Below are 71,341 nucleotides of genomic sequence, written 5' to 3'. Positions count from 1 at the left end.
TCCTTTGTAGATAATTTTGGAAATTTGTAAGTTTATTTTGAAAAAAGATACGAACTTGTTTAAATGTTTAATTAAAATGAAAAAAAACCGAAAGATATATAAGTTAATATTGAAACCTAAGAATATAAATAAGAATTTAAAATCTAAAATAATGATATGAAAAAACTAGAAAAAGAAGAAGTTTGGGATATTTAAGAATAATATTAAAATAATTAAGAGGAGGAGAAAACATTTAATTTAAATATTTTAAATAATGAAAAAAATCATGAATAAAATAACTTTTGTGGAATATAGGAAAAATGTGTTTAATTTAATGAAAAAGAAGAAAAAAAAAATTGGATAAAAATTAAGATTCTATATAAGAAAATATTAATATTTAATAATAATAATAATTTAATTTAAATTAGAAAGAAAATTTTAATATATAGTAAAATGAGAAAAATAATAATAAAAGATAATTCTCATAAATAATGTAGGAAGGAGAACATTATAATAATGAACAGTTTTGTTTAAAAAAACTATTAACAAATTAAAAGGATGGACAAAATTATTAATAAAATGAGTTGGATAATAATTCGGATAATGAATTAATTCTTGTTTAACCTAATTTTGATTCAGATTGATTTATATATATATATTTATTGTAAATTTTAATAGTATTACAATATATTAAATTTTAAATGAAATAATATATAAAAGATATTAATATTGATATTTTATATTTAATTTTCTGATGTGAAAGAAATTTATAAAGATTAAAAATTATTTACATTTAAGCTTTATTTTTAAAATTCATATTTATTTAAACCAAAAAAACAAAAAAAATAAATAATTTTATAATAACTTAAAATATATTATATTAAATAATATTCAAAACTGTTTTTTTTTTATTTTATTTTATTTTATTTTAAATCAAGATTGTTAGTTTTTTTAACTTTAAATACTATTTTAAAATTTATTTTCGAAATTAAATTAATTTTAATAATTATCACTTATATTATCTTTTTTTTAACTCAAAATTTAACTTATTGTTTATTGTATATAAATATTATTTGGTTAAATTTAAGGCATACTTTCAGGTTTATCATTATTTAAAGAATTATTATACAATTCTTATAAAAATTAGGTATTGTTATCTGATTGCTAGGAATATAGAACTGGCTATTATTAATTTATAGCAAGTTAGTTATAATTAATGTTATAACTTAAATCATTATTAACTTTTTAACTATTCGATTCAATAAAATTATTATTTGTTTAAGTGGAATTTTCATTAAAAGAATTATTACCAAAATTAAAATTATGATTAATGTTATTACTTTTTATACTAGAAATAAATGAAAAACTATCGTTTATAACAGAATTATTATTCTAGATTTAAGTTTTTCCAATATTTTTTTATTCTAACATTATTCTAGATATTAAATTTTCAATTGATTTATTTGTTTCAAAATAGTTTCTATCTTAATATTATTATTATTATTATTATTATTATTATTATTATTATTATTATTCGTATTCTTTTTATTGTTATTATTGCTATTTTTATTATTACTATTATGGTTTTTATTATTATTACAATTATACTTATTAATGTTATTAGGGTTATTCTATTATTTATTAAGTTTTTTTATTCTATTCAGATATATAATTTTATTAATATTTTTCTTAAATTATATCATAAATATTTATTTTTTGTTCTTATTAAATTAGAATTTGTTAATTTTATATTTTTTATTACTAATCAATTTAATTAATTTGTTATTAATTATTTTTTTGTATATTTTTTTTATTTTACTATTAATTATTTTAATTAAAATTTTTTTATTTTATGTATTCAACAGTTCCATATTCCTATACTTAATCAGTAAAATTTTATTAATTATTATTATTAATTATATTTTTATTTGATACTGGCGTTCTAACGCTATTTTTTTTCGTATAAATCGAATATTCTCTTATAAATTTGGAATCCTCCCTTTTAATTTTTGATTAATATGATTTATTTTCTATTATAATTGTTTATGTTTGAAAACTTCTATTGCTTACAATATCTAAGCATTCATTATTTTTTTTGAATTATTTTATTTAATCTATTACTTTATTTAATAGATTTTCTCTTTATTCGAATTTATATTTACTTGCTTCAAATTTACTACATTCACTAAGACTATTAAGAAATTAAATTTGATCTGTTTATACTCTTTATGCTGTATATAATAAACAATTGTCTTTATTTTTATTTTTTTAAAGCTCCTTTTAAAATAATATTATTTTTATTTTTCATTTGATTTATAATTACTTCAATATTCAATTTTTATACATATTAAAGTAACTAACTATAATTATCATTTATAAGCAAGAGTTAAATAAATTTCTAAAATTAAGGCAGAATTTGATTTTGTGGATCGGTAATTGCTTTAGTCATTTTATCGAAAAATATTTTTATCGACTGGATTAATATAAAAGAATCACTCATTTTTCGTTTTTTTACTTTTTTATTTTTGTATATAATAAATATATTTATTGTGAAATTAAGGAAATTAATAATCATAAAATATTATTTAATTAAAAGATCAAATAAAAATATTTAATAATAAAATTTAATTAGTATATATATATACTTATGCTCCATATTAGTTTTTTATTTAAATTATTTTTAATATTAATTTAATTACATAAATTTTTAGTATATAATTATTTTCATGAAATACTTTTTATTTATATTTTTTATTTTCTTAGCTTTTATGTATGTATATTTATATATTTTTCATTATACTATTTATTTCTTTTTAATACACTTTCTAAATATGATTAAGGACTATTTTTTATTTTTATTAATTGTTATTAATCTTCCTCTTGATTATTTTATTAAATTGAGTTATTTTTTTTAATATTTATTTTATTTTTATTCATATTAAAAGTTTCTCTTTAATTTCTTACAGATGAAATTCTAAAAAATCCCTTTTATAAAAAAATATTTAATAAATAAAAAAAAAATACTTTTTCATCTTGTCTATTTATTATTTTATATTTTTTATATTCTTTTTCATTTTTTTAAATATAAGAAATTGAATTATTATTTGAATAAAGTTCGTTAAGTTTTTTTTTTATTACCTGCTATTACTAATTATTTTAGTTAGACTATTATTTTCTTAATTTTTATATTTTAATATTTTCGAACCTAATTTTTTAACAATTTTTTTTTTTTCATCATTATATTAATAATTTTATGATTCAAAAGTATTTCTTAATTTTTCTTCTTAATTTTTTTCATTTTTATATTTTTAATCTTCTTAACTTTATTAGTTATTTTCACTTTATTTATAATTTTGTTCGTTTAATTATTAAATTAATATTTTTTCTTATTAACCTTTTTATAAAATTTAGTCTTTTTATCTTAATTAGCAATAAAACGAAGGTTAATTAAATTATTAAGTTACACTTCCACTAAGAATGATATTTTTATGTAATGAATTTTAATTATTTAAACTAAATTTTTTCTAAAGCATTCTAAATGTACTTTTTTTAATGTTCTAAGAATTTTATATCAAACCTTGAAATTGATTAGTATTATTATTATTATTATTATTATTATTATCAATATTAGAAATTTAAAGAGATACGAATTTCTTTCTAAATTTTTATGAATGTTTTTCTATTTATAATTCTTTAGAAGAATCTTATTTTGGTAAATAATAGTCATCTCTATATTGCCTGATTAGACTTTAAATGCTCAATGAACTTGCTCTTTATTTAATTACATTTTATAAATTCCCTTTTTATGTTTCTAATAAATTTTGTTATTTTAGTTCTTTTATTATTGTTTCTGGATTTACTCCTAAGTATTTAATATTTCTTTATTAGGAGTTTAGTGCATTTAAATGCTCTTATTTTTTGTTTACTATTTAATCTATTTTTTACTCTAAGAAAGAAGTAAGAAATTAATCTTTTTCTAATTATATTTTTTGGTTAGACTTTAATTATTATTAGCTTTATAATAAATCTAAACTTCTTCTCTTAAAATATACTTCTGTTTAATTTTAATCTTTTTCTTTTTCTCTTTATATATAAGATATCATTTAACTTTCTTTGTTATCAATATTATTGATGTTTTTTATTAGTTTTAATTATAATTGATTGTTTAGATCGGCCTTTTATTTCAGTTCTTTTAAAAAAAGATTTTGATTTATTTATTATGTTTCTTCAGAATAGCTTTGGTTTATTTTTATAATTAATTTATATCTTTCTTTCAAAAACTCATTTTTCTAATAGAATAGTTTTAAATAATTAAATTCACTATCAAATCCTTTCATAAAATCTTTAAATTTCTAAAAATATTATATTTTTTATTTTATTTTATTTTTATTTTTTTTAAAAAAAATTATACTTACTTCGATTTCAAGGAAAAAAATAACTGCTTTTTAAGATTAAACCTAAATTTTAGTATTTCTATATTGTTATTCTAAACAAATAGGTTCATATTCTCCAAAATAGCTTCCAGTTGAAAGAATAATAAGAGAGATTTCTTTATTTTTGGAATAACTTTAAATAAAGGAAGCTTATTCCTTAAAATTTTAATTTGAGTATTTAAGTAAATCTTTATAGCAAAAAAGTTATACTTGTCCATCATAAACAAAATATAAATATTTACAGGGATCATTTTTTTAATAAATAACATTTTTAGATTCAAATGTTTTAATTTAGATCATACGAAGAATTGACGTAATTTTCGAGTCATCTAATTTATTAAAAAAAGGAAAAGATTTTAAAAAAACAACTTTCTTAAGTAATTCTGCACTATTGAAAACTCCCATAATTTTATTGAAACCTTCTCTTGATAAAGTTACCATTTCACAATCTGTTCTGCATATTATTGTTGTCGTTCTGGCCGACTTTTTCAATAAAGCTATTTCACCAAAACCTTCTCCAGGAATGTATAAACGAAAAGGCTTTAGGAATTAATAAAGTGATTTGTAATATGTATATTCAGTATCTTTAATAGAATCTCTTGTATTTAATTGAACATTATTTATTGTATTTATTGGTATAGATTATTCTTATTATTATATTTATTTATTTTCTGATTGTTATTATTCATTTTCTTAATCTTCTATTAAACATAGGGTTTATCCTTTTATTAAAATATAAAACTTTTTTCCGAAATCTCCTTTTTGGAAAACTATTTAAGATTAAGTAAAATATTCATATTTAAATTCTTTAAACAAATTAGGATTATTATCTAAATCTAAAATGATATGTATATATTCCTTAAAAAATTATATTTATTATAAAAATTTAATAACAAATCTTATTTCTTTTTTAGTAGGTTTATGTTAAGATAATATATTTTATATAACCTATTTATTTTATTATTAAAAAAAAAAAAATGCTTTATATTTATTTTTACATTTTTATCTTCTTCATTATTTATATCAATTATATTTTGATCTAATTTACGATCATATTTATGTTATTAAAGCTTTTGAAATTAGGTACTAACAGCAGTTACTAAATCATCACTTGCAATATAGTTATGGACTTTTTGTATTTATATTTCCTATAATAATGGGCTTTAATGTTTCATTGTTAATTATTTTTTTGATAAATTATAAGGCAAAGCTTGATTTTCGATGTTTTATTAAGTATTTAATTAATTATTTTAATCTGTTTATTCAGACATTATTATATTCTTGTGCTTTTTTTCAGTTATTAAGACAAAATAAGTTAAATTAATAAAGATATTTATAGTAAAATAATTAATTATCAATAAATAAAAAATATTGTTAATAATAGCCTTTAAATTTTTAATAATATTTAATTTTTTAATTTTAGAGTATTGAGAAATTGTCAATAAAATTAATTTTATTTAAATTTATTTTATAATTATTAAAAATAATATTGTAAAAGCTATTATTATGTATAAAGATATTATATTTTTTAAAATTTGAAATTAATAATAATATATAAACTATTATTTATATTAGAAAATAATGAATATGTATTTTTTTTTTTTTTTATAAAATAACTTAAAATTTAATTAATTATATAGTTAATTTTATATCACCTGATGATTGTAAGGATTTTATTTGTTAATGAATATTTATATAAATGAAAATTAAAATATGTTTTGTTTTTATTTGAAAATAAAAAAAAAAAAATTAATAAATTTATCACATTTATTGTAAAAATAAAATAAAAAAAATCTTAAATTAATAAAATATCTTAAATAAAATTAAAATTATACTTTATTAAAAAAAATGTATTTAATAAAATATAAAAATAATAATAAATTATCAAACAAAAAATATTAATATATAATATAAAAGTATATATATTTATTTTTTTAAAAAAAATTAAAAATAAATTTATATCATTTCTTATCAAATTAACTTTTATTATATTGATAAAGTAATTAAAAAAAAAATATAAAATAAAATATTTTTAAATCCAAATTTATTTAATATAAAAAAAATAAAATATTAAAATAATTAATAAAATATCACATATTTTATTTAATTTTTTTGATAAGATTAGCTCTTTTTTATTTTTCTTCATCTGAAATTTATGAAATTTGGCTTTCTTCAATAAGAACTTCAGCTTCATTATTTTATTAAATTTTCTATTAAAAATTATAATAAAAAAAATATATAAATAAAAAATTAAAATACTCCAGTTTATTTGTATTCTTTTAGTTCTTCTTCTCTTTATAATTATTTCTTTTTTCTTAATAATTCTCTTTAGGCAAGTAGTCTTTATTTTCTTTCTTATAGTGTTTCTCCTTTTGCATCTTCTTCTTTTTTTTCTGGAATTTGTTAATTTTTTAGTTTCTCTTCAACAGCTTTGTAGGTATTCAATTAAGTGAGTAAACTATCTCTATCTTTTAGTAAATCTTCAATAGGTTTTTCATGTTTTTTATCAGAAATAGGAGGAAGACTATATAAATTAGATTTAATTGGAGGTAATTATTTCTCTTCCTTTTATTCTTCTATTTTTAGTTCATCAATTTATTTTTAGACAGGTGGTTTTTATGTTTCTTCTACTTTTTTATCAATTACTGGTTATTTTTGTATAGTTTATTAAACATTATTCTTTTCTGAAGATTTTGTTAACTCTTGTTAAACGACAGGTTCTTTTTTAGCTATAGCTTCTTATTAAACTAAGGGATCTTTTTAAATAATAGATTGTTATATTTCTATAGTAGGTAGATTTTATTTTATATCAGTAGAATGAACCTTTTAAGATTAAATTTTAGATTGTCTCAATTCTTCTTCTTATTAATATTAAATTTTAGACAACTCAAGAGCTCTCATTAAATCTTCATCTTATGCGGATTAAAGTTTTTTCATTTCTTCTTCTAATGCTAAACTCATTTAAATAGCATGATCTATTTCCTTTATAGTAATTTGATTAGAATAAATATATATGTAAAAATATATATATAAATAAATATAAAATAAATAAATATGTATATATATATATATATTTATTTATATATATATAAAATTTATTAAATATATTTTTTTATATATTTATAAATATTTATATTTTATTTATATATATAAATATATTTATATATAATTTTTTTAACAGCTTTTTCAGCTTCTAATTAAGCTTTTTTTAATTTATTTTTATCATCTTCAGTAAACTCAGTATTTTATTGTTTTTATAGCTCTATTAAAGCTTCTAATTCTAATTGTTTGTTTCTTTTTACCATCATCATTTTAAAAGCAAGGAAATTATCAACAAGTATAAGTTATTCGAAAATTTTAGAATGACGTTTGTTTTATAAACCTATCTCTATATATTAAAGTAGTTTATCTTAGGAAATTCCTACTTCATTCATTAAATCTTCAATTTATTTTTCTATCATTTTCTTAAATTCTTTATGAAGGTCTGTATAACTATTTTTTTTTTTTATTTTTGTTTTGTTTTTTTTTTTTTTTTACGCAAATTTATTTTCTTCTTCGTCATCAAAAACAATACAATTATTATCAATAAATTCATGAATAGGTATTTTCCACAATGGAGATACTAAATATTATAGTAAATATTCATAAAGCCATTGCTGTTTTTTATATATAAAAATACAAATAAAATTTAATTATTGATTTTTTTTTTTAGTAAACTTACTTCTTCGATTAATTATTATTAGGTTCTTTGTACAGGTTATTGAGCATTTTACTATTCATTTTATTAAAATTAAGTTTATGATTTATCAGTTGTTTGTTTTGTATCTTTTTTTTTTCCAAATAGCCAATTAAAAACCATTTTTCAAGAAATTTTTTTTTTTTTTTTTTTAATTTAATCTAAAATGATATTTCTTTAAATAATTTATTTAAGATAATTTTAATTATTTAATTTTTTTCCTATAATTATGTTTATTTTTTTTTGTTAACATTTTTATAATCAATTTTATTTAAAGATTAAATTAATTTATCTTTGAAACTAAATAAATATTAATTTTATAAAATACCTTAAAAAATATTTGTTTTGTTATTTTTCTTTTTAAAAAAAAACAAAACAAAATAACATGTAGAACTATAAATCAAAACATATTAATTGTGTATAAATATATATCCTATAATAATAATAGTTTATATTTAAATTTTTATATTTAATTTTTTTATAAAAAAAGAAATAAATCATTGCTTAAGAAAAGATTATTAGCTTTTAACTGAATTTCTATTTTATAAAGTATTTTATTTTTTATTTAACTATGTATAATTAGATAAGATTTTAGTTAATTCTAAATTATGTTAATCATATTCTTCTTCAGTAGGCATAATTTTATCAAAATCATTATCTGTAATTAAAGTTTTCTAGGTGAAAGAATCTTTTTTTATTTTAAGTTATTATTAGTATTCAAGAAAGGATTTTAATATATTAGTATTTTAAGAGCTATCTTATTTATTTTTTTATACAAGAAGAAATAATTTATAGCAGGTATCTCCAAATAAATTAACTATTTGTTAAACAATAATCGAATTGTTAGAAGATAAATTATTATTAAGTGTAATATATATATCAACTAAATTATTATTGAAATTTTAGCATGTATTTATAAGTGTATTAAGATTATCATCTCCTAATTTTAGAAAATCTTCAATGATTCCAGATCGGCAAAATAACTAATATATAGTTTATCTGGTAAAAAGGGAAACTATTTATATCATTTTAAAATGAATAAACTTTAAAAGTATGAGGAAAGTCAATCTCGATTATAAAGGAAGAGATATATCAAGTATTTTATATTTATATTCTTATATATTAGCTACACTTTTCATTACTTATTTATAATTCTTTAAATTGCTATAAAAATTATATGTTTTTATCGCTAAATCAGCATCGCTATTAAAAAAATTTATATTATTAATATTATTATTATTATTATTATTATTATTATTATTATTATTATTATTATTATTTATTATTTGTTTTTATTAATAAATTAAGATGCTTTTATTTTATTATTTTTTATATTATTTCATTTATACCTTCTATTTTTTATAAGTTATTAGGAGAATATGCTATTTATGATCTTTCTTTATAAAACCATTTTGGAACATCACCTTTGATATCTTCATCTTCAATTTCGTCTATTGAAATTTTACTTTCATTAAGCATGTTATCAATTATAATTAAAGAATTTGTATTATTTTCATTTAACATTAGTTTATTTTTTAATTTAATTAATTTTTATTGAATTAACATTTTTGGTTTGGAAGAAATATTAACTATATTATGATTAATATTTTTGTTTATTTCCTCATCTTCTAAATCTAAAGGAAAACTGTCTGCAGAATCATCTAAGTTTTCATCTTCTTGATAAGTTTTTTCCTTTTATTTAACTATTTCTTCTTTTCCTATTTCTTCGCATTTATTTATCTGTTCATTATAATATCCATCGAAGGCATTTTTTTATTATAAGAGTATTATTTTTTTTATTACAAGGTTTTTTTAACAAAGATTATATGCAGTTTTTCCATCTGCCCTCCTTTGAAAAATATCAGCTTTGTGTTTTAATAAAATAAGGACTATTTTTACATAATTATACTCACTTGCAATATGTAGAATTGTATTTTTTTCAATTCCACCTGCTTTATTTAACATAAAACCTTTTTTAGGAGAAACATTATTATATTAAAGTGCAAATTAAACTGCTTCAATGGATCCTTTTTTAACTGCCAAATGTAAAGGAGTCCATTTTTCGTTATTTTCGAGATTTGGATTGGCACCATTATCAAGTAGTATTTGCGCTATTTTTGCTGATTCTTCTGGATCTTTAATAAAATTAGAAAATATAAAATGCAAAGGAGTATTTCCTTCGGCATTAGGTTTATTTACTTAAGCACCAAATCTTATTAAATCTCGAACAAGAAAATATTAGACTTTACAAACTCCTAAAGCTAAACAAGATCCGTAATTTCCGCCTCCTTTATTACAATCTACATTGTTAAAAATAAGAATTTTTGAGGCAAAATATTTCTCTTAAAAAATAGATAAGGATAAAGGAGTGTGGTTTTCATTATCTAGTTAGTTTGAAAGTTAAAAATTTAATTAAAGAAGAGATCTTAATACTGATATGTCTTCTTAAAGTACAGCTTAATGCATCATGTTCCGGTTTGTTGGAGAATCTTTTTGGTTGTATATATCTTTTTTAGAAAAATCATTTAATTATTTTATATTTTTATCAAGATAATCGATACTTTGAGAAATTGAATCATTTAGGTTTAAATCATTTATACTGCTTTTTTGAATTTACTATGTAGCTTCTAAAGAATTACTTATAATACTATTATTATTATTATTATTATTATTACTATTATTATTATTATTATTTTTATTATTATTTTTTTTATTACTACTATATTTTGAAGATGTTGAAGAAAAATTAATTATACTTTAATTTTTGATATTATTATTTATAGTTGTGGTACTTTTTATTAGTTTGCGAGATTTTGTGTTCATTAGTTTTTAATTTAAATTATATGATTCGTCTATGCAACTTATATCAATTAAAGATCTACTATAATTAAAGCAATCTGTAACTTAGTTCTTGAACATTTTATTGCTTTTTTTTTATTTTTATAAAGGCAATTAAATGCCATCTCCTTCTAAAGGCATACAACTATCTTCTATAGATGTATTTGTTGTATTAATTATTACATTAGTAGTTTTATTTTTTTTTTATTTTTTATGAAGAAATTATTATTAATATTATTATTTTGATATTTACTTTAAAGAAAAAAAATTAGTGAATTAATAAAAAGATACGAATCCATTTTATGAAAAATTGTTTAATAAAATTTACATTTATTATATAATTTCTTTAGCTTCTTTTCCTTAAAAATGCTGTTTTTGAGGAGGCAGGCAATATTTGAACCAATCAAATGAAATTTCATTTAAATTTGAAGTTATTTGTAAAATTTCAGTTGATAATTCCAAAAAATCATTAGAGGCAATGTTTAAGGCATTTAAATTTTTTAATAAAAAAATATTTTTATTTAAATTATTTATATGGTTTATTGAAAAATTTAATCTTTAAATACATTCTTTCCATTCAATAATCTCGTTCGGGATTTCATTTAGTAAATTGTTTTGGATTGAAAAAGCTTGAAGTTTTATTTAAGTAAATAACTCTTTTGGAATTTATTTTATCATATTATTGTCAAGTTTTAAATTTCTTAAATTTTTTAAAGTTAAAATTATGGAAGGGAACACAGAAAACCGATTTGTGCTAACATCTAAAATCTATAAATATATATAGTCGGTATTTTAAGGCATGGAATTTATATCTAATAAACCTTTATTTACTAAATTTACAGCATATTATGCTAAAGAACTTTAATTTCGTTTAGAATTTATATTTCCTAAACTTGAAGATCTAATGCTAACGTTTTATGATTAAATGCTTGAATGTATTTATATCTAGTTAGGCTTTTGTTTTATTTAACTTTATAGAATTTTTATACTTAAATTATTTTACTCAAAGTGTTGGATTTCATCTAAGTTCTCTTTTATAAGAGTATTTTTTTTTTAATGTTAATGTTGTGGATTTTCGTATATTTTAAAAGGTTTTTAATGCAATAGTGTACTTTTTTAATGTTGAAATTAAAATGCTTCTTTTGAATATTTGTTTGATATTATAAGGAATTTTTCTATGTTTTTATTGTTATGATGGTAACTTTTACTTGCTTGATTGCTAGGATTATTTGTTGGTGGTTTAGAGTATTTTTATATGTTTATTGATGATGATGGAATTTTATTCATTTTTCTTAATTTTTTTTTATTATTATTTTAAAATAGTTTTTTTTTTTTTTTTTGAAAAACATAATAATAATATTTTAATAATTTATTTTAATAATTATTAAAGTCATTTTTATATGTATAGTTAGTTTCTTTCTTTAATTTATTAATATTATAAATTTATTTATTAAAAAAACATTTTATATGTATTTATAGACAATTATATTCAAGTTATAAAAATTTTATTGTTAATTTTTTTAAAAAATATTATGATATGTTAAACATAACTATTTATTATATAATATATTTGGTAAAAAATAAATACATTTAATATTTATTTTTTTATTTTAAAGAAGTTAATAAAATTTATTTTACAGATTTTAATAATTTTTTTATATTTTTAAAAAAACAAGCAAAAACATTTTTTTTGTATAAATTTACTTGTTTTTAAATGAAAAGAAAAAAAAAAAAATTAACCCACTCTTAATTAATATATATATATATGACAAAAATTTTAAGTTAATAATTATTAAAGATAAAAAATTATTATTATATATATTAATATAAAATATAAATATAATAATATAAAAAATTCATATATTATATTATTAAATTATTGTACTTAGAACAAACAACTTTCTTTATTTACTATCAAAAGCAAGTTTATTAATATTAACATCAGATTAAATTTCTTTGAATTTTTCCATTCCAACAAGTAACCAAAAGCTAATAATTTGACTTTTCTAAGCTACAACAATTTAATCACAATAAGGTATATAAATTATATCCAAAAGAATATCACTTATACTAAATTACCTTAAAAAAATTAAAGTGGAGGCTTCCCAAATTTTAACAACCCCTTCTTTTCCTGCCGAAATTATTAAAGGCTAGTCACTTCTTCTTCTAACGAAAAGGAGTTTAATGATTCCTACTTTATGCGCTTGAATAGATTTAAAAAGGCAAAAAGTATTCAATTCCCAGGCACAAATATAACTCTAATATCCAACTAAAATACATTTTTCTTAAAGTAAAAGCATAGTTTCGACTTTTTCGTTAAATTAAAGTTCCTAAAAGAAAGATTTTTCTTATAAATTCCATATTTTTACGATACCATCTTCTCCTCCACTAAACGCAATTTTTTCATTCTATAATATTACAGATTGGACTGCTTGGCTATTCCCTTCATAGGATGAATGTTTAAAATTATATATACATTCCCATTAGTTGTTATTTATTAATCTCCATATTTTAATATTTCCATCAGAAGATCCAGAAGCTAGCATTTTAGAATTTTCATAGTAAGAAATTGAAATAACTGCTTTTTGATGTCCTTCTAATGTATGTAATAAATTTTATAAATAAAAGTCGCCTTTTGACCATATTTTTATCGAAGAATCATCACCACAAGTTATATATTTATCGTTTTCAGTTAATAAGAATTCCCTTATTTCTTTATTGTTGTGAAATGTTTACTCTATTTTAAGCTAGGAATTATTTATATATTTTAATATTTAATTATGATTTTATTGAATGTATTAATAATTATCTACATTTTTGTTATTGTTTGATTATATTTAAGATTCTTTTTATATAGTATTATATACACTTTTATTAATTTATGAGTTATTTTATATGTAATTACTATTATTTAAAATATTGTTAGTGTTTGAAAATAAGATTTAATTATTTATTGGAGTTATTTAATTTGATTTTTAATATTAAGATTGATTTAAATTAAGGTTTTATTAATAATTACTATTATATTTTTATTATTCGATATTCTATTAATATTTATTAGAAGTTTATTAATTTAAAATATTTTATTGGCGTTATTATAATTATTCTGAGTTAGATTAATTATTATATGGAGCTTATGATATTTTGTTATCGATATGAAAAGCAGTTTATGAATGAAAATTATTTTAATTTTATTAAAATGTTTTGTTTTAATTTTAATAATTGATATTATTATTAGTCTCTTAAAAACTATTGTACTTACGATCATTATTTTAGTTTTAAATATTATTTATTTAATGTTAAAGATTATTATGTTAAAACTAAATATTACTATTGGAGTGTTAAAAGCTATTATTTTAATTTTAAATATTATTATTTTAAGAAGAAAAGCTATTGTTTAATGTTTTATAATTGCTTTAAATTTTTTAAGTTTAGAAGTTATTTTATGTTGAAAAATTATTTAATGTATTTAATTTATTTTCTATATATTATTTTTAAACTATATTATTTTAGTAACTATTTTTTTTATTATTTTATTAATTACTATTTATGATACTATTTTTTTTATAAGAATCTTTATTTGTGTCTATTTATTATTACTATTAATTGTTTTAAAAATACTTAAAATGTAATTATTATTATTAAAAGTTTTATGTATTTTTTTATTAGTTGATATTTAAATATTATTTTTTAATATTATGATTAGAAATAAATGTTTTCTAAGAAACACAACTTTATTTGACTTAATTTATTAAGAGAGAATTATTTTAATCCAATTTAGAAGACATTAAAGGCGATTAATTAGGTGAAATGCTTTTATTCTTGTTAATAATGTCTCTTAAAAAAAAGGAAGAGTCTACTTTTTTTTCATATTCATATGTAACTTCATATTCAGCAGGAATATATTAAGAATTATTACATGAATTATTTTAACTTAATAATTATAATTATTATTATTATTATTATTATTATAATTATTATTATTATTATTATTATTGTTAATCATTATTTTCATTAGAATTTTTTTTCTTTTTCTATTATTATACATATTTATAAATTCCATCGAAATACTTTTAAATGTCTTTAGATATTTTTTAAGTTTCTGTTTATAAATTTTCTTTTGTAAGTTCAAATTTTCTAACAATATAATTTATATTTTTTATTTCATCATCTTCTAACAAATTCTAGATTTAAAATTATATAAAACCGTTTTGATTTTTCGAAATTATTTATATTTTTTATATTAATTCAAGTGTATTCTTCTATAAATCAATTTTGTTTTCTGTATCATTTAATATTTTCGAATATCTTTCTTCTATTTATCTGATATTATTTATTAAATTATAATCTGCCTAAAAAATTAATATTATTTTTTCTTTAATTTTTTATATTTCGTTTTGTATTTATTTTTCGAAAAACTAAAACTAATTCATTATTTCTTAATGACAAAATTCCAAATTTTATTTTTTTTGATTTAAGTTTTCTTTCAAATTATTTAATATATACTTTTCTTTAAATTAATGAATGAATGTTTCGAAAAGAATTATTTGATGGTTTTGATGATTTTATTCATAACATTTCTAACATAATAATCCGTTATTAGGGCAGTTTTTAAATATACAAATTTAATCTAATGTGTATTTTTCGTGTCCTTTTTAAATACAATATTATAATTATTACATACAAAAAAGTTTTTTTATATTTAATATTTGCTATATTTAGATTTTTTGTTAACAATATAATATTTGTAAAGTTACTAAATAAATAATTAACTACTTTTTTTATAAATTATTATTTAAAAAATATACTAGATAAAAATTTAATTATATGTATTTATAAATATATAAAGTATTTAAACTTATATGATAAAACATATTTACATAAATATATTAGATAACCTAATAAATATATAAAATAAAAATTTAATATAAAGAATAAATAAAATGATTTTTATTATTTATTGTTTTTTAATTAAAACTAATATTAAAATAATCTCAAATTAAAGTTAATATTTTATAGACTAAATTCAACAAAAAATATCAACGAATAAATTCTTCTTATATAGTATTAAAATATTAATACAATTTATTTATAAACTAATTATCTTATAAAGACTTTAATTAATTTTTAAATATTATTAATACTTTTTAATTTTATTTTTTATTTTATTTAACTCAAATTATCTTAACTTAAACTCATATTTTAGAAATAAATAACATATGAAAAATATCTGTATTCATTGATGTATTTTATTGATTTTTCTACTAGCTTTCTGATATTTTTATGTATAATTTTGATTAAATTAAAGATATTTTTTAATCAAAATTATTATTTATGTACTTTATAAAGCGTTTTTAATTTAGAGTTATATATATTATTCTTTATTTTTTTTAATTTTTTTTTATAAATATTTTTGTTTTAATTTTTCATTAAGATTATAATTATTTAAAATTATTAAGAATTAAATGATCTTTTAAAAAAATTTTAAAAAATAAGAACAGAGTGATTTGGAATTTAATATATTCTTATAACAATTTTGAAAACATTAAATTATTTTATCAGACATATTATTTATTTAAAAAATGTATTTATTTATTTATCCTATTAAATAATATATTTTGAATATACTTATATTAAAATAGATAATAAAATATTATTATATTTTAGCAGTAAATAATGTTAAAATTTAAGATGATGAAATTCATAATTTTTTCGAAAAATATTTTATATTTTAAAAATATATATGACTAATAATTATTATTTATCAAAAAAAATATATTTAAATTATTATGAATATAAATTATATTTGATATAATATCATGCAAATATATATATTATAAAAATAAAAATTTAAGATAGAAATACAAAACATTTAATATATACAAACATATATATATATATATATATTATATATATATATTTATATATATTTATATATATTTATTTAATATTTAATATATAAAAATTTTTTTAATTATATATCTTTGAAATTCATATATAATTTTTAATTTTTCTGTCTAATAGTTAATTTATTCTTTTTTTATAGTTTTTATTATATAATATTAATACAAATTATCAATATATTCCTCAAATAAAGTTATTTTTAAATATTTATAATTAAATAAAACTAAGTAAATTTAAAATATAATATAATTTATTTTTTAATAAAATATTAAAAAAAAAAATTTCTAAATGATTTTTTTGCACTCAAATTAAAGCTTCCAAATAATTATTAAAATATTTATTGTTTTTGGCGCCATAACAAAATTATATATATAAATAACAAAATAATTGATAAAATAAATATATTTTAATAATAATATAATATAATGGATATAGAAGTACCTTCTAAAGTAAAATATTAATATTTATTTTAATAAACTAAAAAAAAAAAATTATAATAAAGAAACAAATACAAAAAAAAGATATTGAAAATATTCCTTGGGTAGAAAAATATAGACCAGATACACTTAAAGATTTAATTTCACATGAATTTATTGTTATGACAAGTATTTATCTATAAATAAAAAGGCATTTAATTTAAATAATAAAAATATAAAAGTTACAAAATTTATAAATGAATAAAATAAATTACCTAACTTGTTATTCTATGGTCCTCCAGGAACAGGTAAATATACAAAAAAATAAAAAATCTTATAAAAATTAAAGGAAAAACATCAACAATAGTAGCCATTGCTAAATAATTATATGGAAACAGCTATAAATAAATGGTTTTAGAAGTAAATTTAAAATTAATAAACATCTTTTTATCTATTAATAACATAAAAAGCTAAACGCATCAGATGATAGAGGTATTAATGTTGTAAGAGATCAAATAAAAACATTTGCTGGGACTGCAAATTTTTCCGCTGCAGGAAAAGGAACAAAATTAATTATTTTAGATGAAGCCGATTAAATGACAAACTAAGCTTAGTTTGCATTAAGAAGAAGTTATTTTATTCATTTATAAAGAAAATATTAATTATTTATTATAAAAAAATAATAAAAAAATCTAAGTTATTGAAAAATATAGTAATAATGCTAGATTTTGTCTCATTTGTAATTATGTATCTAAAATCATTCCAGCACTTCAATCAAGATGTACAAGATTTAAATTTAAGCATATTCCTATTGAAGATGCTTAGAAAAGAATAGAGGAAATATGCTTAATTGAAAAAATAAAATATGATTAATCTGGTTTAGAAGCAATATTTAAATTATGTGATGGGGATATGCGTAGAGTTGTTAATATGTTATAAGTAAAATAATTTTAATATATATATATTTATTATATTTTTTAATAGAGTTTGTAATTATAAAGTAATATTTTAAATTAAGTATTTGTTAATGAGGAGTTTGTTTATAAATTTACTGGAAACGCTACACCTTAAGATATGGAAGAAATATTAAATATTTTATTAACTGAAAACTTAATTAATGCTTATGAAACTATTAGAAAATATTAAGTATTGAAAGGAATTTCACTATAAGTAATTCTAAAAGAACTTAATATGAAATTAATGTATAGTAGATATCCAAGTATTGCACTTGAATTCTTAGTTAAAAGAATTGCTGAGTTAGAATATAGAATGTCTATTAGTTGTGAAGAAAAAGTATAATTATTATCATTAATTGGAGTCTTTATCGAAATAAGACATACAATTAATAAATGATTTTTTATAAAATAAATATAATTTATAGTTTTTTTTTAATTATATACATATATTTTTTTTATTTTTTTTGATATATATAATATTATCTAATTAAAATTAATTTTTAATATATAAAATTATTAATATAAGATACTTAGGAATTAAACAAAAAATATTATATAAGTAAAAAATGAAATTAATTTATATTATTTTTTATTAATTAGTTAAAAACGTGAAAAGTTTATTAATTTATTTAAAACAATTAAAAAAATGATTTTATTTTTATTTAAAATTAAGTCTAAAATAATATTGTTTAAGAAAATAAATTTAATAATATATTCAAGAAAAACAAGTAAATATTTAATATTTTATAAGTTGATTATATTTTTATTTTTTTCAATTTTTCTTTTTTTTACAATAAAAAAGCAGTATAAACTATTTCTCTTTAATTAAACTTTTCAATTAATTAACATTTACTAAAAATATTAAATTTTTTTAATAGAGGATTAAAAACTAAATAAATAAATATAATTTAAATATTATTATATAATGTACTTTTGAAGATAATTTTACAAGTTAAATTATAGCTTTTCTTTTCTTATAAAGTTAAACTATGTTTAACATTTATTGTTATATCTTCATAATTAATAAGCTCCTTTTTTAAAAAGTATTAAAATGATATTAATTATTATTTATAAACATACAAATGTTTTATGCTATTAGAAATATTATTTAAGTTATTCAGCTTCACATTTTTTTCTTAAATCGGCAAAACATAAATATCCTTCAGGTTTTAAAGCCTTAGAAATTTCATTTATAAATTATTCAAAGTTGTTAAATTATTTACTTCTCTATATAGAAATACATAAATCAAAATATTCTTATTATAAGTATTTTTCGAAATTATTTAAATTTTAAACCTTTAATATATTTTATTTTTAATAAAAAATATATATATAGTTTTAATTTAAATAACATAATTTTGTTTACATAATTAAAATCAATATTTTAATTTAATTTTTTGCATTATTATATTAAGCTTTTATTATTCTCATATCCAGCACACTATATTGGTCCCAAATAGTTATATACATAGTTTAATCCTATACCCTTTCCACAACCTATTTCCAAAACTTTCTATCCTTTTAAATTTTTCGCTTCATTGAATTCTTTTTTTATTTTTTTAAAAAAATAATTAACTTTATAATACAAGCATATAATGTAGAAAGTATATTTTATATTATTTTTATACTTACTAGTTATCAAATAATGGTATAATTATATTGAAAATCTATTTATTTCGTCTTCTTTTTTTATATTTTAGGTTAGTTTTCCTTATTATGATAATACAGCATAACCGTAATTACTTTCTAATGTTATTGCTTACAAATAAGTAATTAAAGCAAAAACCAAGTTTTGTAAATAATTTTTGCATTAAATATAATTATGGATTATAAATTTATTGGCAATTTGTTCTTTTATCTATTTATTATAGTATCAATATATATTTAAATATTAGTTTTTTTAAAAAATAAAAAAAAAAATAATTTTTTAAACTGTACATATTTTATTAAGATGAGTTGTAATAAAATAAATACTATTAGGAATATTAAGGGACTTGAAAACATAATCAAAGGAAACCATATAAATATTGTCATTATAAGTAATAGACCCAAAGGCATTGTATAAGAATATGTTGAGATTTTAGAAAGCATTTTTATTTGATTAAATTTAAACTATATATTTTTATTATTTATTATTTTTAATTTATGTTGAAAATAATAATTAAACAATTGTAATAATAAGGATAAAAAAAAAATTATGTGCTTTTATCAATATATAGAAAAAATAAATAATAAATAATAAATAATAAATAATAAATTATTTTGTATTTTTAAATTTTTTTTTTAATTTTTTTCTCACTTGTTTTTAAACAAAACAAAAGTTTGTATATATGTTTTTAAAAACTTAAATTATTAAAGACGGTCTACGACATATTAAATTGTGTAAATGAATATGATTATAAAATATTAATTTTCTATTTTATTTATTTATACATATTTAATAAAATTATTATTTTAATTAAATAACTAATATAATTTTCTTCATCTAATATTTTATAAACTACAAATGAAAATAATGCTTTTTAAATTTTATACTTAATGATTTTTTTTTATTTTTATCTAAGATTAATTTATGTATATGCGTTATAAAGGTAAAAAAAAAATTAATTTAGAAATTTAGAAAAATTAATTTTTTATTTATTTTTCAATAAAATCAATATTATTAGATTATAAACATACTTTTTACAATTAATATATATAGGCTTTTAATTAGTTATTATCTATAAAATTAATTTAAATATGTTTTTATTGATTATTTATAAAAAAAAAGCGCTAAACATTTATCAGAATATAGAAAAAAATTAAAATTAATAATTATTTTAATTATAACCTTTTAAAATGATTTTTTAATAATTTTTTATTATGAGCTTTTTATATATATTTATCAAAAAAAAATTAAATTTTATATTTATTGAGAACTAATTAATTTTTTTTTTATTTCATATATGACTGCATAAAACCATTAATATAAAATAATTAATTAGCAAATTTAAAAATAAATAATTAAATACTTATATTTTATTATTTTTACGTATTAAGTTATAGTTATTTAATTTAAGTTAATTTGCGCATATATTTAAAATTTTAAAAATTTTATGAAATTAATTACTATAATTACTTTAAATATATTTAAAAAAAATTTTTAAATTCATTAAGCAAATATCTATTTATAAAAAAAAAAATGACTTCTATAGAACATACTTATTAAAAAAAAACTTAACTTGAACATATACTTTTACGTCCAGATACCTATGTAGGTTCTGTCTAACAATAAACTTAATAATTGTGGGTGCTTTCTAAAGATGGTTAAAGTTTTGAAAATAGAAATATTACATACGTACCCGCTTTATATAAAATATTTGATGAAATATTAGTAAACGCTTCCGATAATTATTAAAGAGATAAAAGAATGAAAAAATTAGATGTGACCATAGATAATGAAAAAAATATAATTTCGATATATAATGATGGAGCAAGTATACCTGTGTAGATCCATAAATAATATAATGTTTATGTATCAGAAATGATTTTCGGACAATTACTTACATCTTCAAATTATAATGATCATGAAAAGAAAGTAACAGGAGGCAGAAATGGGTATGGTGCAAAATTAACTAATATATTTTCTAAGAAATTTAGTATAGAAACTGCTGATTCAAAAAATAAATTGTAATAAAAAAGAAAAATTTTGTTTATTTTTTTTTTTTGTTAATAAAAGAAAACTTACAATGACATGGTCAAAAAATATGTAAGAAAGAGAAGAACCTAAAATAACGAAATATACAGAAGCTGATTATACACGTATTAGTTTTGAACCTGATTTAAAAAGGTTCCATATGCAAAAACTAGATGATGATATTTTAGATTTAATGAAAAAAAGAGTTTATGATATGGCAGGTATAATTGGAGGTTCTGTTCGTGTATTTTTAAATGGAAAAAAAATAGAAATTAATAATTTTTCAGAGTATTGTGATTTCTATTTAAAAAATTCAGATTATAATGAAAGTAGGGAAATTATTAAGGTATTTAAATATTAAAAAAAAAATGTTTTTTAATTTTTATTAAAAATAAGGTTGCTGATAATAAAAATACAAATAATGAAAGATGGGAAATAATAGCAAGTGTATCTGAAGGTTAATTTTAACAAGTTTCTTTTGTAAATTCTATATGTACAACTAAAGGAGGTACCCATGTTAATTATATTACTGATTAGTTATGTGAAAGGCTTTTAGAAAAACTTAAAAGCAAACAAAAAGGTTCATCCAATATAAAACAATTTTAGATAAAAAATCATATATGGATATTTATAAACGCATTAATTGAAAATCCTTCTTTTGATTCATAAACTAAAGAAACATTAACTTTAAAGTAATAAGATTTTGGTTCATAATGCATTGTATCAGAAAAGTTTTTAAAAGATTATTTAAAAACAGGAATTTTGGAAAATATTTTAGTATAAATAAAAGCCAAAGAACAAGCAAAAATGAAAAAAGCGCTTTCGTCAAACAAACAAAGCAGACTTTTAGGAATTCCAAAGCTTGAAGATGCAAATGATGCAGGAACAAGACTTGGAGATTAATGTACTTTATTTGTTACAGAAGGAGACTCAGCAAAAGCACTTGCGATGAGTGGAATTGAAGTCGTTGGAAGAGATAAATTTGGTGTTTTCCCTTTGAAAGGAAAGATGCTTAATGTGAGGGAAGCTTCAGTTAAATAAATAACTGAAAATTAAGAAATTCAGAATATAATTAAAATTATGGGACTTAAGCTTGGAGCTAAATATGAGAACACAAAATCTCTTAGATATGGGTCTATTGCTATTATGGCAGATTAGGATCATGATGGGTCACATATAAAGGGTTTATTTATTAATTTTATATAGAATTTTTGGCCTAGTTTATTTGAAATGAAAGGGTTTTTGAAGGAATTTGTGACTCCTATTGTAAAAGTAAGGAAAGGGGAATAAAGTTTGTCTTTTTTTAGCTTACATGACTTCAAGAAATGGAAAAACTCATTAGGAGATAATAGTAATTAATGGAAGACTAAATACTATAAAGGGTTAGGTACATCAACAGATATGGAAGCTAGGGAATATTTTTAGAATGTGGAAAAACATATGATAAGCTTTACATATTTAAATGATGAAGATGAAGAAAGTATCGATTTGGCATTTAATAAAAAAAAAGCTGATGCAAGAAAAGAATGGCTAAATGCTTTTAATGAAGATGATAATGTAGATCATACTTAGAAGAATTTAAGATATAAAGATTTTGTACATAAGGAGTTAATTAATTTCTCTATTTCAGATAATGCAAGATCTATTCCTAATATATGTGATGGATTGAAAACTGGGTAAAGAAAAATTCTGTTTGCTTGCTTTAAAAGAAATCTTAAATAAGAAATTAAAGTTGCTTAACTTTCGGGATATGTGGCAGAACACTCAGCTTATCATCACGGAGAATAGTCTCTGGCTTAAACTATTACGGGAATGGCATAGAATTTCGTAGGGTCGAATAATATTAATCTTCTTATGCCTATAGGTTAGTTTGGTTCTAGAAATATGGGGGGTAAAGAAGCTGCTTCAGCAAGATACATACATACTAATTTAAATAAAATTACTAGAGTCATTTTTCCTTAAAATGATGATTATATTCTTTAGTATTTAGAAGATGATGGATATTTGGTTGAACCGAAGTATTATTTGCCTATTATTCCAATGGTACTTGTTAATGGAGCGGAAGGAATAGGAACTGGATGGTCTACAAGTATTCCTTAATATAATCCGAGGGAAATCGTTTAGTCGATTTAAAAAAGAATGGAAGGAGAAAATTGGGAATAATTAATTCCTTGGTACAAGGTATTTTTTTTTATTTTTTTTTATTTATTTTTTTATTTAAAAAAAGGGTTATTAAGGTGAAATCGAAAATAATGATAAAGGTTAATATAATGTAAAAGGTAGAGCAAGTATTATTGGGGAAAATTTAGTTGAAATTACTGAGTTACCTATTAAGAAATGGACAAGAGATTTCAAGAACTTTTTGGAAGAAAAAATGGAAAGTTCTAAAGATAAAGAATAGGAAATTGAAGACATTAAAGAATATCACACAGGAAATAATGTTAGGTTTGAAGTAAAAATGGTAAATGGAATGTTAGATAAAATTTTAAAAGAAGGAGGACTTGATAAATATTTTAAATTAGTTAGCTCTATATCTACTAGTAATATGGTTTTATTTAATCATGAAGGGAAAATTGTTAAATATAATAACATATAGGAAATAATGGAGGATTTTTATAAATTAAGACTAGATTTATATAAGTAAAGAAAAGAATTTCTTGCATCAAAAATTTTGAGGGATTTGGAAATTCTTAATAATAAAAAAAGGTTTATTTTGTCGGTTATTGAGGAGAAATTGGATATTAAAAATACAAAAAAAAAAGAAATTTTAAAATAATTAGTTGCTTTGAGATTTGTGGAAATGAGAAATATGCCAAAAATTAAATAAAGTAATAAGTTTTTAAACGAAAAGTTAAACCAAGATGAGGAAAATTCTGAATTTTAAGAAGAAGAAACTACTTTCAAAGAATTTAATTATTTATTATAAATGCCTATTTGGAATTTAAGTTATGAGAAAATAGAAGAAATTAAAAATTAATGTGAATAAAAGGAAAAGGAATTAGCAGAAATATTAAAAAAAGATGTTAAGGATATATGGAAAGATGATTTAAATGAGTTTGTTAATGTTTTAAATGAAATTGAAGAAAACGAAGATATTGAGAAATAGGAAAGATTTAAAAAAATAACAAGTAAAAATGGAAAAAAGAAAAATAAAAAAGATGGTGATGATTTGGATTTTGAATTTAAAAATAAATAAAAATAGAATTAATAAAAATAATAATAAACTTAAAGAAAAAATATTAAAAAAAATTATAATGAGGATGAAATGGAAGAAGAAGACGAAGATGAATTTGTTATTTAAAAATAAGAAAAATAAAAACCGAAAGAAATAAAAACCAAACAAAATAATTAATAAGAATAAGAATAAAAATTAGAATTATAGAAATAATAATAAGAATAAAAATCATAATAGTAGGAAATTTTAAAAAAATAAGATAACTTATAAAGTACTTTAGATAAATATTTGGTAAACTTTAATAGTACTAAAACTCCTGAAAATTAAGTTTTTGATTTAAAAAGTATTAATCTTAAGGAAAATTACGAATTACCATTAGAAGAAAGAATAAAAATTAGATAATTTTAATAAAAATTGGAAAGTTCAAAAAAAGAAAATATGAATTAAGATGAAGATAAATAAGAAGTTAAATCAGTAAAAAAAAAAACAACAAAAGTTATAGAAAGTGATAAAAAGAAGGAAATTAAAAATAATAAAATGTTTAATTGTAAAAGAAAAATCATTTCTGATAGTGATGATTTATTTGATGAAGTTAAAAATTTATTAAAAGATGAGATATTTGAAACAAAACAAAAAACGGTAAAGAAAGATTAAATAGAAAAAAATGATATTAAAGATAAAACAATAAAGAAAATAAAAATTAATAATGAAAATGATAATGGAGATAAATTAAATATTATTAAAAATAATAAAAAAAGAGGATAAAATAAAGATAAATAAATAATTGAGACACCTATAAAGGATGAAGATAATAAAAAAGAAAAACTAAAAAATTAATAAACAACAAGAACTTAAAGAAACAGAAAAAAAATTGTATATTAAGAAGATGATGAAGATGATGATGATGAAGAATTTTATTGAAATAATATTTTTATATTATAATATATATATTATTTTTAATTAAATATGATTATAAAAAATAAAAATAAATGAATTATAAAAAAAAAAAATTATTAATTTTATTTAATTATAAAAAAAATAATAATTATTTATTGTATTTCAACTTTTTCCAGTAAAGTTTTTTAATAAACCACCAGTAATTCCTCTTAATCCTTATATTTTATAAGATACCTTATTAAAAAAAATATAAAAAATATTTATATGTATAAATATAAAAATATTATATTATTATATTATATTTATATATATATATATATTTATTTATAAATATTTATATGTATATTTTTTTTTTTTATTTAAATAATTAATTTTTAATATATTAGTTGTTTATTTTAAAAAATATTTTTATTGTTTACATTTCCAACAATTTTATTTGTTAAATTAGATTAGTTAACTTATTGTACAATTGTTGTTTTTTAACTTTCATTTATGTTTATGTTTATATTTTGTTTCTTTACATTATCTTAAACAAATTAAAAATATTCCTATAAAACAATAAAATTAGCATATTTTTAAGAAATCATTTCACTTTATTAAGTTTATTTTTCTTTAAATTCTTTTTTTAAATTATTATTTATTTTAATTCTGTCTTTTATTTATTATTTTTCTAAAAACTCTCTTTTTTCTAAATAAAATTAATTATTCAAAATATAACAAATATTAATTAATCCCATATCTTGTGTGTCTATTTTAATTTTTTTAATAATTTTTTCATTTTTTTAATTTTATAATGCTTCGAAAATTGACAATATCATATTTTTGCAAATTTAAATTTATTTTTTGTCTTAATTTTCAATAAAATTATGTAAGAAATCATCCAATTCATATAAATAAATAGAGAAAAATTCTTCATAAGATAATAAATTATGTTTTTTTCTAATTAACTTAACAACTCGTCTGAAATTAATTAAATTCTATCCTAAATATATAGTTAAATTTCAAAAAAGTTTTCTTTATCCCATTCTATATATGCATTTTCTCTTATTCTTTTTTTAAAATATTATAATATATATTTATTTTATATATTTTACTTTGATTTTTCCAATTATTCAATTAAATAATTATGTAAAAATAAAAATATAATAAATGTTTTTAATAAATCAAAAGAAGCATTGTTTTCATATTATTCCCACATTTAAAATAAAGACTATTCGTAATTTTTTATTAAAATAGTTATATTTTCATATAAACAAATTAACATAGACTACAAATTATAAGCTATGTCTAATTTTTCATCAAATCCGAAAATAAGTTACATTTTAGAGCTGAAAATACTAACTTTTTAAGATATAATATCATATTCTCTTTACAAGTTTTCTTAATATTTAATTATATTGTATTTTTAAAATTCTAGGTTTAAACTTTCGCTTTTAAAAATAATTTAATTTTATAAATTTTAGATCATTTCATGTATTTTTATTCCCAAAATACACTTTTTAATTTCATCTTGATAAAATTCTTCCCAAATTTCAATAATAGTTTGTTTTAAATCTTTTCGTTAATATTAATGATTTTAATCGTATATTTAATCAAGAACATTTTTTATTTCTTCAATCATATTAATATTTTTTTCTTCAAAAATCATTTTTTAAAAAAAAGAACTTTTAATTAATAAAACATATATAAATAAAAATAAAAAAAAAAAATATATATATATATATATATATATATATATATATATATATTAATTTACTGATTAAAATAACGATTTTATTCTTCATCTTAATGAATTAGCATTGTTTTTACAATAACACTTATTTATGCAAACTAATTTATATATAAATTTTATATTAATTTTAGTAAATTTTATTAATATTTTAAATTTATTTCTTATTGTTTTTCACATTATTCTTCATATAATTGTTTAATATTGTTTATTTCAAAGAAAGAAAGAAAATTTGATTAGTCATTAATTGAAATTAACAGTTTTTCTAAAATAGAAATAAATTTATCATATTAAATGTCTTCTTTCATAAATTTTACTAATAAATAAAAATCTTTAAAATAATTCATGAATATACATATATTTGAATTTTTTTCTAAGTTTTTTAATTTTATTTCTTAAATAATATTTAAACTTTCCATTAAAATTTCTTATATTTCTTAATTTTCTCCTTTTAAATATTAAAATTATATATTAAATTTTTCGAAATAATGTATTTCTTTTAAATTTTCGAAGTCTTCTTGAGAATTGAATTCATTTAAATATAAAAAAATAGAACATATGGCATCTAAAAGTCCCCAAATCTTTTCTTAATCATTTTTTTCAGTATATATTTCTAAGTTTTATTATATTATATGATTATTTAGAGTTTATTCGAAAATTTCTAAACACAATTCATCAATAAAAAGTTCATTTTATTAAAAATATTCTATTATAAAATTAATTTATTTAATAATTAAAATATTTACTTAAATACTATTATTATGAAAGGCTTTATTTAGTATTATTTAAAATTTTTTTTAGTTAAATTGCTTATTTCATACCAATTGAAAATATTTGGCATTTAAAAATTTATTTATTGATTTTCTTTAACGCTTTATCGATAAATAATTGAATGTTTTTTAATGTATTTTCTATCGGCTTTATTTAAGATGATGAAATCCTTCTCATACTATCCTATTAGTGTAATAATTCTGAGTTCTTATTTTCTTTTAAATCGAAAATTTATTGTAAAAAATGGGCTGGTTTAGCTGATAAATCTGATATATTTTTTGAATATTCGTTTATACTTAATAATAAATCACTACAATTTAACAATTCTAAATAATTTCCACTAAATATATTTTTTAGTTATAGATTTTTTTTCTTTGTTAATTGTTATATTTCTTCTAATGTTTATTATATTTGTTAATAGTTCATGTTTTCGAAAAATTATTGAGATAATAAAAGAGGATCTTATGTTAATAAATCCTCATTTATTAATTCTATTTTACTATTACTCATTTATATATTATTTCTTTATTTTTATTTTTATTATTAATATGTAAAAAATATATCCTAAAAAAAAAAAAAATTATTAAATAAAAGTATTTATTTATTAAAAATTTATATTTCTTATTAATTTTTTTTTTATATATATATTTATTTATATAACAAAATAATTTTTATATTATTATCATTTTTTTTATTAAAAAAAAGGATATCATCATTAAAATATTAATATGGAGTTAATATTAAAAAAAAAAAATTATTTTATTTTTTAAAGCTTATACAAGTTAATAATTTTTTTGAAAATACATCATATTATTTAATTTTTATTAATTATTTGTTATTAATATTTACATAATTTTTGTTAAGATTACTCAAAATAAAAAATAAATATTTTATTTTGATAATTTTTAATAATAAAAATTAAATATTTTGTTTATTTTAAAATCTTATATTTTAGTTAAGAAAAAAATATTGTTTGCTTTGAAAAAAATCTATAAATATTTTTTTAGAATTAAAAAATTACAAAAATTAAAATACTGTGAATTTTTTTTTTTATTAAATGAAGTAATTTTATTAAATTTAATCTTAAAATTATAAAAAATAATTAATTTATATAATATTTAATTCATTTACATAAATAAAAAATAAAAAATATCTTTTATAATAAAATTAATAATTCATACAAATAAAAAATGAATACATAATTATTATAAGAATTCTAACAAACCTAAGGAAAAGTAATAACCTGTAAAGCTGCTGTAGCCTGGGAAGCTAAAAAGCCTTTAGACTACACCGATGTATAAGTAGAAGCTCCAAAAAAAGGAGAAGTCCGTTTAAAGTACTAGCTAATGCTTTATGTCATACTGATATTTATACCTTAGAAGGTCATGATCCTGAAGGACTTGTCCCAAGTATATTAGGTCATGAAGCCGCGGGAATAGTAGAAAGTGTAGGTGAAGATGTAACTTCTGTAAAACAAGGAGATTTAGTAATTCCTTGCTATACTCCTGAATGTAGAGAATTTTCTTGTATCTATTGTTGTAGTGAAACTACTAATTTATGTCCAAAAATAAGATCATTCTAAGGTTTTTTTTTGTTTTATTCCTAAAAAAATGCATTAATATAAATAAAAAGGTAAAGGATTAATGCCTGATGGAACAAGTAGATTTTCAAAAGAGGGAAAACAAATATTTCATTTCATGGGTTGTTCTACTTTTTCTGAATATACAGTTGTCGCTGAAATTTCATGTGCTAAAATAAACTCATAAGCAGATGCAAATTAAATATGTTTATTAGGATGTGGAATATCTACAGGATGGGGAGCCGCAATGAACACTTGTAAAGTTAGAAACGGATCCTCTGTTGTAGTTTTTGGATTAGGAGCTGTTGGTTTATCGGTTGTATAGGCTTGTAAAATGAGGGGGGCTAAAAAGATAGTTGGAATAGATTTAAATAGTTTGAAATTCGATGTAGCTAAGTAGTTTGGATGCACAGAATGTTGGAATCCAACTGAAGTTTAAAAAAATTATGGAAAAAGCATTAAAGAGCATTTACTTTAATTAGAAACGTGGGGATATGATTATACTTTCGATTGTACTGGAGTCACTTCAGTTATGCGTGACGCATTAGAAATTTCACATAGAGGGTAAAATATTTTGTATACACATATCTTTAATATTATATTTTAGATTTGGTGAAAGTTGTGTTATTGGCGTTGCAGCTTCGGGACATGAAATATAAACAAGACCCTTCTAATTAATTACTGGTAGATAATGGAAAGGAACAGCTTTTGGAGGCTGGAAGAGTAGAACAGAAGTTCCTTAGTTAGTTTAATAAGTACAAAGAGGTGAATTATAAATTGAATAATTCATAACTCATAAAATCGAAGGACTTTAAAACGTTAATTAAGCTATAGATGCATTACATTCAGGAAATTGCTTAAGAGCTGTTGTTTAGATTAATAATAGGCCAGGCTATGTGAAAGAGGAGGCTTATAAATATGTCCCTAGTGTATATGCTAGTCATAGAACATTCAATGGATATGTGAAAAGAGTTAGACATTTTTCAAAAGTAAATGATTGTGTAATGTCTTTTTCGATTTTCATACCTGATTTCAAAAAAAGAATTGATTAATACCCTCCTGTTCTTTATTATTTATCCGGTTTGACATGCTCAGATGAAAATGCGTTGGTTAAAAGTGGGTTCGCAAGCTTTGCTAGTAAATATTAAATTGCTGTTGTTTTCCCAGATACTAGTCCTAGAGGAGTTAAAATCGAAGGAGATAATGATAATTGGGATTTCGGAGTTGGTGCAGGATTTTATTTAGATGCTACTGTTGATAAATGGGCGAAAAATTATAACATGTATAGTTATATTTGTTAGGAATTGCCTAAGGTTGTTGGAGATTATTTCCCTGTGGATATTTCAAAGGCTGGTATTACAGGCCATTCTATGGGAGGTTTAGGTGCTTTGAGCTTGTTTTTGAAAAACCCACATAAGTATTTAAGTGTATCAGCTTTCGCACCTATTTGTAATCCTACTTAATGCGATTTTGGGAAAAAAGCTTATTAAGGATATTTAGGAAGCGTTGATAATGGAAAATAATATGACCCAACTGAATTATTAAAGAATTTAAATGATTTGGGTGATAAAAAGAAAATTCTTATTGATTATGGTGATTAGGATGAATTTAATCATTAGCTTCTTATAAGTAATTTTGAAAAAGTTGCTCATGAGAAAAAATATCCGGTTGAAATTAGAGTCTAAGCTAATCATGGACACTAATATTATTTTGTTTAAAGTTTTATTGAAGATCATTTCTTACATCATGCTAAATATTTAAAATAATTGTGATTTATTTATTATTTTTTTTGTATTTTAATATTAGATTTTATTTTATTTTTTTAAAAAAAAAATTAATAAAAATTAAATTTAAGAAAAAAAAAAAAAAAAAAAAAAAAATTATAATAGAAAAAAAAAAAAAAACATATATGCAAAATATATTTATTTCATTATTTTCAATTTTAATTATTAGAATTGACTTGATGATCAAAATAACTTACAGTTTTTTTACATACAATATCCATATTTAAATTATCATCAATTTATTGTTATTCCTTATTATAATCTTTACTTTGTAAATTTAATTAAAAATAACTTTTTATTAAATCTTTTTATGCAATAAATTAAGGATTGATTATTTAAACTTTTTAAACTAAAGTATCGAAATTAGAAAGATTAGGAAAGATTTTAATTTCGCAAATTTCATCAGCAATATATAATACTTCTTCAGAAACTCTTTTAGAAACAATATATATATCTTTGTATTCTTCATACATTTTTATAAAAGGTTCAAGCATATAATAATTAATACTTTAAATAATATTTTCAAATAATTTATTTATTTCATTTTAATTTAATAAATCTTCAATTACATTATACATATTTCTTATATTATCAATAGCAATAATAGTTTATTTTAATGGAACATTAAGTTAGGCAGATTTTTCTTTCCATTGAATATTTTAAACTGCTTATTAATATTTATTAAGTATATCTTTGACAATATTAACTATAATTTTAAAAATTTAATCAATATGACCTTATATTTAATTTATCAATTCATTAGATTAATTAGTTATATAGAAATCGTCTTAAAGTTCAACTTCTTATAATAATTTAGTGGAAATATTTCGAATTATTTTTTTTAAAAATTAAAGGTTTAATGAGGATATACTTAAGTTTTTTACTGTAATTTTATTGTTCATTTATTCTTTTTTAAGTCCTTTTGCTTATACAATAAATTCTTTAGAAAAATTATTAAAAAAAGTAATAATTTTAAATAATAAATCAACTGAATATTACTTAAGTGTATTTTCATATAGATTAATAATAATATTTCTAAATTGTAATATTTGTTTCAAAAATTAAATAAATCCTTTAGTAAAAACATACTTTTATTAATCTTCTTAATATAATACATTTCCTATTATTTTATAATTTCTTTGTATCCTTTTATTCATTTTTAAAGATTTTTATGATTAATTATTTGTAAGTATACTACTTGTAGTTAATTCTCCTTCATTTTCATCACTACTTTAATTATAAATTTCGATTTCTTACTTTTTTTTATATTAAAATTGAATTAAACATATTTTTTTAAAAAATAATAAAGGCTTTACCTTAGTTAAAAAAAAATAGTCAATAATAGAATAATTTTTATATGAAATATTATAAACAAGCCAATTATCATTATCTAAAGTAGCTTCAAGTATCGATAGCTATTTTTTATGAAAATCGTCAACCAATTATTTCTAGAATTTTATTTTTTCGATTTCAAATAACTGGCAATTAAAGCCTTTTTATATTTCTATAACTTCATTTAAATTAGGATTTTCGGGAATTAAAACATATTTATTAAATTAATCTTTCTCAAACTAATTTATCCAATAATCAAAAATATTATTCGAAAGTACGATTATACTTATTATGTATTAGTCTTAAGGATTTAAGATATATTGAAATAACTAAAAAATTTTATTTGAACAAAACTTAATAAGTTCAATTTATAAATGGGTTAATTTACATAATATAGGGATTATTGAATCAAAATCATTATTTTATTCTTAAAGGATCTAATTTTTAAGCGTAGATATTAAAGTAAGTGCTTTAATTAAATATAATTTGAAGATATTTTAGAATAAATTTATAAACTAAAGTAAAAGTATAAAATTAATTTATTTTAAAAAATCTTCTTCTTTTAGAATAGTTTAATTATTTTTTTTATACAATTCAATACAGTAAGCTTTAAATTCGGAAACAATTTTATCCCAGAATTTTTACAAATCATTGATAATATTAATTTTAAAAACTTCTAATTTCATAGGCTCGTAATTTTTTCCAAGTTAGTTTTTCATAAATAAAGAAGAAATATTTATTTCAATACTTTTATTTATATGTATTTCTTTAAAAGTCCATGGAAATTCCATTAAAGATTCGTCAATAGTTTCCTCTTCATAAGCAAAATCTTGGCTATAGTTTGCTATACTATTTGATAATTCTAAGCTTTATTGTTCTATTATTATCGTTTTTTTTTTAATTATTTAAAAATTCAAATTCTCTTGTAAATAAGCTTTCGATTTATCAATAAATTCGGAGTAAAATTCTTAGATTTATTTCTTATGCTGAATTTCGACTTTATCTTGTACTATTTTGTATATTTTTAATTTATTTAATATAGGTAGTATTTATCCGTTATTTTTTTATTTTAATATTGTTAATTTATCTTAAATTTCTTATTATTAATTATTATTATTTAATTGTTTCAAATAATATAGGATTTCGTATGTTTTTTACATATTAATAATCATTTTCTTTTATTTTATTATTTCACGAGCTCTAGTTAATTAAAATTATTTTATTCTGCTTATATCAAGTCTTAAAGTTTATACTTTAACTAAATTATTTTCACATAGTTCGCCCATTGTATGAAAATCAATAACTATTTATAAGATCTAATTAAACCTATAAATTTTTAAATAAAAAGTTAAATAAAACAATTTAATAATTTATTTAAAAAATACAAATTAGTTAAAATATATATATATATATATATATATATATATATATATAATTTATTTATTAATTTATAAATAACATTTTAAAAATATATTTTAAAAAACTTTAAACCTAAAGTACACTTAATGAAATAAGTTTAACTCAACACTATCTAAATATTCATTTAATTTATTTTAAAATTATTTAATTTTTTCTATTTTAAAATCATTCAATTTTTAAAAAAAATCGCATTTAAAATCATCTTCATTAAAGAAATAAATTGGAACATTTCTATAACAATTTTCTAAATTTTTTTTTAAATGCATATCTGCTAATGTATCTTCGAAAGTTTTATTATTTATTTTATTTTATTAATATTCCTTATATCCTAATTGAATATTTTTTTTATAATCGTCGAAATCACTTAAATATATTGTTAATTTTTATATTTCTTATTCACTTAAATTACAATATGGTTATTTTTTTATATTATTTTCAATCATGTCTTTATAATATTCTACTTTTTCTGTAAAATTATCAAATACTTTTAATGCATTTTAAGGTATATTAGAAATTATGTCATTTATTTTTTTTGTAAAATTTGGTGTATCTTATTATGTATGGCATTCAATTTCTTCTTTAAATTATTAAACTGTTTAAGAAGGTTTCCTTGGGAATAACCCTGGAATATCATTTATATCTAAATAATTATTTGTTTTCTATTATTGAACACTTCTGTTTAATTTTATATTATTATTTTATTATTAATCCATTATTGTTATTTTTTATTTTATTTTAAATAATAGAATTTATTTTTTTAATTTGAACAAAATTTTTTTATATATAACTATATTAAATCTTTGTAAATAAAAAAAAAATATTATTTTAATAAATAATATAAACAAAAAAAATAATTATTTGTAAATAAAAAATTAATATATGTTATATATATTATTTTATACACATAATATAGAAATTATTTTTAAATATTTAGTAGTTTATAGACTCTCATATGAACTAATCAATAACTTGTTTTGTTATTTCATTATTATTTTAAGTCTTTTTTTATATCCATTTTATTAGTTATCCATTTTTCCATAATCCAATTTAAGCTTTACCTTTTACATTTGTATATTCTCCTTCTCCATCCTATAATATATATAATAGAAATTAATAAAAAAACATATAAATGAAAAGGAACCTATTTTCCATTTAAAAACTATCCTGTACAAAATGATCTATCTGGCCAATGAATTTCTCCTTTCCCTTGTTTTTTATTTTTCTAAAATTGTCCCATATATTTTTTTCCATCTAAATAAATTAATAAATAATAATATATTTATATATAGAAAAAAAAATACCAGGCCAAATAAATGTCCCAAAACCTTACATTTAATCGTTTTTCCACATTCCATCATAAGTAGAACCATCAGCCCATTTATAAATGCCTTTACCATGAAATTCAAATTAATCGGACGATTCATTTTATAAATTAATTTCTTGTTATTCGCTATTTACACTATTTAAAATGCTTACACTAGCTAATGAATTACTTTAATATTAACTTAAAACACCAAAAGAGAAAGCTTATGTAGTATCTTAATCTAAAAATTATCCTTCATAAACTATTTTAATTTATTATATTTATTTTATTAATAAATATACCATCTCCTTTAAAATTAATAAATCTTCCATAACCCGCTATTTTATTATTTTTCCAATATCCTTCATATAAAGATCCTTCTTTCCATATAATTATACCTCGTCCATTCTTCATTCCGTTTTTCCATTGTCCTTTGTAAAAGGTATTATTTTTAAGTTTATGCCAATCGTAATAATTAGCAAAAGAGTTTTCGTATTATTTATGTTTGTAATTAAGCTCACATATTGTAGATAATAATTGTTTTACTTTTGGATTTAAAATATCTAAGGGAGGTTATTTTATTGGAAAACCGATATAAGATTTAAGAATAGGTAAATTATCTTATGATACTTTTTTTAAATTAATCATTAAAGAATCTTCATTAAACTTTAAGGATTCTTTGAAAAAATTAAAAGATTGATTTTTTTGTATTTAGGATATATTTATATTTTAAAAAAAAATTAATTGTTAATTTTTATCAGATTCCTAATTTTTTTGATTAGAAATTTAAATAGAATTCGTATTAATTATTTCGTTTATGGGAATTTACTTATTTTCACAACAACCCATCTAAGTGCAATTTTTTATATTTTAGCTTTGTATTAGAAACATTTGTTTTATTTTAAAAAAATTGAAATAAAAAATGTGGTATACATTGCGTAAACCATAAAATAAGATACAGTAAGGTATTTATTATAATTAACTTTTAAATAAAACTATTTTGATTTAAAAAATAATGAATATGTAAAAAGATAGTAATTTATATCAATTATCAATAAAATATAGGAATAAAAATTATTTCAAATTATATTTTTTTAAAAAAATATTGACTTCTGATTAGAGTTGAAGATATAATTTAATCATACATATATAAAAAACAAAAATTATTTTTCATAAAACTTCATAATTTTTTGGAAACAAAAAAATTTGTTTTTTTTTTTTTATAAAATACCCAAAAATAAAATAAATAAATAGTATTAAAAAGGAGAAATAAAATAAATAATTAACAAACAATAATAAACAAAAAAATATGAGAAAAAATCTACTTAAATATTTTGGACTTTCCTTTAGTATAGCAAGTGGATATTTAGCTTACGATTATAATACAGAAGAAAAAATAATATTTAGGAATTTAAAAACAATAAAAACAGGCTTATAAATAATATACAATTACAAATTCAAGTTTAATGATTAAAATTTTAATGAAATCCATGAAGAAACCGCAGAGTCATTATATAATTTATGTGTATAAAATGATGGGCTTTATGTTAAATTTGGATAAGGAGTTGCTGCTTCAGAACACATATTACCTCCTGCATATTCAAAATGGTTTTGTAAATTATAAGATAGGGCAAAATCAGTAGAATATGATAAGGTAGAATAAATTATATTATAGGATTTGGGAAAAAAGCCAAACGAGATTTTTAAATATTTCGAAATAGAACCAATTGCAAGCGCAAGCATAGCTTAAGTGCATAAAGGAATATTAAAAAACGGGGAAGAAGTGGCAATAAAAATATAAAAGCCTCATATAGAAAAATAATTTAAAAATGATATGAATATGCATTATTTGTTTTTACTTATGATGGAAAAAGTCTTTGATTTACCTTTAGTCTGCTTTCATGATAATATAGAGTTAAATTTAAAAAAAGAAGTGGATTTTAGGATTGAATAATAAAACTCTTAAAAATGTTATTTAAATTTTTAAAAATTAGGGAAAACAGATGTCTATGTGCCTAAATTTTACTAAGAATTTACCACTAAAAGAATTCTAGTAATGGAATGGATTGATGGAGTTAAAATTACTAACGAATAGGAACTAATTAATAATGGTTTAGATATCAAAAAAGCTATAAATACAACTGTTTAGGCTTTTGCAGAATAAATTTTTATTTCTGGTTTTTTATTTAATTTTTGTTTAAAAAAAATGTTAACTATTAAAATAAAAAAAGGTTTTGCTCATGCTGATCCCCATCCAGGAAATTTACTTGTAAGAAGAAATCCTAATAAAACTAGTGAATAGTAAGTTGTCTTATTAGATTATGGGTTGTGTTATTAAATATAAGATAAAATAAGGTATCAATATTGTTTATTATGGAAAAGTTTATTTTTATAAGATTTTGATAATTTAAAAAATATTGTTTAATAATGGGGAGTTTAAGATGATGAAGCTTTCGCAAGTTTGTAGCTTTTTAGGCCTTATTAAAAAAATAAACCGATAAATGTAGGTATTAATAAAAAAGATGTTTATAATCTATAATTAAAGTTCAAAACTGATTTTAGATAAATGCTTGGCGATACAAATAAATTACCTAAGGATTTATTATATATTAATAGGAATATGAATTTAGTTAGAAGTATTAATAAAAAAATGGGGTCAAAGGTTAATAGGATAAACGTTATGGCGAAATGTGCAGTTAAAGGAATAAATATTTAATAATATGGAATAACTTCATTTTTTAAAATTCTATGGTTTGAAATTAACTTGATATTCTCTTCTATTTTATATAATTTAAATCAATATTACCTAAATTTTACTTAAAATAAAGGATTTGAAGATGTTTTGGATGATAATATAAATTAGGCAGTTGCTGAAAAATATAGATAATATGGAATGATTATTGATTAAAATACATTTAATGCATGAATAATATTTTTTATATTTATAAATTATATTAATATATTTTTTATTATATTTTTATATAAATTCTTGATCTAATCAAATTAAATAATTCCAGTTAAATGAAACTATTATTATGTAGAAATTTGCTTTAATATTTTTAAAATATTAAAAAAAAATTAATTTCTAAAATAACAAGTTATATTAAGACAATATGTTTTATATTTTAAATATTATTTATTACGTATAAAATTTCAAGTTATTTCATATTTAAGTAATATTATACATATAAAAACATAATAAAAATTCTCTATAATTTTTATAATATAAATATTTATTAGAATATAAAATATATAAATATAAAAAAACATAATAATATAAAAAAATATTTTTTTTAAAAATATAAATATATATATATATATATATATATATATATATATATATATATATTTTGTCAAAAAACATAAAAGCATAAACATTTCTTAAATAAAATTATATAAATTACTTAAAAAATTAAAATTAATATTTCTATATAGAAAAATAAATGGAATAAGAATAAGTCCAATAATAATAGGAAAACAATTAAGATTTTTTAATTAATTTAACATAATTAGAAAGTATACCAACATTACAAACAATATGCATAATGAATGAATATATATTAAATACTGCAAATTTTATAAATAGGTAAAACAAAAAACTAAAAAAAAATAATAAAATAGAAAATATATTAAAGAATAACATATTAATCAGAATTAGATTTACTTTAAATAGAAAATTTACTTGATGGAATTGATACAAAACTACTTCTTCTAGAAAAAAAATTAGATTCCGTAAATCCTTTATATTATTAAAATCTTCCATAAATAAAAAAAGTAGAATGTAAGGAATATATTCCTTTGTTTTAGGATAATTTTTATTAAGAATAAAATTAATAAATCTCTACTTAATAATAAAATTAATAGTCTCTTTAATAAACTGATCTAAACTAAAATTCTTAATAAAAAATGAATGAAAATCAAAGTATTCTGCCACCTCCTAATTCTAATGCCCTTCCGGAAATATCTATAACTCCATTTCAACCACCATCTGGTGATAAAAAACAGCCGCTATTAAACGGAACGCCTACACATACTTCTATAGGAATACCTCCACCACCTTCTATTAGTTTACCTCCAATATTTGTTAATAGTATGGCGCCTCCTCCACCTCCTGGTGGACTACTTCCTCCTCCACCTCCTGGCGGATTACAACCGCCTCAAAAATCTGTTGGCTTACCAAAAGATACTGCTATTCTTGCTCCTCAATCTAACTTACTTATAAACACACCAGAAATAATACAGTCTGAAATAAAACCTCAGGAAACTATTGAAAGTACTAAAAAACAATCTAAGGCACCTGTCTTACCTCAAACTTAATCATAAGAATAGAATACAGTTGAAAATAATTAAAAATCATAAGAAAATAATTTAGAGGAAAATAACTAAACAGCAATCGAAAATAATAATGAACCGCCAGGTAAAAAAGAAATATAAAAAAATAAAATAAATATAGAAATATTATATTAAAATTTAAAAATAAGAACATTTAAAAATATATATGAATATGATTAAATATAAGATTCCTAAAATAGCAGTAAAATAAAAAATGGTTGCAGAAGGTTATGATCCAGATGAAATTGATGTAAATATAAATATATATATATATATATATATATATATATATATATATATTTAAATATATATATCTATTATTTTTATAATATATAAAAGTAATACATACAGAAGAAAATATGATAAATTAATATAATTATTAGACATTTTTTATTATCTTTTTTAATATTGTTCTTATTTATTATTATTATTATTATTATTATTATTATTATTATTATTATTATTATTATTATTATTATTATATATTTTTTTTTATTATATATATCAATATATTTATTTATATATATATATATGTTTTGTCTCAAAATCCCAATTTTCTTATAATTTTTCAATCAACATTACTTCCTACAGTTATAAAAGCATGTCTAAGCTTATTATGTCTTAATATTATCTCAATAGGCACCATATTCAGCACACCTTTTGTCATAAATACTTTTTTTATTAAAGCTCCTATGTAAGGGAACCAGGCGAAAATATATACAGAAAATATGACAATTAAAAAAAGACAAAAGTTAATTTAATCTATCATAATTTTAAAATTTAAATATGATTTTATATTATTTTCATAAATTTTATCCATTTAATAAATACATGGAATAATAAAAATCATTAAATTTCCAATTTCTGTATATAATTTGCTTTAAAGTCCGTTTATAGCATATTCTTTTTTATTTTAATTATTATCAAATAGATTTATATAATTTAATATTTATGTTCCACTTACACTAATTTAGTTAATTACTCTTTCCAAACTTTTATCTAAAATAGAAATATCTTTACATGATATTTAATATACATCTGAAATTGTTAGAGAAGAATATTAACAGACAGATTCAAAGTTTATTTTTTGAAACAAATATTTATATTCATTAAAATAAGTAGGAAAATTAAATTTAAAACTATTTATTATGTCTTTGTCATTATTTATTATTTCTAAATAATATTAATCTAATAAAAAATTTCCAGTATTTTTATCATTTAAATGTTAAAGACTATATAGGTTTTCTTGTAAAAATATTTAATAATATTTCAAAACAAACGGCCTTATTTTAATATACTAATTATGTTTCAGGATATTAAATAAGTTATCCTAAAAATTTTTTTCAAAAGTAATAAAATTTATCAAGAAATAAGAAATAAATATAAAAGAAAAAAAAGATAATTAAAATATAACAAGATTACTAAAATAATTAAAAAAAATTATATATATATATGATATATAAAATAATATATAATATTATATATATTTATATATTTTTATATTTATATATTTATATATTTATTTTATTTATATTTATTTTCATTATTTTTTAATTACTTCTTATTATTTTTTGAAACTAAATTTTTTTAATTTTCTTCATTTTCTTATTAATTGTTTTCAATTAATTTATTTTTATTAATTTATTACATATTATCTGTATTTATTGTATTATTTTTTATTAGGCTTTATTATTCTTTTTAATTTATTTCATCTTTTACATTTGAATTTTCATTATTTATATACAATATACTAATATTATTATTATTACTCTGTATTGTATTACTATTAATTATTAATCTATTTTTATTCTATATATTTTTTCTTTCAATATATGTTTTTATATATTCATCACATTTATTCGCAAAAATTTCTAATTCTTTTATTGGTACTGCAGCAAAGAATCCTAAAACACCATAACTTGATTTTTAAACATTAATTATAATAGGTATAATAATTATTAAAGAAAATGTAATTAGAAAGATTGCAATAATCATTATAATCATAAATATATCAAAAAAATTATCAATTAAACTTATGTAAAAATTATTATATATCAAAGCCAATTATTCAGCACCTTACCTTATGGAAAAAAGACCGTTTTAATTAACATAATAAAAATATTATTATGTATAACTATATTCATTTTAATTCAATTATATAAAATCTGTTAATGTAGAATTTGCAAGTCCGCCAGATTAAGCAATATAAAAGTTTATTGCATCAGTATAATTGGTATTCACGTTAATAGTAGTACCGTTTGATAAAATTTTCTTTTAAATATATATATATATATATATATATATATATATAAATATATATATATATTTAAATATATAAAATTATATTTATACTTGTGTATTTATTTCTATAGTGTTTATATCATATCCTTATCTTCTTTCAATATTAATTTTTGCTTTAACAACATCTTATTATAACTAATTCAATATTTAAATTTTCTAATCTAATAAATTTTATAAAACTTTACTTATTATTTATTTATTTTAATTTTCGTAACCACTAAAATTAATTATTTTATATTTTAATTTTATTATAATAATATTATATACTTGCTTATAAGCCATATTTTTCTTGTTATAAAATTAACTTCTGCAATTAAATAATTTGTATTAAAAGCAGAATAAACAGCTTCTATTCCGTCATTAATTGCCTATTGCTGTTCAGATTTAATAATAAATTCTGATGATGTTATAATAATTAAAGATAAAAAAATAAAGCCAACACTAATTTATAAATTTTTAATTGATTTTGGAATTTTATATTAAGAAATGGAAGATTTAATATCTTTTAATTGTCTTATTTCTTCAGATTCATTTTATTAAAAATTACTACTTAGCTTTTAATCGTAATTATTTTCATCTATTAGATTAACTTGTTTTTAATTTTCGTTATTATTACTGATTGGATTCCTACTTTAATCATCATCTTTATTTTTTATATCTAAATTTTTATTATCACTTAATTTTTTTTCAATTTATATTATTTAACTTTATTCTTATGTTTATTTTTAATATTAGGTTTATCCAACCAAATTTTATTGATCACTTAAAATTATTTTTACTTATTAATCACTTTCAATAAATTTTATTATATGTATTTTCGTTTACTTTTTTGTTTTTAAATATTTTTTATTATATAAAGATATTTTAAAATTTTATTAACTTTTTATTATTACCTAATATACGAATTCTTCTTCTAACCAAACATTAATTTAGGCTTTTTTGTATTTATTTTAATTAAAATTAAAAGTAGTATCTTTTTCAACTTCTAAATTATTTTAACTATATAAATTATCTTCTAGACTTTATTATGAGATTAAGAATATATCTCCAATTATTGTAGTATCCATGGTTATTTATGCTCCATTATTTGTACTCATTTACAATAATATTTCAGGTTGAATTATTTAAGGACATATTAAATCAATTGTAAATTAATTACTCATAGGACTATTATTATTAATCAAAGATGTAGGTATTCCAAAATTTTAGTAACACCCTTATGTAATACCTTTAAATAAATCAGGACAAATTATATATAACATATATATTTTTGTAAAAAAAAAAAAAGTTACCAACTAATACTTAGTTTTATTTATCTTCTTCAACTTTATAAATTAAGTAATTATAAATTTAATCTTAATTATCATCATTTCTCTTATAAGGACTGCAATATATTTCATCTATTTCTTTAAAAAATCCGACAAACTATAATCCTTCCTCGAGATTAGGTAATATTTTTATCATTAACAAACAAGGAATTATAAATCCATCCTTATTAACAGGAGTTATCAATCTTTCAAAGCCAATAGCCTTTGGAATTGAAGTTTCGATATAATTTGAGACTAGATTATCATGAATTGATTAAATTAACTTAGGCATTATATAATTTTTAATATTTTAATTTATTATTTCTTATTTTGGCCATCCTAAAATTCTAGTAAAATCTTTTTTTAAAAAAAAACAAAAAAAACAAAATAAAAAGTAAAAAGTAAAAAGAAATAAGGTAAAAAATTAAGTAAAGTTTACCATAATTTGTATTTTAAACATAAAATTTTGTGGAAATATTTGCACTCATTAATAAAATTCCTGTGTTTGAATTTTCGTTATATTTCATGTTTTAATTATCCCCTAATTATTTAGTAACTACTGCACTTTTACTAATATAAGCTGCCTATTCGAAATATTCTTAAGCCATAATCTCATTGTTTATAATATTCTTTACAAAATATCCATAAATCAATAATGATCTAATATTATTTTATCTTATTAAACATAAAGTACTATAGCATTATTAAACATCTTCTATAGTATAAGTAATTCTACTACCTATAATTTAAAGTTTTTCTACATCAGGGGATTCTTCTAATAATTCTCTCCAAAACTCTAAATGCATATTAACTGATATTTCAAGTGATTTTATAAACTTAACGAATTATCCCTCATAATGTACGATTCCGTTTACGTCTACATCTTTATTTTATTCGTTTCTCATATCAGTATCAATTATGTCGATTTCTATTATATTTCGGTAACGAACCATTGCAAATTATTCTTTTATTGTTGATTTATGCGTTTCTGCGATCATCATTTCTGTTAAGGCACGAAATTTTAATTTAAGTTTTTCATGGTAAATATAGGCGTTTAATAAATTTAATTTAGCACTTTTTATGTATTTTTTTTGTAATACATTTATTATAGATTTGAGAAATAAATACCATTTTAATTCTTCGCTTTAAATTAAAAAATGTTTAAAAATATTTTTTCTATAAAAAAAAAATATTTTTACTTGTCTTCATTTCCTTTAAAAATTTCTATATTACAACATTTACTTTTGTCTATTAATATTGAACAAGGACAAATTTCAGAATTTTCTTTACACTTTTAATTATGAATTTTTAATATCCCTTCAAGTAATATATTAGAAATTCTATTCTTTCTATTTTCTATTAAATTAGATAGAATAAGAAAATAACATTCCATATCTTCTGGCTTTTTTATCTCAGAAGAAAAAAGTATACAATATTTTTTATTTTTTAACTGAATAAGATTATAGAATAATACATTAATTGAAGGAAAGCCAGCTAATAAATAAAATAATGTTCCATTTAAATTTTTAATATTTCCTTAATTTTTTAATAAACCTTAAATATAACAACAAGCAGATATCCAAAATAAGCTAACTTCACATACTATACTAAATATTGCTGTATTCTATGTGTAATATGGCATTTTATTATATAATTCTAATAAAAAAACTAAAGTAAAAAATATAATTATTAATTATAAGTTATTCTAAATAGATGCTTTATGATCTAAAGCAAAGTAGGAAGATAATAATATTTTTAATATTAATTTAATTTGGCATATATAATTAGGCTAAGAAGCATAAGAAACTTTTGAAAACGGGTTTATATCATTCATTAAAAGAATAAAAATAAAACAAAAAAAAAATTATATAATTATAGCTAATATTGTTATAACAACTTAAATAAAATACATTTCGTTATAACATGTTATATCTTCAAATTTTTTTTAATTACATAATAATATATTTATAAAAATATCAAAAAAAGGAAGAGGTTGTATTGTTTTTACTAGAGTTCCGTAAAAAGAAAGAAATTTGCAAGAATAGCTTAATAATCCTATAATTGTTCTTTTATTATTTATAATTTTTAAAAATACTAAAAAAACTTAATTAATTTTACTTTTTTTTTTATTTCTTGAAACATATAAATGATATAATAAATATTATCAAAACTATTAGATTTAGCCCGAAAAGAAAATACCCAATATTTATTATAAGTTATCCATTACCTTAATTTATTATTGCTTAGAACTTAGAATTTATAAAATTTTTTTTTTTAATTTAATAATTTATATAATTATTTATGTATTTACTTAGACATAGCCAAATATATTTTGTACAGTACTAATAATATTGCTATCCCAAATATATTTTAATTAAGGATGAAGAGAAAAGTAAATAAATTATATTGATTCTATTATTAGAAGAATTCTAAAAAGAAATGGTGAAACAATATTTACATCAATTAAGTAATTAGTAAATTAAAAAAATTGAAGTTTTATTTCATTTAAAATTATTTCTAAATTAGATAAATCTTCATAAACTAATTTTTTATTTTACATAATCATTTTTAAATAATTGCTTATTTTATAAATTAAATTTTTTATATTATTAAAACAATTCCTTTTTGAAATCAAAATATAAAAAATCAATCAATTTTGTTTGTATGTTTAAATTATTATTATATTATAATATTTCTAAATTTTAAATCTAATTAAGTTTAATTTATAAATTATATTTATTTATATTAAATAATTTTTTTTTATATAAATCTAAAATTAAATATAGACTATAAAAATGGATTGTTATTGTGCTTCTAAAAATTTATATAAATTTGACTAAAATAAATAATTCTTATATAAAAATTAATTAGATGGATAATTTTAATCTTATTAATATTAAAGGTAATTAGACAATAAAATATTAAATCCTTATTAGTCTAAATATTATAATATATATAATTAAATACTTGAATAAGGATCATATCCTTATTAAGATATTAGTTCTATAGAATTTGAAGAAATACAATAAAATCCATTTAAATTTTATAAAGAATATATACAGTTAAATAAGCCATGTAAAATATTAAACGCTATAAAAGATTGGTCTGCATTAAAAAAATGGGAAGATACATAATACTTATTAAATAAAATGAGCAATAATTAAATTACAATTGATATAACACCACATGGATTTGCGGATTCAATCTATAACTAATTTTTTGCACAACCATTATAAAAAAAAGGAAATTTCGAATAGTTTTTAAAACTTAAAGATAATAGAAATTGCGTAGCTTATATTTAGAAATAAAACGATAATTTAAGTTAAGAATTTAATTTTTTAATTGAAGATATTACTAATAAAACTAATTAAAAGGACATAAAAAATTACTTTTAGGAAAACTTTTTTAATAATTAAGAACCGGACGCAGTTAACTTTTGGATGGGTCAAAGTGATACTGTATCTGCTCTTCATAAAGATCCATATGAAAATATTTATGCAGTTATTTAAGGAGAAAAACATTTTACATTAGCGCCTCCAACTATATACCCTTTTACTGGGTATAAACCTTATAAAAACTGTATATGGAAATCAAATGAAGATTTTTCGTAATGGTGGCTTGAGTCAATTAATTATAATAATATAAAATAAGAAAATGAATAAAACTAATATGATGAAACTTTTTGGTGTACATATAATCCAGATCTTGAAGAAGATTATGAAAAGCATTTTAAAAACTTACCTTTGTATCATGTAATTATCAAAAAAGGAGAAGTTCTGTATTTACCATCTTTATGGTACCATTAGGTTACTTAATATTCATAGTAAAATTAATATATAATTGCAGTTAATTTTTGGTATGATATGTAATTTGATCATAAATATTAATTATTTGAAACAATTAAAAATTTAGCTGATTTATAAGAGTGAAGTATAACTAATTCTTTTAGAAAAAAAAAAAAAAAAAGTTAAAAATAAAATATATTTTTTTTTTTTCTAAACTTGAAAAATAAAGAAAAATTTAAAATATAAAGTTTATTATTTAATTCTTATATTTTATGTTATATATTATTCTTAATTAATTAAAAATTAATTTTAATGTATATTAAAATTACTATATATTTTTCATATTTAAAATAATTAAATGATCTATGTTTGTTATTTTTTTAATGAAAACAGATTAATGAAACTTTAAGTATTAATGTTATTTTTTCATTTTATTTCTACTTCTTCATGTTTCTATATTAATTTTGTTGTTGCTTAGTTTAATACGCAAAAATAGAATAATCTAATTTTCTTATATTCTATAGCAAAAAAATCAATTAATTAAAAAAAAGATTATATCTTCTTTAAATATAATATCATAATTCAATAATTTTTTAATATATTTATATATAAAAAATTAAACTAATAAAAATAAAAAGAGTTTATTCTAATGAAAAATTTTTAAATAGTTTTTTTTTGAAAATGATTATTTCAATTTTGCTCTATTTAATGAAATTTAAAGAAAAAAGCTAAACTCACGTAAGAAAATAAAAATAAAATAAATAATACAAATACCTTAATGATAAAAATATTCAGAATTTTGACGATTAAATTGGAAATTCCATGCATAATAGAAATTCAAAATTCAAAAATGAATTATTAAAATCATAAAATAAAATGTTAACTGAAAATAAAAATAATACTAAATTAGAAAAAAATAATAATATTTATAAAAAAACCTGCCTTAAAACTCCATAAATCGAAATTGAGGAATATATCCTAAAAATTACTATAAAAATGATAAAAAATAAGTATAAAGACATCAAATTATTGCCTAAGAACATTAAGATACATTTCAATAAGAAGATAAAAATCTATTAAGGATTTATTAGTTAAAAAAAATTAGAGAAATTTTAATAACTATTAAGATAATAAATCTTATAAATTGTTAATTTGTAAAAAATGATTAAAATTTAACAAAAGGATAATTATTATATGAATAAATTATTTAAGAAGAAATAGTTTGTAAATAAATTATATAATACTTATTTGATTTTCCAAGTATTTTTCATATTCTATTTTTTGTTTCTAATTTTTTTATATTTTAATTTAATTTAGATAAATTATAATTAATATAAAAAACATTAATCAAAAGAAAAATAATATTGAAATATAATAAATATTGATAACTTTTATTTAATAAATGTAAAATTTATATAAAATAAATATCTTATTTATTTCATATATATTTTTGGTTTGCTAAAATCTATTTACAATCATATAATAGTTAAAAGATATTTTGTACAATTTTTTGTTTTTTTTTAAAAAAAGATAGATAGATAAATAAAAAAAAACCTGTTTAATTTTATAAAAATAAAAATAACCTGTTATATTGAATATAAATAAAAAAACTGTTGAATTGTATATAAATAAAAAAAATCTATATATAAAAAATGTCTATTCCCAATATAAACTCTTCTGATATATCCGGTAACCTTTATAATTCTAAATTTCAAAAATTACTAATGACTCTAAACGAATCTACTTAACCATAAGAATACTAAGACCCTTAATTTCCTCCTACCTTTTAATCAATATGTAAAGACGATTAAAAATTATAATAAAATCCTTATTATTCTAAAATAATATGGTTACATCCTTCTAAAATCGCCAAATACGAAAATTGTTAATTATTCAAAGATAAAATCGAGCCAAATGATATTCGTTAAGGATTTTTAGGAAATTGTTATTTTTTATCCACATTATCTTCTTTGGCAGAAACTCCGAGTAGAATCGAGAGACTTTTTTCGCATCATATAGAGAATTCTCACGGAGTATATTGTGTAAAAATATGTCATAAAGGTTATTGGAAAGAAGTTATAGTAGACTAGTTTATTCCTTGCTTAAATTCGACAAAATAACCAGCATTTACTAGAGGTGTAGATGGTGAAATTTGGGTAATGATACTAGAAAAAGCCTGGGCTAAACTCTATGGATCATACGATAATATTGAAAGTGGGTTAACTAGAGAATGCCTGCATGATTTAACTTGCGCTCCGACTTAAACTATTTGGTTAGATGGGTCTGATGATCTTGAATTAGTTTGGAAAAAGCTACTTTATGCGGAAAAGAGTAATTTTGCAATGACTTGTAGTTCTAAAGCGGAAATTAATGATGATGATTTGTAAAAAATGGGAATTGTAAAGGCTCATGCGTATTCTTTGTTGTCTGCTTATGATTTAGATATAGGAGGGAATGATGTAAAATTACTAAAATTAAGGAATCCATGGGGGGACGGGGAATGGAAAGGAAAATGGAACGATAATGATGAAGACTTAATGAAATTAAATGAAGAAAATTAAAGGAAAATCGGCTTTGTATAGAATTCAAGGGATGGCACTTTTTTCATATAATGGGAAGATTTTATTAAGTATTTTTCTAATTTATAAATTTGCTATATTTTTGATGATTTCAAATATTCTTCTATATTAGTAAATATTTAGAAATAAAAAGGGAAGTTTTTTGCATTTAAAGTTAATTAAAAAGGAAAATATTTCATTACAGTAAATTAAACTTCTAAAAGATAATACCCTAAGGAAAAATAAGCAACTTTTTAATACTCGACAGTAACTATATTATTAATTGAGAGTAAAAATGGTACTTTTTCAATAGTAGAGGGATAATAGGGAGCAGATAGGGAAGTTTGGACATCCGAAAGTCAATAAGCGGTTCTAGAAGTAGGCGATTATATAATTTTTGTGAAGGTTTAGTGGAAATATGAGGATTGTAATAGCTTTACTTTAAGTTCTTATGGTGCAGATATGCCTGGATTGCTTTAAGAAATATAAAAGCCTAATAATTTTATTTTATAAGAAGCTTATTTTGAACATGCGAAAGATAATTAAAACTTGAAAACTAAAAAAATACTAAAAGAATGGGTCTTGGACGATGTTCAATTAAACTGATGATGGGTATTTTTATGTTGTGGCGGAAAATTTATCAAGTTTAGAAATGAAATGTGAGTTCTAATTTAAGTAGATGAATGGAATGAAACTAAAGAAGCCGTTTTAGGGAAATAGGGCGGAGTTTTTACTTAAACCGAGAGAACATTAGGTAATTTTAATTAGAATTAAAAATTATAATAGGATTTAGAAAGGAATTATATACTCATAGTCTATATAGTTTTTATGATAAAGAATTATTTAAAAAAATATTATTTTATTTTTAAGTAGAAATTTATTTATTTTTTTATAATTTTAGTTTTTTATTGATTAAAAAAAAATATAAAAGTATATATATAATTAGTAGTATAAAAATTGCAATTAATTAAAAAAATAAAATAATAAAAATGCCGAAAATAGGAGGAAAAGAGTACGTTTTTTAATTTCTTTCTTTATTTTTCTTTTATTGGAATCTTATATAAATTAAAATAATAGAAAAAGCAAGAACTCATAAAGAATATGGGCCAGAAGGTGATCCTGTAATAGGCTAGATTCCAAAGTGTAAAAAAAATAGATTGAAATATAAATATATATAAAAACATAAAAGCTTTTGTATTTAAAAGAGGAAAAGTAAGTAAAGACTTAAGATAAATAGTAACTGATTATAGGGAAATAATGTATCCTTATACAGGATATAAATTATAGGTAAACTAGTAAATATATGAAAAATAAAATAAATAAAAAAAGGAATCTGATAAAACTAAAATTAAAGATTATATAGCCACAAGTAGTGTTTATGGAATTTCGCATATGGTTATTATTACATCAACAGAAAAGCGTAAAATATAAACATAATTATATATATATAAAAAAAAATAGATAATTATATAAGATTTATTAAAAATCCTGAAGGACCTACTATTACATTTAAAATAATATCATATTGTAATAAAAGGTAAAAAAAAAAAAAAAATTTGAAATCATAATATTTTTTTTTTTTAAAAAAAAAAAGTGATGTATTAAATTCTAGTAAAAGAAATAAAAACTTTTCAAGACAATTTAATCCAGCAATACTTATTTTAAATGGATTTAATAAATAACCAAACTAAAATAAAGTTAAAAATCCTCCTACTTTAGCATAATAATAAATAGCAGCTTAAATGATATAATCAATGTTCCCTCCTTTATCACTTAAAAAAGTAAATAAAAACATTAAATAAATAATATATATATATATATATATATATATATATATTATATATATAGAAAAAAATAAAAAATAGACTAAATTAAGTACTTTATAAAGAGTTATTTTATTTAGTTATGATGATGAAAAGGACATAGTAAATATGCGCCATTATTAAATAAAATTAGTTCCTTCAGGAGTGAATAGAAATGTTTTTTTTTTTTAATTAATAAATATAAAATATTTAATATTTTAAGATGAAAAAAGTCATAAGAAATGATAAAAAAGTACCAAATTTAAGTAAATATAATAGCTTTGCTGATTTTGTAAATCAAAAAAATAATGCAATGAGTGAAAGTGAAATCGATGAACTTCCTGATTCAAAAATGATATTTAATAAAAATTAAAATCTAATGAAACATTTAAAAAATAATATTAAATAAGATTATATGTAAATTTTTTATTTAAAAAAAAAAAAGAATATAAATTAATTATATTTATAAAGGAAACTGGACCAAGATTAAAATTAAGACTTTATAAAATCGAAGAAGGTCTATTAAGAGGAAATGTAGTTTATAATAGAAGAATTGTTAAAACTGAAGAAGAAATAGAAAAATAAAGAAAGGAAGTTTTCAAAAAACAGCTTGAGAAAGAAAAAAGAAGAAAAGATTAAGAAAAAAGAGTTAGAGAAAAGGAGAAATTATTAAAATAAAAAGTAATTTTTTAATAAAAACAAAAAAATATAAAAACATATAAATTTCTAGCTAAGAGAAAAAGAATAAAAAAGATTACTTAAATAACAAAATAGAAATAAATAAGAATAATAATATTAACAGGAAGAAGAAGAAAATGAAGAAGATTAATAAACTATCTAATCCAATATTAATTCCGACGATGAATTATCTGCACTTGAATAAGAATTGAACGATATCTAAAATTAAGATGATGGTAATGATGATGATTAATAAATGAAAATGATGATGTAGATGTTGATGATAGTAATCAAGATATAAATGAAGATTATGAAGATATAGATGATAATCATAATGATGATGAAGAAGAATAAGATATAATAGAACCTAAAAAAATAAAAAAATATAAAAAAAATTGAATATATTAATAATTATGTTTTTTAATTATTTTAATAATATTTAAGTTAACATATAAAATAAAAACGTAAAAAAAAATAATTAAACTATTAAAAATAATATTGAAATATGTATTTAAAAAAAATAAAAAAATATTTAAACAATATAATTTAAAGAATAAACAAATACTTTTTTATTATATTATTAAAAATAAAAAAAAATGTAGAAAAAACAATATTAACAAAAACAATAATAATAATAATCTTTTTTCGAATAAATAGAAAACCTAAGAATTGAAACATCGTAGACTTTAGAAAGTATAAATAAATTATCAAAATTTTTGGAAAAATATAGTAGTGATAAAGTATAATAATTATAAATATTAATAAATATGTTATAAAAAACATATGAAAAATATATAAATATATAAATATATAAATATATAAATATATAAATATATAAATATATATATATTTATATTTATATATATTTAATTAGCGTGTTAAAATTTAAGAAGGATGGCTAAGAATAAGAGAAGATTCAATGTAATCATTATAAAGAAAATGTTAAAATATAGAAAAAGAAATGAAGTTGAATTTTGAAAAATTTGAGTAATTATTTGACAATTTAAACGCTTAAAATGAAATTAATTAAATATAATTTGAAATTGAAAAAAATAAAATATTTAATATTAAATAAAAATATTAAACTAAAACAAATTTCTTAACAAAACTTCTTGAAAAAACTAAAAAGGAATGGCTCGAAACTTTGAATTAAATCGAAAAAAATACGCATTATTATAATTAAGAAATTTAATATTAATAAGAAGAATATTAAAAAAAAATAAAAGAAATTGAAAAAGATTTTTATTAAAAAATATAAGATATGGATATTTTTATTTAAAAAATTAAATAAAATTCTTAAATATATATATAAGTAAACTCTAAAAATATAATCGATAATCATTTTAACAATAATAAAGATTAAAAATCCGCTTCCATTGTAAAATAAGAAGAGTGTTGGGATTCTTCTTTAGATAGTAAATCTTCTAATGGTAAGTCTATAGATATTTAAGAGTAAATCAAAAGAGTTATTTTCTATTTATTTGAATATATTGATTATTTAAAATAATTAAGTCTATTAGAGGAGGATTAAAAAATAGCAAATATTGAAGTATTTATTTATTAATAATTAAAATATATAAGTATAATAAAAGTATTTATCTTAAATGATTTGTATGAAATTAAAAAGCTCACTAAAAAATGATGATAAATAAAAATAAGAAAATAAAAAGGATGTTTCATATTCTCAATTAATGGCTATAAATGCTGAAGAAGAGTGGTCTTTTTAAAGTTAGTAAAATTATTTAATTAAAATAAATTAATAATACATATAATATAAATAAATATATATAAATATATAAATATATAAATATATATGTATATATGTATATATGTATATATATTTTTAAGATTACCTCCTTTAAGTTCTACCAGCAAAAACAATAATAATTTTGAAATAGAATTTAAATAGCATGTTTCAAAATGTGATATTATGAAGGTAAATTATTTAGAAGAAGAACTTGAATTAAATATGGCAAATAATTATGAATATAACTTATAAGAAACAATCATTTGAATAAAATATAAAAAATTACTATAAATTTTGTACATAAAAAAGTTAAAATTAATTAATAAATATAATTATAAAAAATTTGATATTATATATTTGTAAAAAAAATAAAAAACATATTAAAAAAATATGGAAAATGATTGTTTTGAAATATAAGCTATGTTAATAGAAATAAGTTAAAATCCAACATAATTTGCATAATTGTAAATTTATCAAAACATATATAGATATATTTATATATATGTATATATATATATATATATATATATATATTTATATATATTTATATATATATATATATATATATATTTATCTATATTTTATTTTAGTTTTTAAAAAAATCCTTAATATATTTTATATATGCATGATTTATTGTTTACTGAATATTAAACTCAGAAAAAAACATCATTAAAAATTCTTAAACACCTTTCTGATATCCATTCAATTTATTTTTAAAATCCGTTTTTAATTTAAAATATTTTTTAAGTTTTAAAACCTAATCTTTCCTAAATTTCTTGTCAAGTATTTTCATAATTGTTATTACCATTAATTACACCTTGTGGTTTTTTATTTTCCTATTTAAAAGAAGAATAAGTATAAAATCTTCTTTAGAATATTTAAAACAAATCTATCGCAAATATTATATTTGAAATATTGAGTAAATTAGGTTGTTAAAATAATAATGAAGATACTTTTTGTGATATTAGGAAGCATATCTTTCAAGAAGTACTATATAAATATAATAGAGGCTCTTTAATTGAAAAAGAAAGTGTATATATTATAATAGAGGGCATTTTTTAACAACTTTTAATTGATAAAAAAAGCAAATATTTGAAGATATTAAAAAATTAGATTTACAAAAAAAATAATCTTTTGATTTTTTTGGATTTTTTAGAATAAGAAAGGAGTCCTGATATTTAAATTAGTGTTAATATTTTAAATATTTTATTTAGTTATTATAACCTACGTAAAGCCTAAAAACCGAAAAAATAGTTTTTTGTTGAAAAGGATATTTTTTTGGAAAAAATAAAAAAAATTTAGAGAAAAATTATGGATTCTTTATCCTGTTTTAATTTAGGAATTTTAAAAATTATTGAACTTTTTTGGCATATTTTGAAAACTGGAGATGAAGATTTTATAAAGGAAATTTTTTAATGTGGTCTTTTGAAAGTTTTGATTCTTTTTTTGAGGGAATATCCTTAAAATAATATATTATAGATATATATCGAGCGTATTTATGTTGAATATTTTAATTTTTTGACTAAAAATGAAAATCTAGTAAATGTAGATGAAGATTTAGAAACTATATTGGAGTTTATTATGGAATTTTGTGTAAAAAATGAAGGATGTGATGGATTTTGCGTGAATATGGCACAGAAAATTTAAAAGAATTTACAAATTTATGTTCAAACTAACACTAAATGGATGTAGTTTTTTTAAGGATAATTTTAATAGATTTTAAATATTTAAAATGTGACTCTTGGTAAAGATTATAAAATAATTTTAGAAGAAGAAAAAATAAAGAATTAAATTTTATTAAAAGAGGAACTATATAAAATTTATTTAGTAAATTTTAAAAATAATATATATAATAATTAAAAAAAAAAAATTTTTAGAAATTTGATACTTATTTTAAAAAGTAAGAAAATGAAAATATTTTATATGATGATGAAGATTATTCACTAGAAGATATTTGCATATAAGAAGAAAATGAAAAAGAATTCGAATAAATTTAACTATAAAAAAAAAATACTTAAACATTATAAGAATTAATTTAAGAACAGTGATATAGCTTTTATATATAAATATATATATATATATATATATATATATATATATATATATATATATATATATATATATATAAATATATATTTTAATAATTAATTAATATACATACTAATAATTTTATTTGATTATTTCTTTAATCATAATGTTTTAACAATATAAATAAAGTTTTTTTCTTAATGTCAAATTTATAATTTACTTAATAATTATTTTATTCTTCTTTATTTTAGATTTAATATATATTTATTTTATATTTTATATTTAAGTATATTATTTTAAAGGATTTTTATTATTGATATCATTTGTATTTTTTATTTTTATTTTAAAAAGTTTATTTCTTTTTAAATATTATTATATTTTGAGATTATTTAGCTATATATAATATTTTTTATTTAAAATGTATTTATATGTATACATATATATTTTTTGATTATAGTTTTAATTAGATATAAATTAAATAATTATTTTTTATAATGTTAATATTTTTTTTTGCTTTTATTAATTTTAAGAGCTTATTAAATAATTATTATTATTTTCTCCAATATTATTTATTCGTTATTTAATACATCCAATTTAATTTACTGTATAAGTAAAAACATCATTAGTAATTATCAAATAATAATACAAATTACATATTTTTTTAGTTTAAAGTAAAAAATCTCCATATCTAAAACAGTAATCATCTTAAAATTAAATATATATTAAGTCAATCAATACTGCATGTACTATAATTAATTAAAAAATTCATTTTTTATTAATCAAGAGTTATTATCTTTATCAATAGCAATATACCCATATAAGAGTGAAAATACGGGCTATAAAATATAAAGTTAATAAAAGTTTTATTAAAAAAATCTTTTTATTATTAGATTAAAATATTCTATAACAATTTTCTTATAATAATAATAATTATTTGATCTTTTAAATATTAAAGAGGTATAAAAAAAGTGCAGAATAATATTTAATTATTTTTGATAAAAAATAATCTAAAAGAACAGAAATATTAGAAACAAAAATCCGTCGCGAAATTTTTTATTAAAACGAAATCTTAAATATAAATAATTTTCTTTTACAAAAACTCATTTTTTAAAATAATATTATTCCAGTATTAAAAAAAAATATAAGATATATAATTACGTAATATATTAGATAATATAATCTATAAAAAAAATTCAAGAATAAAATAATAAATTATAAATATATGTATAATAGATTTTATTATTATAATTTTTTTTTAAAGGAGTTAATTTTTTATATAAGAAAAAGCATTAAATTTTCGACATACAATATATAAAATTTTAAAAAATAGTTTAATTATTACAAGATGAATTAAATTAATTTAATTAGTTTTTAATTTATAAAGTTATTTTATTAGGTTTATATCCATTTTAAATATATATAAATATATAGTATTAGTATAAATAATTTTAAATAATTTTTTTATTAAAAAAAATATAATTAAAGAAAATATATTATATATAATAGGAAAATAAAAAATTATAAAAATAAAAATAAATGTTTTAAATCTTTATGTTATCAAATGTTTTTGTTAATTATTATTTTATAATAATAATAATTTTTAATTATAATTAAAGTGTAATTATAATAAGATTTAAGTGAATTTTGTTTAAAAAAGATAAAAATAAAGTTAAAAATATTAGATAATAATAATAAAAGTTTTATATACAAATAGATAAAATAAAAAATGAATAATATATTAAAATAATTAAATATATAGATATATATATATTTATATATATAATTAAATAGATTTTTTTTTTTTATTTATAATATTTTTTTTTTTTATTTAAACTTTATCAAATTTTTTATTATTTATTAAAATTTATATTTAATTTTCTCTTATAGTTTAATAATACTAACTTTTATATTAATATTTAATTATAAAAATATTTATATCTTTATTTGTTTTTTATATAAATTTTAAATCTAAAAATCTTTTAATATTATATAATATTTCTTTTATAAATTTTTATTTTAAAAATAATAGACATAAATTATATTATAAAATAAAATATTTAAAAAATTTTTTAATAAAAAGTTAAAATCAATTTTCATTTAACTAAATAGTATAATTTCATTTAAAAAATATAGTTTTTTTACCCTATAAAATATTATTTTAATTTTATAAAATTTAATTTTATAATAAAACATAAACTGGTTTGGACTAACTTTTTCCTTTACTAAAAAATTAACTATTTTTGAGTAATCCAATTTTTTCTTTTAATTAAACAGCAGTGTTTTCTTTATTTCTAGTTTCAAATTTTTAATTTAATTTATAATTACTATTATTATTTTAAGACATAAATAATCTTGGTGAGATTGATTCTTTTAAATTTTTTTCTTATTTTTTTTTAAAATTAAATAAAGTAAAAATAAAATTATTATTTTAATACTTTAATCAACAATTGAATTTTCCAAAGAACTTTATTTCAAAGGATTTATAATTATTTTATCAATAATATTTTATACTTCTTATTTAAGAACTAGTTCTTTTTAATCATTAGGCAATTATAAAACTAATAAATTAAGTTTTTTGTCTTATAATTCTTTCATTACTTATTTAACAAGGTAGTTAATAGGAATTTAGTTTAATTTTTTACTATTTATTTATATATAGTTTTATATTTCATTTTCTAAATTTTTAATTTTTTCTTCCAAAATTTATCTACCTTCATAATTTTCTTAACAATTTTTACTTATTTATGAAAATTCAAGATTAGAATTATAATTTGATTATTAAAGTTTAGATTATTTTAATTAATTTTAGAAAGATATAACATTTTAACGTTCATTATATTTTTTAGAGGATTAATTCAGATTTTAAGAATGCTTCTTTTGTAAAATAACTCCTTCAAAAGTTACTTATTTTTGGATTTTTTGACTTATATTTAAATCGTTCTCACTTTCTAACATATAATTACTTATCTATATTTATGAATTATTATTACTGTGTAAATTAATTTAAGAATTTTATTAGTTTAAAAAGTTTTTATTTTTAATATTTAAAGAAGAATTATTTATTCCAATTTTTTTTATTTATTTTTCATCAATTCCACTCATTTAATCGTCAAAATGCTTATTTTATTTAATAAAATAAAAATAATTTAAAATAATTAAATATATACATCCTAATTATCTATTGGTGTATTATTTAAAGTCTAACTTTAGTATTAAAAAGAAGGTTATTATATATAAAATTATATTTGTTTATTTGATTTGTCATTTTTTGATATTTATTATTTTATTAATTATTAATTCTATAGTTCTAAATTTAATATTTTATTTTAATAAGTTAAATTTTCTTAAATTTAATTTTTCATCATAATATTAGAACGTCTTGATTCTAATAATTATGATAATTAATATTAGGTATTTTCTTCTTTCAATTAACTATTTTATATATAAATAAAATCAAATACATAAAAATATTATATAAGTATAAAATATAACTTTTCTTTTTGTTAAAATAATTAATTTTATAATTCATTAATAGTAAAATATAAATTTTATTAAATTTAAAATTATTCTTAGTTTTTTATTTATTATTATTATTAAATATCTTATAATTGTGTTTTAAGCTCATCATTCTATAAATTAAATATAATATATATATATATATATATATATATATATATATATATATATATATATATAAACATTATATTTTTTTTATATAAATATATAATATATATAAATTTTACTTAATTTTGTAATTCAGAAATAATTTTTATATATTTTTATAATTTTAATTCTACATCTTATTCACAATATGATTTATCTTATATTAATTTTTATAGTTCCTTCCATGCTTTGTTCTTTTTTTTAAAAAAATATATAATTATATTATATATTAAAAATTTTATAATGTATATATATTTTAATAATTTTTTTTTTTTAACATTTTATACATAATAATAATTTTGATTTTGAATATAAGTAATAAAAATTATTTATAAATATTTTAAAAATTCTATTTTTTTGATTAAATTTATTAATATATACATAATAATATTTAATGTTAATAATATATTCATATTTATATATATAATATATTTTATTTAAAAAATATATACATAATTTAATTTTTAATTACTTGACAATTATTTGGGTCTAATGTATATTCATTTAGTGCTTTCATGAATGTTTCATTCATTTTTTGTAGATTTTCGTTTCTTGTTTTACTTTCATTTATTTATATTTAAAATAATTCTATTTATTATTAAAGTATAGCTTATTCTTTATTCCATTTTTATTCTTTTGATTTTAACTTAATATAATATTGTTATTAATAATATTTTTTTTATTTTAAACAAATTTTTAATATTATATATAATATTTTACTTAATATTATAAGTTATAATTTTAGTTTTTTAAATCTTAAATAACTTTATCATTTTGATTTTAATTTACTTATATTTCTTAAATATTTTATAAATTCATTTTTTTTTTTTATTTTTTTTAATAAAATATTACTATATTTATTGTTGATTTTTTTTTATTATTATTTTTATTTTTTATTTATTTTTAAATATATTTGTAAGTTGATTTTTTGTTATAATTATTATTAATATATTTAATTTTTAATATATTTAATGTTTACTTAAGAAGATAAAAAAAAAAATGCAATTTTAAATTTAAATCGTTTTTTATATATATTATTAACTATAAATATTTATTTTTTCAAATAAAAATTATTTGAATTTAAAAATATTTAATTAAAAAACAAATTTTTAAATTTTTTGAAAAAAACTCTATTAAACAAAAAATATATTATGATTATGTAATAAGTTTATATTATATATATAATTTTTTGAATTAATAAATAAATTATAACTAAATTAATTATTAATTAAAATATTTAATTTGTTAGAAATTGATATATAAATTAACTGCTTTGAATTAATTATATTAATAATAAATATATATTATTTTTAATTAAAATTAATATAAATCTATTTTTTTTTTATAATAAAATTTATAATATATAATAAGAATTTTATTAGGAATATAAATTTAATAAATAATATATTATAACTTTTTATTTGCTTTAAATTTATCATTTTACTTAGCTTATATTAAATTAATTTTTATTTTATTTATTTATTTTATTGATCACAATATTATTAGTTATTATAATTTTAGATTATTATATTATGCTAACATAACATATAATATTTTATCTTATTTTAAATAAAGGAATTTTAGAAAAATAATAATAATAATAAAACAAATTAAAAATTTTTTTTTTTTTTTTCTTAAAACAAATTAAATCATAAATTTTTATACATAAATTAATATATAATTTTTTATTAAAAAAAATAAAAATAATATTATAAATAAATGAGCAGAAACATTTATCATGGTTAATACCAATATAATTTAAATAGCTTATATGCAAATAAATACAGGCTAAGTAATTAAAATTAGTAATTATAATTATAACCTTAAACAGCAAAGAATTCTTTATAATTAGTAACAAAAAAAAATTATTAATTGGATAAATAATAAATAAAAAGCCAAATTATGATTAAATAGCAAAAAGAGAAATAAAATCAAATCCTTATAATAGTAATAATAAAAATAAAAATAAATAAAATTCAAATTTATTTATATAAAAAAAAGTAATAAACAATAAACGAAATATTACTCAAAACAATAAAAAGTATATATATATAAAGAAAAATAAAATAAAATATATATATATATATATATATATATATATATATATATATATATATTTAAATAAAGTGAAAAATTTCCAGATTTATAGTAATAAATTTTATGTACTCCTTAAATAAAATAAAATTAATAAATAACTCCTTCTAATTCTGAAACAAAAAGCAAACTTCCATCTCTAAATATATATAATCCAAGACAATAATATTAAAATTATGAATAAAAAAAACAAATTCCATATAATTTAAGTATTAATAATAGCTAATTATTTTAAAGTACGATAGGAAAAGGATAACAATAAAATTAAAAATTAAATAATTCTAATAATAATAATACTTTAGGTAAATTTGAATAACTTGTAAAAAACATTAAAATAAATAAAAAAAAAGCTTCTTTATTTTTAATTATATATAACAAAAAAAAATAAAAGGGAGGTTAAGTTAATTTTTTAAATTTTTAAATGAGAACAAAAGCAGGATGTACAGTTTAAAGGATGACAAAAATAAATTAAGATACAGCTATTTTGATTCCTAAAATTCTATAAGAAATTAATATTTATTAATTTTCAGTTTGTGATGGACATGGTTTTTAAATTTTTGCCTTTTTTTTTGTTTTAATTGAATATATATATATGTAGGTGAATATGGACATCTAGTATCATAATATATAAAAAATAATTTTCCTAAAATTCTTTATAAATACTTAAAAGAAAACGATACTTAAATAACACCTGATTATATCAAAAATTCCATACTTAGTGCTACAAAATAAACAAATTAGGAAATCTTTCAAAGTAATATTGACTCGTATTTAAGTGGTTCAACATTTGTTTCAGTTTTTATTCATGAAAATAAACTTTATTGCTCTAATGCAGGTGATTCTAGAGCCATAGTAGGCAAATAAACAAAAGGAGCATCCAATTTCTTCTTTCAAAATATATCCACAGACCACAAACCAAACTTAGAAAGAGAAAAGTTCAGAATATTAAAAGCTGGAGGACGTATATAATAACAAAGAGGTAATAAAATTAATATTATTATTCAAAAATAAAATAAAATAAAAATAATGAAATAGATTTAAGTGGATAACCAATAGGGCCACTTCGTGTTTGGTAATTTAAAAATGATATTCCAGGTTTAGCAATGACAAGAAGTTTAGGTGATAAAGCAGCTGCTATTGCAGGAGTTATTTGTGAACCAGGTATATAAATATTTTTGTAATTTTTATATTTATTTTTTTGCGGGGGGTTATGAAAAAGGTAGAAATATATGAAATGGATATTTAAGATGAAGATAAATTTATTATTGTGGCTTCAGATGGAGTTTGGGAACATTTAAATGATTAGTTTGTAATATATATTTAATTTTTTATAAAATTAGAATAATATGTTAAAAAAATATTGATTATAGGTAACTAATATTGTTGGATAGTTTTATAATAAAGGAGATTGCGATTTAGCAGCTGAAAAATTAATGATTGAATCTATAAAATCATGGAAAAAGGTTAATTATTTATTAAAATATTATTTTTAAAAATTATTAAATAAATAATTTAAATTTGTATATTAATTTATTATAATAAAATATTATATATATAAATAAATATTAAAATTTTATATATTAAATATTATTTTATGTATAATTTAATATTTTATATTATACATTTTATATTCGTATTATTTATTTTATATATTTATATATATATTATTAATATATTTTACATATATTATTATTATTATTATATGTATTTTTTTTAAATTATTATATATTTTAATTTTTTTATTTATATTTCATTTATTATAATTTATATTTTATTATTTATTTTTTTCTATACAAATTGTATAAATATTATTTTTAATAATCTTTATTTTTTTATTAGGAAAGCTTTTGTAGAGATGATATTACTTGCATTGTTATTTTTTTAAATAAAAATAGTTGAGTATTATATTTTTTATTTTTTGTTTTTATTATTTTTGGAATTTTTTTTAGTTTTTAATTACTGTTAATATTATATTTATATTTATTTTTATACTCTAAAATATATATTCTTTTATTATCTTAATTTATATATAATTAATATCATATATTTTAATTTTAATATATTAATTTTTTTTTAAAAAAAAATTACATTTTTTATTATTAAATAAATACTATTTAATTTTTGTTTTTTTATAAATTCCATTATTATTAAAGTAAAATAAGCAAATAATTTACATATGTACATATTCATATAAAATAAATCATTTATTTTTAATATTATTTTAGTTTTCATCAATTTATCCTGCATCTAAATTAGAATTAGTTTTTTCTCCCGGGTACATAACAAACATTATTAAAGTTGCAAAAATACACCCAGTGAAAATCAAAAATACGCTCCATTTATTCCACAAGAAAACTTCATAAACTACAAAAGGAGCAAGACTTCCAATTGATCTACCCATTGCGGCACAAAATCCTAATCCCATTGACCTATATAAAGTATCATATGACTCACCAATTAATGGTGCGGAAGCCAAAGTGGTAAATCTGGAGAAAAAAAGTAGACCCGCAAGGCCAAAAACTAATATTTTTTCTTAAAAAAAGTAAATAAATAATGTTGACAAACAACATAAAAATAAAGATAATTAAATAATTTTTAGTCTTCCGACTTTTTAAGTATCTATTAGAGCATAAACTACAAAAGAAGCCGGGATTTCACCTAAAGTAGCATAAAAGAAGTCTATAAGGCCAAATCCTTCGCTATGGAAAATAAAAGGAATAATAAAAGAACAGCCTGCTACTAGAAACTAAGTGTTTGAGTTAGCAACTGATAATCTCCATGTAATAGATAAATTATAGCCTTTAAAAAGGTCGAAAAATGAGGCTTTTTTGATATTTTGGAAGGCTTAAATTTACCAATTTTATAATTTTTCGATTTCGTTTTCTGTTATATTTACCCAGTTTTAGTTGTGGTTCATTTTTCCGATTTTATTTATCACTTTTATGCTTTCCTCGAGTCTGTTTTGGGCTAATAAATATCGAGGACTTTCTTCCATATAAATTAAACAGCCTAATGTCATTATAAATATCGGGATTAATTAACAAACTGCGATTCCTCTCCAATTACCTTCTTCGAGGCTTTTTAGGAAAATAAAACACAAAAATATTAAATAAAACTTCCCTAATAGGTGCGCGCTTTCGATTATAATCAGTGTTCGTCCACGTATTTCTTTAGGGCAAATTTCTGTTGATATTATTAAACCTATGGGAATAGTAAAGCCTACTACAAAACCATATAAGGCCCTTATAATGCACATTTGAATAAAGTTTTAGGCAAAAGCAGTCCATATAACAGTTATTAAGGTTACAAAATTACCGAATTGAGTCGTTTTGCGACGACCGTAGTAGTCGCAGGCGAAACCGGCTACTATTGCACCACAAAAAAGACCTATATAGTATAATGAACCTAATAATTCGATTTATATTGAATTTAAATTCCATTCTTTTTTTAATATTTGGACAAGAATTGTCATAAAGAAATTTTCAGAACCATCAACAAATTATATAAAAGATAAAAGGAAAAACATCTTTATTTTTTTTATAAATATTTTTGAATGTATTTTTTATTTTTTTTGTTACGATTATTTAATATTTTCCTAATTATAAACGATCAGATAAAATGTCGTCAAATGAAATTTAATTATGTATTTTTTTTTCTTTAGTTTCTATATAATCTATGAAATTATAACTCATTGATTTTTTTGTTTATTTGAATTTTTATTTTTTTTAATTGATTTATTTTTATTTGAGTATTTTTTTTGTTTTTATATTTATATTGAGTTTTTTTTTATTATTATTAAATAAGAAATAAGATATATTTAAAAAATATATAAATCATTTATTTATTTTTAATTATATATTTATAGATTGTTTATTTGTTGAAAAATTGAATTTTTTTTTTTTTTTTTAATTTAAAAAAAAATAATAAATTTTTCTATAAATATTTATAGAATAAAATTTTTTCATTTAATTTAATTATTTCTTATTATATTAATTTATTATACATTCAAGAAAAATATAAAATATTATAATTATTTAAAACAAAAATTAATTTTTTATATTTATATATTATTATTAACAAGAATAAATATATTAAGAATTCGAATATATATATTAAAAATTCATTTATTAATTTATTTTTTAGGTTTATATGAACCACAGCAAAAAAACATAATAAATTTATTCTTTTTAACTTCTTTAGTTACATTTTTTTAAGTTACCTTATTTTAAATATGTGAATCATGAAATCTATGTTTTAAGCAAACAACTAATTTACATTCTTAACATTAAAATTAATTTGAAATACTAATACTTTCTTTACATCCTTTAACAGGACATTTATTTTTATGTTTAGTAATTTGAATATTATTTTGCTATTATTTATAATTTTAGCAATTATGTTAATCAGGAAAATTATGCTTTTTGCAAAAATAATTACCACATTAAATACACTAAATTGGTAAAAAATCATTTAAATTACAAACATGACAATATTTACCAATTTCAATTTACATAATAGTCGTATTTTTTTTTATATTATTTTTAGGGAAAATTTATTTATATTTTTAATGAGATTTAAGTTTTTGTTTTTTTATTTTTACGTTTGTTTTATTTTGTTTATTTTTAATAAAGTTAATTAGTTAATTTTAATTATAATATAAATATTAAATTTTAATTTATTTATTGCAATAAATAAATGTTAGATATTTATAACTATTAATAATAAAGTTTCAATTAATATATATACTAAAATAAATATGTTAGAATTTATATTATTAATTGATTTTTATTTTATATAATTAATTATTAAATTAACTATTAATATCTTTAATTACCATTTATAATAGTTTAGCTATATTATAATAATTTGTATCTATTAAAGTTTTAACAAAAATATTAAAAAATAGTCTCTTTATAATCATCTACCAATTTAATTTCTTATTTTATTGATAATAAAAATTATCAATATATTTGTATGTTTAAATTTTTTATTAGTGATTAGTTTATAAATTGTCCTAATTTTATTATTAATCTCTTTTTATTAAGAGTTTTAAAATATTTTTTAATATAAAAAAAAAAAAATATTTATTATTAAAAAAATAAAAAAAAGATAATAATTTAAATAGTTATAAAAATAATTAAATATTAATATCTTATTATCTTTAACTCCATTTTTATTTTCTATTTGATATTTATTAATCTTTTAACTTTATTCATTTTATATATATATATTAATAAATATCATTTACCATTATTTAATTTTATATCTTTCTATTAAAAAATAAAAATTTTATTTACATACAAATAAAATATATAATATAAAATATTAAATCTTTTTTTCATTAAAAAAAAAAACTAATTCTATGCTTTAAAAATACTTATATTAAGGTAAAAACATTATTTATTTTAATTTAAAAAAAAAAAAAAAATTAAAAATTATAATTTTTTTTTTTTTTTTTTTTTTGTAAAAAATAAAAAAAAAAATCATTAGAAAAATTAATAAAAAAATAAAATAAAATTTTATTTTTTAAAATTTTAAAATAGTTTAAAACTATAATATAAATTTATGTAAATCTAATAATTATTTATTACAAAGCTATAAAATATTTAAAATATCTTAAATAATAATGTTTTTTTTTAATTATTTAAACTATAAATATTTAATCTAAATATTATAGAAATATGATTTTATTTTTATTTTTGCGTTATGCTATTTTTAATTTCTAATAAATGTAATAGATATTTTTAAAAAGAGAAAAAATTAATATATTTATTTGAAAAACTTTTATTTTACAAAAATAATAATATTTATAAAATATAAAAATATTTTATAAACTCATTTAAAGAAATAATTCGAATTGAATTTTAATAAATAAATATAATTAAACATTCCTTTTTTAACATTTTCATATTATTTTTATTAAAATTTATTTTTTATTATACGTATATAATAAAAGTCTTGATTAAATTAAATAAAAATATTTTTAATCAAATATTCAATAATTTAAATGATAAAAAATACATGAATCAAATATATAAATTTGTCTTATAATATTTTGGGGTGGGGAAAAAAAATAAAAATAATAAGTATTATTTTAAAAAAATACATTGATTTTTATATTAATAACATGCAAGAAAAAGATAAATTAAAATTAAAAAAAAATAAAAAAATAAGAAAAACAAATGAATAATTTTTTATAATGTTTTGAATTTCATTTATTAAAAAAGTTGGAGAAAATAGGATACTTAAAAAAAAAAAAGATATTAAAATAATTTATTTATATATAATAAAATTAATAAGCTTCTCTAATATATATAAAATAAACTAAATTAATGATATTAATGATAATTTTTTTAGTGTGGTAAAAAAATAAAAAAGTCAATAATATTAGATTTATTTTAATTATAAAAAAAAAGCAAAAAACAATAAAATAAAAAAAATTAAAAATAAAAAAAATATGAATAATTAATTACCTTGTCACAAAAAACCTTTTACTATAATAAAAAACTATCCTCGAAAAAAAAAACAATATAATTCGGCTACAAAAACACAAGAATACTAGTAAAAAAAATGCTTAAGTACAAATAAAATATTAAGAGAAAAACTAAGGTGCAATTCTGATCCAATAAAAACTAGTCAATTAATGCATTTGAAAAAAAGTATGAGCTAATAATATTTATAAAAACATAGAAAATATGTAAATCCAAGCATATTAAATTAATTAAATACAGGATTATAATAATAAAATTAGTCAAGAATTAATTTAAATAATAATTAAAATATGTAAGGTAATTAAAAAATAAAAGATATCAAATTTATCCAATAAGTGAATTTGATATAAAAAATAAATACATTGAGGACAATGTATAACTTAATTAAGAGTTAAATTTATAATATTAAAATTACGAAGATTTCTTAGAATAATGTAATAATAATAATAATAATAATAATAATAATAATAATAATAATAATAATAATAATATTAATAATAATAGTAATAATAATAATAATATTTAATAAAACTTTAATTATTTTAATAGTATAATATAAGATGATGATATGAATAGGTATTAATAATAATTATTCTATTAGCATAATGATTTAATTTTAAACTATAACCATTAATAGGAAAAAAATATCTTTTAAGACTATTATTGATATAAAATAAATAAAATAAAATTATTTATTGTTCACTGAAAAAAAAATATACATATATATTTATATATAAATTATATATACAAAGTAATAAATACTAGAATTTTTTTTAAAAAAAATGACATAAATATATAAAAATTAAAATGTTAATAAATATTTAATTATTATTATATAATACTATTAATTCATAATAATTATGTAAATGTATTTATAAATTTATTAAAAATAATCAATTTTATTAAACTTAAAATTCTATATATAAACAATATATTATGAACTTTTATAATTTATAATATCATAATCTAAGAAATTATTAAATACAATAATAATTAAGAATTATCTATTATTTATTAAATTTATATTTTACATATTTATTATTTTAATTACAAAATCCTTATAATTTATGCTTTTGATAGCAGGTATTTAAAAAATCATAAACATATAGAATTTCTATAAATACTTTATATTTTCAAAAAATTTATTTTAATAAAGAAATTTATACATACATACAATAATTAAAATCTGCAAAAAAAAATTATTAATCAAAATAATAGCATATATCCAATTAGTATATAATATAATCTACAAATGAATTTTAATAAAAAAATGGAATTTCTTCCCATAATAATGAAAATAGTTAATTAATATTCAGCAAATAATATATCATAAGTGTCAAAACTAAGTTCCTATATTTAAAATTTAATTCTTATTTATATAGTGTATTTGTATTTGGCTTATTTTTAAAAATAAAAAGTCTAAAAGTAAATATCTTTTGAAAATATTTTAAGAATTTTTAATACAATATTCATTCTCTCCCCCCCCCCCAATGTATTCAGCCAGAAAAAAACTCCATTAACCGCAGTGAATATTTATAAAAAGTAATAAAAAAAGTAAATTTATTATATTCTAGGACATAAGTAGCATAATTATATTAATTTTTAAATTAAATGAAATAAATTAATTTTAAGTTAGGAATAAACTTATGTTTATTTTTGTTATTAGTAGTAATAAATTTAATAATGTATACTAGTTTATATTTAATTTTATACCATTGTTATATTCTTGTTTTACTTTTTTTGTTTTATAAAACTATATCCATAATGAAAAAAAATAAAAATAATAATATTATCATATTATTTCTATTATTATATAGATATTTATAACTGTATATATTACGTATTTATTATGGTTTTGGGTTTTTAATAAATTCTTTTTATGGATACATATTACTTTTTAACTTAGTTTTTTTTTATATTTTTTTAATTTTATTTTTTAAAGCAAACTCAAAATAAAAAAAACATTTTTTCATTTTTACTTGTATTTTTAATTTTTCAATTGTCATTAATAAAAGATTATAGTAAAAATAATGTTAAAAAAAGTAATATAGTTATATAATTTTTAAACGTTTATATTTTCATGTTTTTTTGCTAAAGAATAAATAGTTATTTTAATCTTTTTTATATATAAAAATATATATTCGGTTTAAATATATAGCTTTTTAGTTATTTTTAATTTCCAATTTTATTTTAAAGCTATTTAAATGTTATTGCTTTACTAAAATTGCCATTTTTTGTTTTCTTTTTAGCTTTTTGATATTTATATATTGGATTATTTTATAACGTATTAATAAACAATGTATTTTAATTATATATAATATTATCTTTTATTAACTTTTTTTATTTATTTGTTCTAATAAATTATTATATTTAACGCATTTTTATGTATAAAAATAAATAAATATAGCTTTCATTTTTTAGTATATACTTTTTATATTACATTATCATTTTCTTCCAAATATTAATTATTAAACTATATAATTTTCTCTCAAATTTATCCAATTAAATCTAAAGCTGAGTTAATTCTTGAAGATAATCAAAATAAATGAATTAAATTAATATATTTCTACATAATTAATTTTATAAATTAAAAAAAAAATAGATTTTAAAAGTTTAAAATACCAAAAA

General features: G+C 17.4%; 10 protein-coding genes across 10 annotated transcripts, besides 99 other annotated features; 6 read left to right on the top strand and 4 right to left on the bottom strand. All coding sequences in view use genetic code 6, as the record gives it.

Annotated features, from left to right (window-relative positions):
• Window positions 1–358: 358 nt before the first annotated feature.
• Window positions 359–424: a microsatellite.
• Window positions 366–398: a microsatellite.
• A 457-nt stretch (window positions 425–881) lies between the features above and the next one.
• Window positions 882–910: a microsatellite.
• Window positions 911–1,468: 558 nt separating this feature from the next.
• Window positions 1,469–1,578: a microsatellite.
• Window positions 1,579–2,655: 1,077 nt separating this feature from the next.
• Window positions 2,656–2,712: a microsatellite.
• Window positions 2,713–3,247: 535 nt separating this feature from the next.
• Window positions 3,248–3,272: a microsatellite.
• A 294-nt stretch (window positions 3,273–3,566) lies between these two features.
• Window positions 3,567–3,601: a microsatellite.
• Window positions 3,602–4,346: 745 nt separating this feature from the next.
• Window positions 4,347–4,377: a microsatellite.
• A 2,125-nt stretch (window positions 4,378–6,502) lies between these two features.
• On the bottom strand, window positions 6,503–13,532 carry IMG5_099250 (leucine rich repeat protein; the record flags this gene model as incomplete). Its single annotated transcript, XM_004035401.1, has 7 exons — window positions 6,503–6,622; window positions 6,672–7,394; window positions 7,592–8,068; window positions 8,134–8,184; window positions 9,279–9,351; window positions 10,058–10,532; window positions 12,872–13,532. 7 exons carry the CDS (start codon window positions 13,530–13,532, stop codon window positions 6,503–6,505), a joined length of 2,580 nt encoding a protein of 859 aa, XP_004035449.1.
• Window positions 6,628–6,662: a microsatellite.
• Window positions 6,696–6,736: a microsatellite.
• Window positions 7,181–7,228: a microsatellite.
• Window positions 7,420–7,580: a microsatellite.
• Window positions 7,516–7,577: a microsatellite.
• Window positions 7,908–7,947: a microsatellite.
• Window positions 8,597–8,627: a microsatellite.
• Window positions 9,368–9,435: a microsatellite.
• Window positions 10,797–10,864: a microsatellite.
• Window positions 12,344–12,369: a microsatellite.
• Window positions 12,591–12,636: a microsatellite.
• Window positions 12,803–12,852: a microsatellite.
• Window positions 12,805–12,838: a microsatellite.
• Window positions 13,533–14,252: 720 nt separating the features above from the next.
• Window positions 14,253–14,364: a microsatellite.
• Window positions 14,253–14,367: a microsatellite.
• A 559-nt stretch (window positions 14,368–14,926) lies between these two features.
• Window positions 14,927–14,983: a microsatellite.
• A 1,387-nt stretch (window positions 14,984–16,370) lies between these two features.
• Window positions 16,371–16,413: a microsatellite.
• Window positions 16,414–16,847: 434 nt separating this feature from the next.
• Window positions 16,848–16,886: a microsatellite.
• Window positions 16,874–16,947: a microsatellite.
• A 368-nt stretch (window positions 16,948–17,315) lies between these two features.
• IMG5_099240 (replication factor c subunit, putative) lies at window positions 17,316–18,659 on the top strand (the record flags this gene model as incomplete). Its single annotated transcript, XM_004035400.1, has 6 exons — window positions 17,316–17,339; window positions 17,393–17,495; window positions 17,549–17,614; window positions 17,656–17,726; window positions 17,777–17,936; window positions 18,004–18,659. The coding sequence occupies 6 exons, from the start codon at window positions 17,316–17,318 to the stop codon at window positions 18,657–18,659; spliced, it is 1,080 nt and encodes a 359-aa protein (XP_004035448.1).
• A 1,826-nt stretch (window positions 18,660–20,485) lies between these two features.
• Window positions 20,486–20,520: a microsatellite.
• A 923-nt stretch (window positions 20,521–21,443) lies between these two features.
• IMG5_099230 (topoisomerase ii beta 180kda, putative) lies at window positions 21,444–26,034 on the top strand (the record flags this gene model as incomplete). Its single annotated transcript, XM_004035399.1, has 4 exons — window positions 21,444–21,931; window positions 21,981–22,284; window positions 22,335–24,119; window positions 24,166–26,034. The coding sequence occupies 4 exons, from the start codon at window positions 21,444–21,446 to the stop codon at window positions 26,032–26,034; spliced, it is 4,446 nt and encodes a 1,481-aa protein (XP_004035447.1).
• Window positions 24,121–24,157: a microsatellite.
• Window positions 24,123–24,153: a microsatellite.
• Window positions 24,125–24,158: a microsatellite.
• Window positions 25,247–25,286: a microsatellite.
• A 71-nt stretch (window positions 26,035–26,105) lies between the features above and the next one.
• Window positions 26,106–26,173: a microsatellite.
• Window positions 26,174–26,256: 83 nt separating this feature from the next.
• Window positions 26,257–26,304: a microsatellite.
• Window positions 26,267–26,356: a microsatellite.
• Window positions 26,291–26,356: a microsatellite.
• Window positions 26,294–26,348: a microsatellite.
• Window positions 26,294–26,350: a microsatellite.
• Window positions 26,357–26,611: 255 nt separating the features above from the next.
• Window positions 26,612–26,678: a microsatellite.
• Window positions 26,679–26,761: 83 nt separating this feature from the next.
• Window positions 26,762–26,800: a microsatellite.
• A 918-nt stretch (window positions 26,801–27,718) lies between these two features.
• Window positions 27,719–27,758: a microsatellite.
• Window positions 27,759–29,324: 1,566 nt separating this feature from the next.
• Window positions 29,325–29,372: a microsatellite.
• Window positions 29,373–29,567: 195 nt separating this feature from the next.
• IMG5_099220 (hypothetical protein) lies at window positions 29,568–31,861 on the top strand (the record flags this gene model as incomplete). The annotated part of the gene is made up of 4 exons (XM_004035398.1): window positions 29,568–29,572; window positions 29,723–30,093; window positions 30,143–30,653; window positions 30,697–31,861. The coding sequence occupies 4 exons, from the start codon at window positions 29,568–29,570 to the stop codon at window positions 31,859–31,861; spliced, it is 2,052 nt and encodes a 683-aa protein (XP_004035446.1).
• A 51-nt stretch (window positions 31,862–31,912) lies between these two features.
• Window positions 31,913–31,993: a microsatellite.
• Window positions 31,914–31,991: a microsatellite.
• Window positions 31,945–31,993: a microsatellite.
• A 2,609-nt stretch (window positions 31,994–34,602) lies between these two features.
• Window positions 34,603–34,639: a microsatellite.
• A 115-nt stretch (window positions 34,640–34,754) lies between these two features.
• Window positions 34,755–34,802: a microsatellite.
• Window positions 34,803–35,572: 770 nt separating this feature from the next.
• IMG5_099210 (MORN repeat protein) lies at window positions 35,573–36,575 on the bottom strand (the record flags this gene model as incomplete). Its single annotated transcript, XM_004035397.1, has 4 exons — window positions 35,573–35,713; window positions 35,766–35,875; window positions 35,926–36,189; window positions 36,230–36,575. 4 exons carry the CDS (start codon window positions 36,573–36,575, stop codon window positions 35,573–35,575), a joined length of 861 nt encoding a protein of 286 aa, XP_004035445.1.
• Window positions 36,576–39,172: 2,597 nt separating this feature from the next.
• Window positions 39,173–39,215: a microsatellite.
• An 11-nt stretch (window positions 39,216–39,226) lies between these two features.
• Window positions 39,227–39,276: a microsatellite.
• A 557-nt stretch (window positions 39,277–39,833) lies between these two features.
• IMG5_099200 (hypothetical protein) lies at window positions 39,834–40,622 on the top strand (the record flags this gene model as incomplete). The annotated part of the gene is made up of 3 exons (XM_004035396.1): window positions 39,834–40,344; window positions 40,409–40,509; window positions 40,599–40,622. 3 exons carry the CDS (start codon window positions 39,834–39,836, stop codon window positions 40,620–40,622), a joined length of 636 nt encoding a protein of 211 aa, XP_004035444.1.
• Window positions 40,026–40,077: a microsatellite.
• Window positions 40,514–40,594: a microsatellite.
• Window positions 40,623–40,677: 55 nt separating the features above from the next.
• Window positions 40,678–40,758: a microsatellite.
• Window positions 40,742–40,790: a microsatellite.
• An 831-nt stretch (window positions 40,791–41,621) lies between these two features.
• Window positions 41,622–46,427, bottom strand: IMG5_099190 (PAS domain S-box family protein; the record flags this gene model as incomplete). The annotated part of the gene is made up of 6 exons (XM_004035395.1): window positions 41,622–42,777; window positions 42,828–43,788; window positions 43,853–44,224; window positions 44,307–45,010; window positions 45,067–45,922; window positions 46,067–46,427. 6 exons carry the CDS (start codon window positions 46,425–46,427, stop codon window positions 41,622–41,624), a joined length of 4,410 nt encoding a protein of 1,469 aa, XP_004035443.1.
• Window positions 41,701–41,778: a microsatellite.
• Window positions 41,734–41,793: a microsatellite.
• Window positions 41,737–41,799: a microsatellite.
• Window positions 42,538–42,596: a microsatellite.
• Window positions 42,542–42,605: a microsatellite.
• Window positions 46,428–46,593: 166 nt separating the features above from the next.
• Window positions 46,594–46,637: a microsatellite.
• Window positions 46,638–48,543: 1,906 nt separating this feature from the next.
• Window positions 48,544–48,589: a microsatellite.
• Window positions 48,590–49,190: 601 nt separating this feature from the next.
• Window positions 49,191–49,290: a microsatellite.
• Window positions 49,291–49,376: 86 nt separating this feature from the next.
• Window positions 49,377–53,002, top strand: IMG5_099180 (hypothetical protein; the record flags this gene model as incomplete). The annotated part of the gene is made up of 11 exons (XM_004035394.1): window positions 49,377–50,281; window positions 51,112–51,140; window positions 51,288–51,353; window positions 51,400–51,497; window positions 51,540–51,630; window positions 51,672–51,747; window positions 51,805–51,991; window positions 52,076–52,189; window positions 52,236–52,429; window positions 52,484–52,693; window positions 52,743–53,002. The coding sequence occupies 11 exons, from the start codon at window positions 49,377–49,379 to the stop codon at window positions 52,900–52,902; spliced, it is 2,130 nt and encodes a 709-aa protein (XP_004035442.1). The 3' UTR covers window positions 52,903–53,002.
• Window positions 52,016–52,057: a microsatellite.
• Window positions 52,970–53,018: a microsatellite.
• A 460-nt stretch (window positions 53,019–53,478) lies between these two features.
• Window positions 53,479–53,540: a microsatellite.
• Window positions 53,541–53,886: 346 nt separating this feature from the next.
• Window positions 53,887–53,927: a microsatellite.
• A 514-nt stretch (window positions 53,928–54,441) lies between these two features.
• Window positions 54,442–54,505: a microsatellite.
• Window positions 54,450–54,531: a microsatellite.
• Window positions 54,462–54,528: a microsatellite.
• Window positions 54,532–54,917: 386 nt separating the features above from the next.
• Window positions 54,918–55,017: a microsatellite.
• A 1,477-nt stretch (window positions 55,018–56,494) lies between these two features.
• Window positions 56,495–56,573: a microsatellite.
• A 1,354-nt stretch (window positions 56,574–57,927) lies between these two features.
• Window positions 57,928–57,961: a microsatellite.
• Window positions 57,929–57,958: a microsatellite.
• A 296-nt stretch (window positions 57,962–58,257) lies between the features above and the next one.
• Window positions 58,258–58,334: a microsatellite.
• Window positions 58,335–60,105: 1,771 nt separating this feature from the next.
• Window positions 60,106–60,200: a microsatellite.
• Window positions 60,201–60,340: 140 nt separating this feature from the next.
• Window positions 60,341–60,395: a microsatellite.
• Window positions 60,396–60,974: 579 nt separating this feature from the next.
• Window positions 60,975–61,034: a microsatellite.
• Window positions 60,985–61,034: a microsatellite.
• Window positions 60,986–61,030: a microsatellite.
• A 37-nt stretch (window positions 61,035–61,071) lies between the features above and the next one.
• Window positions 61,072–61,106: a microsatellite.
• An 86-nt stretch (window positions 61,107–61,192) lies between these two features.
• Window positions 61,193–61,230: a microsatellite.
• Window positions 61,231–61,406: 176 nt separating this feature from the next.
• Window positions 61,407–61,490: a microsatellite.
• Window positions 61,415–61,467: a microsatellite.
• Window positions 61,491–62,134: 644 nt separating the features above from the next.
• Window positions 62,135–64,176, top strand: IMG5_099170 (protein phosphatase 2c, putative). The gene is made up of 8 exons (XM_004035393.1): window positions 62,135–62,169; window positions 62,256–62,541; window positions 62,614–62,767; window positions 62,821–63,201; window positions 63,258–63,383; window positions 63,446–63,531; window positions 63,593–63,685; window positions 64,062–64,176. Exons 3-8 carry the CDS (start codon window positions 62,644–62,646, stop codon window positions 64,119–64,121), a joined length of 870 nt encoding a protein of 289 aa, XP_004035441.1. The 5' UTR covers window positions 62,135–62,169; window positions 62,256–62,541; window positions 62,614–62,643; the 3' UTR covers window positions 64,122–64,176.
• Window positions 62,200–62,245: a microsatellite.
• Window positions 63,689–63,723: a microsatellite.
• Window positions 63,720–63,809: a microsatellite.
• Window positions 63,857–63,933: a microsatellite.
• Window positions 63,864–63,910: a microsatellite.
• Window positions 63,870–63,914: a microsatellite.
• Window positions 63,887–63,969: a microsatellite.
• Window positions 63,928–64,008: a microsatellite.
• Window positions 64,177–64,422: 246 nt separating the features above from the next.
• Window positions 64,423–65,845, bottom strand: IMG5_099160 (major facilitator superfamily protein, putative; the record flags this gene model as incomplete). The annotated part of the gene is made up of 2 exons (XM_004035392.1): window positions 65,801–65,845; window positions 64,423–65,748 (listed from the first exon to the last, which is right to left on the bottom strand). Exon 2 carries the CDS (start codon window positions 65,746–65,748, stop codon window positions 64,423–64,425), a length of 1,326 nt encoding a protein of 441 aa, XP_004035440.1. The 5' UTR covers window positions 65,801–65,845.
• A 67-nt stretch (window positions 65,846–65,912) lies between these two features.
• Window positions 65,913–65,988: a microsatellite.
• Window positions 65,914–65,981: a microsatellite.
• Window positions 65,942–66,009: a microsatellite.
• A 293-nt stretch (window positions 66,010–66,302) lies between these two features.
• Window positions 66,303–66,344: a microsatellite.
• A 929-nt stretch (window positions 66,345–67,273) lies between these two features.
• Window positions 67,274–67,327: a microsatellite.
• Window positions 67,274–67,330: a microsatellite.
• Window positions 67,331–68,007: 677 nt separating this feature from the next.
• Window positions 68,008–68,056: a microsatellite.
• A 583-nt stretch (window positions 68,057–68,639) lies between these two features.
• Window positions 68,640–68,680: a microsatellite.
• A 468-nt stretch (window positions 68,681–69,148) lies between these two features.
• Window positions 69,149–69,234: a microsatellite.
• Between the last annotated feature and the right edge of the window lie 2,107 nt (window positions 69,235–71,341).

This window comes from Ichthyophthirius multifiliis (genome assembly GCF_000220395.1).
Source record: "Ichthyophthirius multifiliis unplaced genomic scaffold scaff_1120509250841, whole genome shotgun sequence".
In the NCBI taxonomy this organism is placed as follows: domain Eukaryota; phylum Ciliophora; class Oligohymenophorea; order Hymenostomatida; genus Ichthyophthirius; species Ichthyophthirius multifiliis.
The sequence above is the reverse complement of the archived record's forward strand: the minus strand, read 5'-3'. Positions and strand labels throughout refer to the sequence as shown.